Raw genomic sequence first — 72,089 nt, 5'->3', positions numbered from 1 at the left:
TGAGGAGGGGAAACATGAATAATTACAAATCAGAACATAGAATGCAATTAATTATACTTATAAAAATAATCTAGAATGTTTTTAATATAGCCTCAAGTGAATACACGAAAAAGCAAACAGTTATGTTTTAAACTATATTAAGTCTTGGGGTAGGGAAATCAATGGAAGGACCTTAGATTTCATAAACTTTTTAGAGGGATTTACTAATACCTAGTGTGACACCAGAATCAGATCTCTCACATAAAGAGAGACTGGAAGGGTCCAGAGTAGACCTCATCATGGGACAGCTGGAAGACATGGAGATATTCTAAGTATGAAGAGTAGCTTCATTCTTAACTTTGTGTAATTTGTGTGAATCCATGGTAAGAAAATGAAGTAATGATATTTGCTATCAAAGGTGGCTCATGGAACTTCATGATTGATCCACTGTCATTATTCCACTGTGACAGAGTACAGTCAGCATTTTTCCTTAGTGAATAAATAATGGCTCACACAAAACACAGTTGAAATACAATAAACTTTAAAGCTTGCCAATATGAATGCCGAAGAATCAGAAAGGACATTGGGGGAAGTGGTGGACTCGAACTCCACCTGTCCAGAGCTGAGGCTGACGAAATCTTTCAAAGTAAGGTCCCTTCTAGCCCTCAGGTGACACCATGTCCCAGGCTGGGAACATCCTGCCACTGTTCTCATGGGAAAATAGCTTGAGGACTTTTTTCATTTGTTTGTTTTTGTCCCCCTTCACAAATGTGTGTAGCTCCTGTAGCTGCCAACAAGACAATCTAGGAGACAACTGGAAACGTTTAGGAAGAGGAAGACTTCAAAGTGGATTAATCTATCTTTGTCTTCCCATGCCCACCTACAATCCCATCCAACCCTGGAGACAAACATGCCTCAAACAAGTCTACCCGAAACCACAAGACCACAGGCTTGGGTAACAGATAATTACACAGTAGTGAGTTTTCTTCTGGCTAGCTTGTCTATCATTTCTAATCCTGTCTGCTTTTCTCTCCCTGTCTGATGGCCTTGTTCTTTTAGGTCAATGTAACCGCTTCTGTTACTATCTATAACCCTCTGTAATTACACTTCTCCGGATAACAGTCTCAGTACTGCTGAGGCCAAACAAAATTCAGAGATTCCTTTTTACAAAGTTAAAAAAAATGCAAAATGTTTTCTCAATAAAAATGATTTAAATTCTTAAGAACCCAATCTCTGAATCTGAATTACTTTATGAAATCTTCCAAAATTTGTCATGTGTGCTGTGAAAAAAAAAAAAGACCACAGAATTGTAAAACAAGTGAAGGCGGGCATTATACCCAGAACCTAAGCCAGAATCTGTGTATAATGCTTAGTCAATACATGTTTGTATAATAAGCAAAGAGAAAAATCTTGTACTCTTAAATATGAAAGCATTCTCCAAACAAAGCATGTTTGGGCAACATAGTGTGTACTGTATAAATAAGAACCATAGGATTACATTACAGCATAGAATCATGTGGGGTGTTTAGCTTCTTCTTCTGTAGAAATAGTAAAGAATTCCAAGGATGTCTGTTCTTACCTCCCTGTAGTGACCAAAAAAAAAAAAAAAGGACAAATCAGACAGAACGTGATGCATTTTTTTTTCCTCCGAGGCATGGTTTCTCTGTATTGTTTTAGAGGCTATCCTGGAACTCGATCTGTAGACCAGGCTGGCCTCGAACTCACAGAGATCTGCCTGCCTCTGCCTCCCAAGTGCTGGGATTAAAGGCATGTGCCACCAACACCCAGCTTGTGATGCATCTTTTAAAAGTATCGGTTAATTTGCATTGCAATTTACAAGGGATTTAAATCCTCACGGAAGTTACCCAGTACAGAACAGTACCTTGATGGAGCTTCCAGACAGGTTTGAGTTGGAAGGACTGTGTCATTCAATTGTATTCTAGCTTGTGTCCTTACCATCTCTCCCATGCTTACTGGATGACAGCTTATTGAGTGATGAATGAATGATCAACGTGGAGGTATATTTTCATTGAATTTATCCACCTTTTCCTTCTGCCTCCTTTTGCCTTATGAGTAACTCAGTTTGGTAGAAACTGTTAACATCCTTTCTTTAGAAATGGCTCTAAATGATCTTGGTGAAGAATCAAGCTGGATCTTCCATGAGACGAGGTTGATCATTGCTTGCACACATATTAAGATAAAAGCCACTAAAGAAAATCTTGGCCTTTAAAATGTTTATTTCATTTTTGGGTGTGGATGTATGTGTGTGCGCATGTGAGTGTGAGTGTGTGCGTGCGTACGTGTGTGTGTGTGTGTGTGTGTGTGTGGCTGTGAGCTATGAGCTGGAGTTACAGGCAGTTGAGAGCCACCTGATATGGGTGCTGGGAACTGAATTCCAGTCCTCTGCAAGAACAGTAAATGCTTTAACCTTTTAACCTCTCTAGGTCCCTGACTTTTTTTGTTTCAGATGTCTATATCTATGTATAAAATTACACAGTGAAATTAATCCAGAGGAAATATTTGCACATTATTCAAGTGTTCTTTCAAATTGAGACTGTCTCCTGCCTTGAATGGTTCTGAAAGAATTCCTTTGTTAAGAGAACACTGTCATTTCAAACTATCCCACTATACTGAGCCCACTAAAATCTAGCATCTGCCTTAACAACTTTACCTTACACCAGGTTTCTTATCTAAGTGCTGTTTGTAGTTGTTTTAGACTGAATCCTGCATCTAAAGACTGCGATTTCTGAAAATCGATTTAAGATTTAAAAGCATGTGGGGACTTTAGAGAGAATCAGTTTGGGACTCTTAACATACAACTCTATATGTAAGGACAGGGACATAGGTGAAATCTTAGGATGTACAAAACCCAGGCACACAGCTGCTCTGTGGTCATCTGCTGGGGACCTAAGTTATAGACACTATACTTCTCTTAGGGAAACAAGATGAAAGCAAAGTCCCCTGTGACACCAATGTGACACGTATCATGCCGTCCTCTCTGTCTCCCACCCTTGCCCAAGATGTCAACTTAGCCTTTTTCCCATTTCACTGTTCTCATTCACCAGTCACAGCACACATATAGTTCATTTTTTATTGCCTTTATTCACCCAGTCAATTTTGGCACTTGGCAGTGAATCAGGACTTGGATGACAGAACCATTTGCAGAGTTCTTATAGGCTATATCCTCACAGCGATGTTATAAACCCCCTTCCTCCCCATCAGCATCATCCAGACACAGTGGCTTAATTGCATCTGTAGCTCTGGCTGCATGCATCACTCCTCTCCTTTGCTGTGTTTCTTTTGAATGACTTTCCCTAGTTTTTCAGACTATAAGGTTAAAATTGAAATTGGAATCATAAAGGAATTAGATTTATGGAATTTTAGTTATAAAACTGAACTGAATCCAATTTATGGAATTTTGGTTCTAAAAACAAATCTAAATTTTCTAAATGAGGTCATAAAAAATATTATTTATTCCTTATATATTGTCATATGCCAAGAAGGAATAAAGATAATTCATGAGACAGGTACCAAACAAGATAATGAAATAAATATACGGAGAAAATAAATGGATTCAAAAGTTCATCTGTCAGAGCAGTGGTTGTTTTAAAACAGGCCCTGATTTTGGCTTTGGTTTTCCCAGGAAAGTTAAGAGGGAATCACCAAATATTTATGATCCACAAAGGCCATTTTTAAAAAGTAGGAAAAATATGTATCCAGCCTGGTTTCTGCAGAGCAAATTTGAAAATAAGTACTTCTCTTATTGAGGGGGAAAAAAAAGAAAAAAGAAAAAAGAAACAACATTAATTCACACTTTCAACAAAAGTTCTCCCAAATCACTTCTCTCTAAAAATATACTTTTGAAAAATGAACAACAAACAACATCAAATATAGTATCATCATCTAGGTAATATACACTCATCACTTAGTCATTTTGCAGTGTGATGTTAGATATCTAGGTCTCTGTATTACGTGATCTCAAATTCAGTCTACATTCTGTAGCATAACTCAGTCTAACTGGGAAGACAGGTATATGTATGGAACTCACCAAAGTAAGACAGGGATCCATAGAATCCAGCAATGGTGAATGCACACTGGACTCTACAAATCAGAGTCATGTGGTCAAATCCTGACCCATTTTCTTGTATCATTGCTAGGTATGTCTTGATATGATAGCACTTATATTACAAGTTTGCTACAAGCATCTTGACTACATCTTTCTCTTAGTATGCTTGGCATCATGAAAAGAAAACTCTTCCTGACCATTTGACAGTGTCTCTTTGCCTGATGAGATACTCCCATAGTACACTGTGCCCTGCTTAGCATATCACATCATTGATCATATATTGACAAATGTAACTCTTTGACAAATAAATCTTTCTGATACCCGGTCTGGTGCCTGAAACTTACACTCATTAAAGTTTTGGTGAATAAGTGAATGAAAGAATGGGAAACAATTAAGAGGCATGGGATGTCACAGCTTTAGATCTAGGCCTGGCCTCTTATCAACTCCATATCTTAGTTTAGGGAAATTATTTGGTTGTTTGTACAGGACAAAGTACTCTTATCATGAACGCTTCAGTTGAGTGTCTGAGAATTCAGTAGATAAAATCCCAAAATCCAGACCCCCCTTCCTTTTTTAATCTCACCTCGTCTCTTGTGGAGTTGATAAAGATAATGGGCCATCTTGTTCCTCTAATGAGAAAAGCCATTGCAATTCTTGGCATTAGTCTCAGAGAATCAAATTAAAGAAGGATTTAATGTGTACCTTGAAGCATATTTAATGTGTAACATTTATTCTATGATCACAGTTATGGTAGTGACTCTGTCCCATAAATTATTTAATACACTAGTGTATAAAGTTATTTGTTCACCATGTAGGTGAGGAAATGGCATATGGGCACACACACATACATACACACCTCATCACTCACACTCCTAATATAGCTAATAAATAGATCTGGAAAAAAATGCAGGATACAAAATCAATAGGTAAAACTACTTACTAACAATGAGCAATCTGAAAAAAAAATCTCACTTTGTGACAGCATTAGAAAGAATAAAGTATTTAGAAATAAATTCAAATGGGGAAGTCAGAGGCTAGTACAAAAATACAAAAAAAATGAGATAAATCTTAAGAGACATAAGTAAGTAAAATGCATTTAAGGCCAAATATTGAAGGTAATCCTGTTCAATTTTGGAACATTTATCAAAAGTAACCTTCAGATTCAGCAAAACCTGATTCAACACTGCCCATCAAAGCCTTGAGGGTATCCTCCACAGAAATTTAAAAATACATACTAAAATTTTTATATCATAGGAAAGGACCAAAAATACACAATTATCTGTTGATCCTCATAGTCGCTCCTGTTAGGTGCTTGATCCCAAAGTCATCAAATGTGTTCTTCTTCATGCTCTATAATTTATCTTTTTACCTCTTATAGAACAAACTTTCATGCAAGCTGTTCTGGAACTATGTACACCAGGCTCACCTCGAACTCAGATCTGTCTCCCAGTTGCTGAGATTAAAGGCATGCATCTTGACCCACCAGGCTCAATACATGAAAACTTTAAATTTTGCTTAAAGCCATTATTGCCTTTTCTTACGATTGTGCCTTTAATGTCAAGTGTAAGAAAGTTTGCCAAAGGCGGTGCCGTAAGAGTGTTTCCCGACGCTTCACGAGACTCTTCTATTTTGTTGTTTCAGTTAACTGTGATGCAGATGGCATGGAGGAGCAGCTGAGCTCATTGTCCTAAAAGCCTGTAGTCGACACAGTTCATGGCAGAACGGGTCAGGGAGCACACACAGAGAAGCAGGAACCAAGGACTGGGTGAATCCCTCAGAATCCCACCCTCATGACCAACTTTAGTCAGCTAGACCTTACTTCTGAAAATTTCCAAAGCTTCCAAAAAGGCACTAACTGCAAAGGTAGCATCCTCAAAACATTGTGCATTTCGCCGGGCGTTGGTGGCGCACGCCTTTAATCCCAGCATTCGGGAGGCAGAGGCAGGCGGATCTCTGTGAGTTCGAGGCCATCCTGGTCTACAAAGCGAGTTCCAGGAAAGCCTCCAAAACAATACAGAGAAACCCTGCCTCGTAAAACAACAACAACAACAACAAAACATTGTACATTTCACACCAAATCATAAGAAGAACTTATAAAGCCTGAATCTGAGATGAGATTAACATTTGAATACTAAAAACCAGTGTTATAACAACAACAGACGACACCCAATTAAACACTGCAAAAAAGATTTGAATAGAGTTTGCTTCCAAGAAGTGATGCAAATGTCCAGTAAGATATAAATCTATGCTGACCATCACTAGCCTTTGAGGAGATAAAATTAAAGTAGCAATAAGAATATTTCTTCATAGTCCTTTTAAGTGGCTCCCTTATGACTGGGGAGAAAGAAGAAAGAAAAGTTAATAAAAATCGGACAAAAAGTAGAAGGATCCAAGAGCCCACCACTAGATGATGAGCAAGCATAGCATGACACATCTATAAACTGGGGTATTATTCAACCTTAAAAAATGAATGGAATTCTGAGTGGAACTGGAATGGAATTTTGTAGCATACCTGTAATTCCAGGAGTCTGGGAGATAGAGGTATGAGAGAGAGCCTTAAGACAGGGGCCTGTCTGGACTACACAGGAAGACCTGGTCTTAAAACAGGACCGTGGCTCAGTAATAGGGCACATCTTGAGAATGTACAGGGTTTGATTCCTGGTACTGGAAATTGCGTGTGTGTGTGTGTGTGTGTGTGTGTGTGTGTGTGTGTGTGTGTGTGTGTGGTGTTCATTTGTTGTGGTGGGTGCCCTAAGTCCTCTGTAGAAAGACCAGATCATTCACACCTGAAAATCATACTACTACATAAATAATTTCTTTCCATATTAATTTTAAGTCTGTTTAATTGCTATTCAGTTATCTGGTTCTTTTAAATTGCTGACTCAATATCAGTATATTCTGATAATAATAAAAATGGTGACTTAAAACAATTATACTAATTAACATAGATGTAAAAGCACAAGTATTATTTGATTCTACTTACATTGTATACCTAGAATGGTAAAATTCATAGACAAAAACTAGACGAGCTGGGCGTTGGTGGTGCACGCCTTTAATCCCAGCACTTGGGAGGCATCGGCAGGCGGATCTCTGTGAGTTCGAGGCCAGCCTGGTCTACAAGAGCTAGTTCCAGGACAGCCTCCAAAGCCACAGAGAAACCCTGTCTTGAAAAACCAAAAAAAAAAAAAAAAAAAAACTAGATGAGTTGCTGCCAAGGGATGGAGACTTAAGTGTCTCTGTGTCTAGTTTCTGTTTGGGATTATGTGAAAGTTCCAGAAGTAGGCAATGCTTATGGCTGTGCAATGTTTATGAACTGTTAAATTGTACCTTCAAAACCCCCTGAAATGGTAAATATATAAATATATATATAATATAAAATATATTGCATCTAATTAATACAGTATATTAAATATAAATTTACATAAATTGTATTAAAATATATAATATAATCTACAATAAAAAACAAAGTTCAGATGACTTTCAGAAGGGGGAGGGAGGGGCTTACTGCAGCAGTTTGTCTTACATGACAAACAAGAACAATAACAACAACAAAAATGAGATCATAAATACAAGTTATTTTGTGATTTAAATTATTGAGACTAAATTGTAGAAATCACAATTTTTATGTGGTGACATAGAAATTGGAACTCTCTATTTTATGAAATTTACAAAAATATTTTTTAAGTATGACATAGAAGTATAGGATAATGGCTTTTCAAAATTGTGTGTAACACTTACAAACTATTTGTTAAAGTAGCAAAAATTAATATATAGGACCTTTAGGGCTCTTCCTCCTACATTCCATAGGCTAGTCAGTTCTAGGCTTGCCCTTAAAATTTGCTACATCTTATTTAAAGTTATTACTTTAAAGGCAATTGTATTATTGAGACACTCATATTTGCTTTTCAAGTAGATAAGTAATAAATACCACTGGAAGAAGTTCTATATTCTTAGACGTTAGAACACCCAACACATACACTTATGTGTATTTTACATTTTCTTTTCAAAAGATCAGTTAACTAACCTAAAGATTATATCTCTATTCTTTGCATTTTTTTTCTAAATTGCCCACTGTTTCCTGTCAGAGATATTAGTGGTTTTTGGCTGGTTCCCAGGACCTCTGACAGGCTTTCATCTTCAGAAGCACAATTGTTTCCTGTATGGGTTAACTCTGAACCAAAAAACTTGCTCTACACTGATCTGGAGCGGAAACATAGCATCGTTGATGCATGCCTATTGGCTGAAGACATGATTAGCCTTGCAGCTTCTCACACATGAAAGGTCCTGGCTTTCCCTTTGCAAAGCACACATTGCCAGAAAGAATTCTGCATAAACAATTAGTTTTATTTTCATCTCTGATGTTGCTTTCATTGACATGTGTGGTCTTCCCTGTTCTTCAATTTTAGAACATTTGTATTTTGTTTGCACTCAAGGGAAGACATGCAGGGAGACACCCACATTCAGTGTCTGCTCTCTTACCTGGTTCTTTGCAGAGACTTAAAAACCAGCCCCAAAAGCAAAAAAAAAATTTTTTTGGAGATGTCATTGAGCTTCTGTCTACAAAAGATACAATCAAGAAAATATTTATTTATCCCCTGACTTAATAAAATGTTTCTCAATTTGGCATTTCATGTTAAACTGTAAAAATTGCATAACACATTGGGTGCTGGGTAGCACATACACTGTTGCTTCCTGAATTGCTCCAAGTGTTCATTTGTTGTTCTGACAAGCAAAGTCCTCTGTAGAGTCCAGATCATGATTCACACTGCAAAATCATAATACTGAAGGAATGATTTGCTTCCATAATCCGTTTTGAATCTTTATAATGGATGTTCACTCAATTATCTGGCTTGCTTCAATTGTTCATATGGTTTCAGATACAACCATAATAGCCTTATTTAGTCTTAAAGATTAATTATTGGGATCTAGAACATTCTCTTTGTTAGTAATTCCGGATATTTAGGTCAAACTCCACCATGTAAATCTGTTCATAGAGGGAGGACATGAAAAATCAAATCTAAATATTAATGTAGACACCTTGGTAGACAAGTTACTTATGACACTAACTCATATTTTAATTTTACTCCAAATTGCCTTCTTTTATGTGATGCCTGCAGATTGGGAAGAGGGCTTCAGCTTCCCTGGAACTGGAATTCTGGACAAGCCATTATGTCAGTGCTGAGAGTGCTGAGAATCGAACCTGGGTCCTCTGTCAAGAGCAACTCTTCAGCACTAAGGCATTTCTCCTGCTCCTGCTTTTGTCTTATGTTATTAAAACATTCTTATTAGAACTTCATAGGATAAAAGGCAGTGTTATAAACTCAGAACAAAAAAAAGTGTGGATTAAAAATACATGTAATGTCATAGCTGTCTTTAAAGGCCATTTTTTCATCTGTATGTCTTTTTCTTTCGACTGCTTTACAAAAGCTTGTATAAACTCAAGGAGATAAAAGGGAAAACAGTGGTTTTACTTGCTCAAGTCTTGCCTAAGGCAAGTATAGTCTGTGCCTTTATCGTTTCTCCTAAACAGCCTGAAGCTAGCCTGAGCCATGTTAAATTCAAGGAAGCTGACTGGTAGGATCCAGATGTCTAGAGTTTGCCAAAGCACATGGTAATGCAGCTCTTCTGCAGGAGCAGAGTGCTATATCCATCGGGGACAGAACAGGAAATGTGCTTTTAGTGCCTTTCCCCAGTTTCAGACACAGAATGGCTACAATCTTTGAACGCTTTTGAGTGGGGGCAGATGACAGGGCTCAGTGGGTAAGGCCTGAAGATGAGTTTGATGTCTGGAACACACAGGGTGCAAAGAGAGAACCAGCAAGTTGTTCTCCGAGTCTCCGGCCTCTGTACACATACTCACATCACAAAATAAGCATGTGTAGTGTTTTAAAAGTAGTTTTCATTCTGGAAAGAATCTTTGGAGTGGTGAGGTGAAAAAAGCATCTGTTATTTATTCATAATAAAATGTTTTCAATTACGTCTGAGTTTACGCTAATGAAATGGCTTTAAGAGGCATGAGACTGGTTGGTGAAGGAATGGCTTTCAGCACAGCTTCCTATCCTTATGGGAGGAAGTGGCTTCTGAAGATTTACCTATCGCCCTTCACCAGTGGTTTGCTGGGACCTGTGTAAGGAAGCCCTGTGAAGACTCCTTTAGAGCAGCTCGGAGTTGGTAAACAGGCTGGCATGGTGGAGCACCAGAGACGACAGAGAGCTTGTTGGACTTTCACCCTATGCCATTTTTTTAAAAACCAGAATGAGATATCTCCTGAATTATAAACTGTGATGTTAGGTTTCATGTACTGTAGTTTTTGCTTCAAATATGTCTGCAAATTACTCAAAATGCCTTTAGTGAAAAAAATTTTTTTCTTCAGAATGTCTGGAAAGTGCCACTCATGTACATGTGTTATTGGAAGGGCCAACTTATTCCAAGGTCTGAAGGGTCCTCCCAAACTTCCCAACACCTTTCCCTGAATGCATAAAAAATAAGGAAATCTGTAATTCGAGAAGCACTCACCACTAAGGTCTTGTCTAATTGAGTTTAACTATATAGAATTCAGGCTGCCCATGGCTCACAGTCTTAGTAGCATCAATGACAGTTCTGTAATATTTACTCTTTACCAGGCACAGCTTTCACTGAGTGATTTGCATTCACCGTTTGATCTGTACAACAAACAAACAAAATTAAGGAAATACATTCTATTATTTTTCCTACTGTCTCATTGAGGACAATGGAAGCACAGAGACATTTGACTCACACACAGTTGTCAATGGAGACATTGCTATTTTAACCAAGACACTTATGCAGGCGGTACCTGGCTTAAGTTAGCATAATTTCTGATTTTTAAACTCTCCAACGGTGGAAAAGCATGCCTTCTAACCATTTGTTCTCACTTTCAGTACAACAATCAGTGAGTTGCATGAATATTCAGCTCTCATAAAATGGGCTCTGGTTGAGACTGTTTTTATCTAATGCTAAACTAATATAAGTGGATGAGTTTTTTCAGGCTATGTTGGGCCCAAATGATATGTTAAATGTATTTTTAAAATTAGGATATTTCTCCATTTTCTATGGGTTTCTTGGGATAGAATCTTATCACCAATGGACTAACACCTGAACTCTTAGTCCATTATGGCACAATATTTCTTGTATATCACAGTTTGTGTCTTTAATGGGGGATTTGCTGGAGAAAGTAGACAAATACTTCACACCTAATGTGGTTCTGTTACTACAATATCCCAGGGCTTGTAATAGTGAAGAGCTGAGCAGTCAGTGATGCTCATCATTGGATGCTTCCCATGCTGGATCAAGTCTCCATCAGCTTGTTTCCTTATACTGGCAACCAGGAAAGCCTGTGGAGTAAGTGAGAAAGAAGAGTGGAGAGAGAGGACAGACTGCAGTGGAACAGCTCAACATTTACCTGGATCCAGGAGACACAGGGAGGAAACAGGAGCCTGTGGAAAGACAGAAAACAAAATCTGCCAATGATAGAAGAGTTATTTAGGAGATGAATGCAGAAGAATTGTAGCCAGCCCAGATTACACAGTGAGTTCTAGGCCAGTTTGGATTGGACTGTAAAGTGGGAGGGAGGAGTTATCTTTCAACAAATAAACAAAGGAAAGCAACAAGACAAAGCTGACAACTTTCATGGAATGCTGTGGAAAAAAAGTTATGATAAAAATAAGAATTATCAGGAAATGAATAAATGTTCTGGCAAGAAACTGAGTAAACAGGTTTGATTGAAAGCATATACACAGCAAGATGGGGATGGTTGAGGGCAACCAAAAAGGGCCAGTGAAGGACCTAGAGCCAGCAATATTAGATATGAGTTACTCCAAAACACACACACACACATACACACACACACACACATACACACACACACACACACACACACACACACACACACACACACACACACACACACACCACTGTCCGAAGAGGAGATGGGCTTAGGAAGCAACAGTTTGAAACCTGGAGAAACAAATAGAAACTTTTGGTGTGCATGGAAATTTCAGATACTGCCATGGGCAGTCCAAGTGGGAGGAGAAAACTTTTTCTGTTCTCTAATTACACGCAGTAGTTTCTCATTGGCTGGACATAAATGAAAGGCGGAAGACTAAGAACACAAAGTTACAAGGTTACAAAGGCATAGAATAGGAAACAAACTCAATGTATAAAGTAGAAGAGTGAGGGTAGAAAACCAGCATATAGATAAATGCATGCCAAAAGACATCATAGATGAAAATTTTCCTTAGGAGTGGACACATTTATTATTTTTTTATTTTATTTTACATTCCAACCACAGTTCTCCCTCCAACCCCTCCTCCTACCCCCTTGCCTCCTCCACCCGCCCCTTACCTCTCCCCTAGCTTACCCCCAGTCCACTTCTCCTCACAGGTAAGGACTCCCATGAGGAGTCAACATAGTCTGGTACAAATAGGATGGGGCAGGGCCTGGCCCCTCTCCCAGGCATTAAGTCTGAACATGGCATCCCACCCTAAGGAATGGGCTCCAACAAGCTAATTCATGTACCAGGTTTGTATCAAGGAGATAAACAGATTAAGAAATAGAATACAGGGAGTGGTAAACTCAGGGCAAGATCCCACCCAGCTAAGTTTCCAACTTGTGAAAAGGAATGAGAGAAAAGCTTAGAACTGGTGATACACACTTTTAATCCCAGCAGAGGCTGGTGGATCTTTGAGTTTGAGGTCAGCCTGGTGTACAGAGCAAGTTCCAGAACAGTCGCGCTCAGGCAGTGAAAGAAATTACCAAAAACATAAAGTTGGGTTTGGGGGGTGGGGAACGGGGATGTCATGACACACATAAAAGCAGTAGAACCTGGCAGCTTCAGTCACGTTGCTCTGGAATTAAGGATAGAAGAAAGGGGCTATGGAATTTGCGTCCATTACTAAGGAAAGTGCTGAGGCCAGGCATGTGTCAGGGGTGTCCTTGATTGGAGGTCTGGAGAGGCCATTGGATGAAGCTATGAAGTTGAAACCTCCATTGTCTTGAAGATCCCAAGATGTGGGGTAATGCCAGAGCTTGGGGATACCTGCCAAGGAAAGCTGCTAAAAGGAAGTATAATAGCCCAAGAGAAAGAATGTGTTACAGTCAACAAAGCTGAAAGGAGTTGGAGATCTGAAGATCGTTGTGACATCAGAGATGAAGATGCAGAGTTTAGAATTTGCCTAGCTGGTTTTTGGACTTGCTTTGGTTCAGAATTTACTCACTATGCTCCCTTCCCTACATTTTGGAATGGTAATACATGTTTTGTGCCATTATATGTTGGAAGTGTGTGATCTATCTTTTGATTTTGATTTTATGAGAGGTTACAGTTAAGAGATTGCATGAATCTCAGAAGAGAGTTTGAACTTTAGACTTTTAAATAAGTTTGAGACTGTTATAGACTATGGGGACTTTTGAAGTTGAACTGACTGCATTTTTGCATTATGATATGACTACAAGTGTATGGAGCCCGGGAATGGAAGGTGGTAGTTTGAAAGAAAATGGCCCCCAGACAGAATGGTAGTATTAGGAGGTATGGCCTTGTTGGAGTATGTGTGACCTTATTGGACAAAGTGTGTCACTGTCTTTGAGGTCTCATATATGCTCAAGATACTACCCAGTGTCTCAGACCACTTCTTGTTGTCTCCAGAATCAAGATGTAAGAACTCCAGTTCATTCTCTAGCACCATCTACCTCCATACTGCCATGCTTCCTGCCATGATGATAATGGACTAAACTTTGAACTGTAAACAAGCCACCACGATTCATTATTTTCCTTTATAAGAGTTGCCATGGTTTTAATGTCTCCCTACTGCAATTGAATTCCTAACTAAGACAACTGCTAATCCTGGGCAAGGGGGCTGCCTTAGACTGTGGATGATATACCCAGTGGCACTCCATTGAAGAAAAAAAAACACATACAATTAAAATGTATTGCATTAAAAAAAAAGAATTACATACCATGGACCTAGAGAGCATTGCTGATTTTTCAGAGGCCCTAAGCACAGTTCCCAGCACCCACAGTGGTGGACTCATACTTCTCATACTTTCTCTAACTCTAGCTCTTGAGAATCTGATGCCCTCCTCTGGCCTACGTGGACACCAGCACACACATGACAGACACACAGACAGACACACAGACAGACACACAGACAGACACACAGACAGACAGACACACAAATAAAAGCAAAGTAAGTTAACAAAGAAGTATCACTGCAGTGATGTAGCTGAGTGGTAGAGTCCCGGAAGCATACATGAGGTTCAAGGTTCACTCCCTAGTATAAGAATTTCACTCTCAATTCAACTGTCTTTTATGTACAAAGGAATAAAAATGAACAATCAGATATTAGTAAACAGAAAATATACATACCTATACATTTCCTTCAAAAGCATGACTTAAATATGTACTTTAAGCTCTAACATAAAATGAGAAGCTAGATTCAGAGGTCTTGTTATAAAGTGGCAGTTGTTAGCTCTTTTCTTTTTAAGATTTTATGTATTTATTATGTTTACAGTCTTCTGCCTGCATGCCAGCAAAGGGCACCAGATTTCATTCAAGGTGGTTGTGAGCCACCATGTGGTTGCCGGGAATTGAACTCAGGACCTCTGGAAGAACAGTCAGTGCTCTTAACCGCTGAGCCATCTCTCTAGCCCAGTTGTTAGCTTTTAAACAGATTAAATACACAAGACTTTCAGTTTACTTGCAATATAAGACATAATTGCCAAACTACTCTTATAAAAGTATAAATAAAAAGAAATACTAAAATATAGATTATTAAAGTATAGTTCATATAAATAAAAAGGGAATAGAGATTTGTGCTAAACTTTTATATATTTAGAAAGACAGTTTGTATTTTTCTAAGTGATTTTAAAATTTTTTAATTAAAATATAATCATATAATTTCCCCATTTCCCTTTCCTCTCTCCAATGCCTCCTACTTACAGGATATTGAGAAGCTGGTCACTATGCATTCACAAGCCAATCAGATAACAGAGATGACAGAGCTTAATGCATGTTCAACTACCTTTCTTTAGTTACATAGCCCAGGATCCCAGACATAATAGGTAGATCTTTTACCTTAAACTAATACAATTAAGATAACCCCCTATGGGGCTGGAGAGATGGCTCAGAGGTTAAGAGCACTGACTGCTCTTCCAGAGGTCATGAGTTCAATTCCCAGCAACCACATGGGGGCTCACAACCATCCACAATGAGATCTGGTGCCATCTTCTGGCGTGTAGACATACATGGAGGCAGGATGTTGTATTCACAATAAGTAAATAAATCTTTAAAAAAAAGATAACCCCCCATGGACATACCAAGAGGCCCATATTTCGGACTATTCTAGATTCTGTCAAGTTGACAATTAACACTAGCCAGAACAGTTACTGTGTATAAACATTGTGTAGTAACTAAAACCCATGGTTAACATTAATCATGGTTATTTGCAGTTATATTGTATAGTAGAAATGAGTGCTTTTATATGTTTTTGTTTCTAATAATAATAATGCCCCCCTCAATGAATATGTTACCACATACTAAAAGATAAACACACTGATGTTTGAAACAACTGCAACAGAGATGATGTCTCTTCAGAGAAATTTTAAGTACTTGTAATCAGGCAACTTAAGGTTCTTTTCTCTCATGAAGTATAGATCTTTTGCTGATAATTGCACATAAGTAGATGTGAATAAATGAATGCAAGGTGGAGGGATGGAGATTGACAGGGAAACTTACAGGCAAGGCTAGGTCTCACTGATAGTACAGTACATGAATAAATGAAAATTTTTCCTTATTCTACAACATGGAGACCTCATAGGATTATGCATTGGAGAAAAACATTTAAACTAGCTATGGCCAGTCAACTGCAACTGGATTGTTGATTACAATTTTATTTTCAGAAAGACATTTATGGAAGCTTTCACTTAATGTCAAATATTGGCTATCAAGACCAACTGGCCAACACAATCACAAGAAAAGGAGAAGGGTGTATTGATTATTCATTATCAGAAATTGTGGAATATGTTTTAATGCAATAAAAACAATATATTCAAAATAACAACCACCGACTGATGTGGTAAGGACTTCATGTCCATTATTATACTCATTTAAGTTAGGTTTCAAAATTTAAAAATGCATATTTATGTAGCTACTGTGTACTTGAACCCAGAACTTTAGAGATCTCAATAGTTGTAGTTTGCATTATTCTGCCTACTTCCTTGACCTTGAAAACTTATGTCTGTTTTGCATTTGAAAAATGCTTATGTGGGCAATTATGAGAGAGTGAGGAATGACTGGAGTCACACACACACACACTCACACACTCACACACACACACACTCACACAAACACATACACACTTCAGTTCCTTCCTTTAAGCCTAGCAGACTTCAAATTTCCTTATCATCAGCAAGGATCAGGGCCAGAATTTCAGCCCAATATCTGCACTTTAGGAGGTAGATGCCTGTGTGTCCGGGATTGAGACCTGATCAACTTTCTCTGAGATTCACTCCAGAAATAACCACGTTAAAACAGAAGAACCAGTAGAGACATTGGCATAGAGGCACTGAAATTACATGGGTAGTAATACTTCTCACTCTATAAATAACAAAAAAAAAGAAAGAAAGAAAATGCTGGCCTATAGTTAGGGTTTATGTTCCCATTAAACATTAGAAAGTGAAAAACAGAGAAGTTTCTTTCTTCATATTAAGTTAATGTTTCTCCTATCCTACATTTTACAAACATCAAGACAAATTAATTCTGAGTTAGTTCTCTCTAGTTTTAGATTACTTTTAGCATATATTATAACCAACATATCAACCTATAAATAAAATCTACAAACCAAATGAATATTGCATGTGTATCACACTCAACTTGGGGAAAATAGGTCTCATGGAGATATGAGACAGCGGTGTTTGGGAGATGTTTTTACTTCTAGAAGAAACCATAATGAGATGACCAGCCTCTCTTGGCTGTGTAATTTTATACTGATACCATAATTAAAGTCAGACCAGAAAAAAAGTCTGGAATCTAAAGCCTATATTAAAGAAAAATAAACAAAACCTCAAGTATTCAGACTGTACAAGTGGCTAAAGAGTAAGTCGACATGATTGTGTTGGAAAAATGAACCCTAGCTTACCTGCGAAGGGGATGGTTTCTAAGAGTGTCTGCCTCTGAAAGGTCAGGGTTCCTTCCTGAGGTGACTTTTCTACCTGTCACTCAAAAACAAACAAAACATAGTTTGAGGGCTATCGATTTTGATTAGGGCATACTGTCAGAAAAAAGTGATTTTATTTTATTTGGAAGGAATACAAACCATTTGGGAAAGTGGGGGGTTAAAAACTTCTGTGCATCATTAACCAATCGGACGGAATACGGTGCCCACCCAGAGCTCCTTCCATCATCTTCGAGGCATCAGCCTCACTGGTGGGACCTTGATTTTGAAAATCTTTTGCCCTATTATGTGGCAGAGTACAATGGCTGATGGAGGAAAGGCTCAAGGCTTCAGCTCTAATTTCAATTCTAGACTATAATTAATGTTTCCAGGGTCAGACTCTAGCCTGGGAGATGCCGGGTGGATTTCCAATGGCTGAGCTAGGGAGCCAAGTGGGAGGGAATCACGTCTGCAAGCCAGCTGGGCTTCCCTGGTGTCTTCTCACTGGCTCAGGCAAGCTCTCCTCACCTCAGGTCCTGCTGTTATCTGCTATGAAGCAGATCCAGAGGAAATTGATGGAAATGGTGCCGATTCAGGGCCCCGAGGGCTCCCCCTTTGCCAACACTAGCTTTAAAGAAGCAGGTCTCATTGGCTCTTGGAGCCATTGATTTTCTCCACCCTGGGGCTAGCCCGGCATTATGCTCCTTCCCAGTCTGAGGGCTGCATCTTTCACTAGTAGGTTCCATTTAGAACATTCAGTTACAAAACTCTCCCGGGTACACTGTTATCTTGCCAGTCCTGACCTGAAACACAGCTGGAAAATTCAGGGTGCCTTGAAAATAACAAATCTGACCTCCATCACTCAGCACTTCCTGGTCTGGATCTTTTTGGAAAAGACAAAGATAATCAAAAGATGCTGTTGGTTCATTGCGCACTTCTCTGGGTACCTGTGTTTTACATGGAAATGACATTCGTGTTTTCAGTCTCTACTTCGCATATATACATTGCAGTTAGTTGTTTCTGTCTTCAGGGACTTATTTGCTCTTTTATGCACACAATCCCATCATTCATGCAATTAGCTCATTTATTCATTTATTCAATATTTACTATTCCACTATCAACTTATCTACTGCTTGCCTGGAACTGTGTTTAATGATGAAGTCTCAGTTTGGAATAAAACAGACCGGGTTCCTATGATATGTATGTATGTATGTATGTATGTATGTATGTATGTATGTATGTATAATCAGTAAAGCAAACATTAACTGAGGAAACGTGAAAACACCAAGTGTTAATTGTACTGTGATGCCAGTTAGAAATGATAGGCATCCTGAGACATCACTCCAGTTTAGATTGCAGAATCTACAGAGAAAGGGATATTTGAGCTGGCACAGCTGGGGGCTGTAGTACATGTTGTGTAGTATCTCTTATGTGAAGATAGTAGACATATGTGTCCCAAGCTGACAGACAGGGATGACTTTTGGAAGTGACTAATAGTGTAGGTGTTTTACTTCATCAGAATCAGATCATTAAACTATTTGTTATTTGAAAGGAGGGTACAAAAAGCTTTATTTTGAAAAGCAATCATGTTTGTTTAATTTTTAAAAATAAAAATATAGTCTAGACAACAGAACAAGAGAAAAATTAATTGTACCCCATTTACCTACAAACTCTTTTCTTACCTGTTTCTTGTTAACAATGAGTATTATCTATCTTATGAGTATAAATGAATATTTATAGTTTACACAGAAATACATGAAGGAAATGCATATATTATTAGGGAATTATTTTTTTACTTTATATAGTTTTCCATATCAGCAAACATAAACTTTAAAATGCATGCATGCATGTATGTGTGGGTATGCACATTTGTGTGTGTGTTTATGTACACATATGCTACAATGCCTTTCTGTAGGACAGAGGAGAGTCTTGGGTGGGCCTCGATTTTCACCACTTTCAGGCAGGGTCTCTGTTCATTCTCTCTATGCCAGGCTCTCTAGCCTATGAGCTTCTGGGGAGTCTCTGTCTCCACCTCCATCCCACTACAGGAGCTCTGGGGCTACAGAAGTGTGATACTTTGCCTGACTTCATGAAACTTCCTGGGATCCGAACTTAAATCCTCATGCCTATGACCAGTGCTTTGACTGAATCATCTTCCCAAACTTAAACATTATTCTTCATACTTGAACAATAACTTGCAAAAAACCCATTGAAGCTTAATCCTACTTTGGTAATTCCATATTATTTCTACTGCTTTTTGGAGTCTTGATTCTCTCTCCATTTAGCTCCTCCCACCCCCTTGGTACTGGAAATTATTAAACTCAGGTCTTTGAGGATTTGTTTTCACCTTTTATTTTTGAATGACAGTCTAAGTTGCTCATACTAGTCTTGAACTCACTCTCCAGTACAGAGAAGCCTTGAACTTCTGGCCTTCTTGCTTTTGCCTTCTGAATAGCTTGTATTAAAGGTCAGACCACCAAGCCAGGCTTGTATTGAGGCTTTCTTTTTAATCATTTAGAAATTATCTCAGTACATTGTTTGAGATAAGATCATTTTTTTACCCTAAATGTATTATATTTTTCCAAATCCTATTGATAGAACTCGTTTCTTTCCTTGCTATCATACACCAAATCTCCATAGATATGAATGCCTTTTGCAATCTATTTTCTACTTCAGTGGTCCATCTATCTATTATTATGGTCACCAGACCCTGTTTTATTAAAATTGCACAGTGCCTTGACAGATTCTAGGCAAATGAAGCCATGAATGGATAGTTCAGGCTACATTCTCTGGACACAGGCCAAATGCAATCCGGAACCCTGAACAGTGGTAACTTTCTTACCCTGCATGATGCTTATGATAAACATTTTAGCATTATCCCTTCCTTTAGTTCCACTTGTGTGTAAAGCTTGAATATGGTCTTTAAGAATCAGAATGTTCTGAACGATGCAATCCCAAACAAAAATGTGGAACTCTTTTCTGATTGAACCCAGGATCTCATGCCTGTTAGGCAAATGCTCTACCCTGGTCCTCTTTTTCCACCTCTAGTTTGAGACAGGGTCTCACAAAGTCTCACAAGCTGGACTTGTAATCCCTCTAGCCAGGCATGACACTTGAACTTTCTAGCTTTAGTGGCGGGAGTACAAGACTGTGCGATTTACCACACCCAGAGATGTCAATCATTCTGTGCAACGCCATTCCTCCGCAAATGTTCTCCTTTTCCACACCCATGCCATGGTCACTTTAACCAAGTGAAAATGCAAGGTGTTTTGGAAAGCATGACATCTGCCCACCTCTGATGTGAAGTGGCTGAACTGTTTAAGCCTCAAATTGTAAAATGCAAATGCTGAGTTGTATGGCATAGAACCTGCACAGATTGTAGTCCAGTCTTGAAGAGAGAGAGGAAGAGCAGACAGAAAACATGGATTTGTGGCCTCAGTGAGAAGAGTACTTTTTCAGCAAAAGCTGCCAGCCTCGGGCGAAGGAGTACAGAAAGAACAGGGACAATGCTGTCCCTCATCACCTGGAGAAATCACAGTTGGCTCAGGGCTACCTCCAGTCTGTCAGTCAATGACCACCCAGAGCAAAGACTCATGAGTGGCTTAGATGGAAACAGTTGCAAATGCTAACACGGTGTTTCAGAAAATGCATTTGCAGACAAAGCTGATGACACAGTGGAGGCCTAGACTCTGATTCATTTGACCTACAGGGTGTGGAGAAAAAATTTCTGAGGTGTGAGTTGTACAGTCAAGGGAGGTAGGTGTTGATGGTCCCAGTCAAGCAGAACCAAATCCAGTTTCTTTTGATAGTAATTTGAATGGAGAAACCCACGAAGAGGACTTTTTAAAGAATCAAAACCTCAAAGGGGTATTACAAATTCTGCCATAAAGCAGTTAATAAGAACATTTATGATTTACCTTAGAAATAGTAGATGCCTGTCATGATGCACTGTTCTATCTATTGCACACCAAATCCACCTAACTAGTACCTAGACCCTGGTTAGTTACATGACTAATGGGAAGGAGAGTTTACAGGAGACTCTGAATGAAACAGTGAGTCAGATAAGAGCCTCCTGGCCCTCTTTCTCCCTTTTCCTACACACACACACACACACACACACACACACACACACACACACACACTCATGGGCGCGCGCGTGCACACAGAGAGAGAGAGAGAAAGAGAGGAGAGAGGGAGAGAGAGAGAGGGAGAGAGAGGAAGAGGGAGAGCGAGAAAGAGGGAGAGAAAGAGGGAGAGAGGGGGGAGAGAGAAAGAGGGAGAGAGAGAGAAAGAGAGAGGGAGAGAGAGAGGGGGGAGAGAGAAAGAGGGAGAGAGAGAGAAAGAGAGAGGGAGAGAGAGAGGGGGGAGAGAGATTGTTGACGGCTGTGTTATGTTAAGAAGAGTAACTAGGCAAAGGCCTGCTTGGCATCCTTTTCCCATTTTCTTCACCCCCACCCAATCCTCAAAGGTCTTTCCAATCAAGTTTCCTCAGGCAGTTTCTTCCACTGCCCCTGCTGTCATCCTTGTCTAGGCCTCCATGATTGCAATGGTGCACTAATTAGTTTCCCTCTATCAGTCTTTCCCCTTCAAATCCATCAACTCCTCCACAAACAGATTCATCTTCTTACATTGCAATCAGCAACCTGTCTTCGAAAACTTTTAATGACCCTTGTATTGTACAAAGAGCACATTCTTTATCGTGGCCTACTGTGACCTGCCTCCCAACTGCCACTCGAGTTTATGTCAAAGATTACTTCACCTCAGACCTGCTAGTGAGGCAAACCACTCTGCCCTCTATTCTCCACATACTTTCAGATGCTCACTCTTTCTCAGTCGCTTCCTTATTTTTTATTTTTATTTTATGCGTATGGGTGTTTTGCCTACATTTATGGCCACACACCATGTGTGTACCTGGTACAGTCAGAGGCCAGAAGAAAGCATCAGAAAATTCCCTGGGACTGAAGTTCAACATAGCTGTGAGCTGCCATGTAGGTGCCGCAAACCGAACCCAGGTACTGAAGAGCCATCTGTCTGAGCGGCCCTTCTCGTTCACTTCCTGTCTGAGTCCTGTCCTTGGAGGTCCAGTTCAGAATCTACCTCTTTCTTGTTTTCTTAAGTTTCCACAGTATCGGCTGGGCGTTGGTGGTGCACGCCTTTAATCCCAGCACTTGGGAGGCAGAGGCAGGCGGATCTCTGTGAGTTCGAGGCCAGTCTGGTCTACAGAGCGAGTTCTAGGACAGCCTCCAAAACAATACAGAGAAACCCTGTCTTGAAAAACAAACAAACAAATAAACAAAAAGTTTCCACAGTATCAATGGCTACTCAGTTCTCTTAGCCACTAACAAACAGCAAGATGTACTGGGTATGGTGGTGCACAGCCTTGATCTCTCGGAGGCAGAGGCAGGCAGAGCACTGTAAACTCAAGGTCAGCCTAGTTTACATCATGAGTTCCAGCCAAGCCAGGGCTACAAAATGAAATCCTGTCAAAAAGAAACAACTGTAACAAAAAACACCACTGCAAGTTAAGTTGAATTACTAGATAACTCTAATTTTTTGAGTTTTGTTTGTTTGTTTAACCATTGAGAAGGGAAGGGGACAGGGATAGGATAATAGGGGGCCAGAGAGATGACTCAGTGATAGAGAACACATGCTGCTTTTCCTGAGGACCCAAGTTCAGTTCCCAGAACCATATCAGGCAGCTCACAATCAGATGTAACTCCAACTCCAGGGTTGGGTGGAGTGGGGTGGGGGATTCCAAGACTACCCACTTCTTCCTCCAACATACACACATAACTAGTAGTAGTAGTAGTAGTAGTAGTAGTAGTAGTAGTACTAATAATACATTCTAAAAGGAAATATGATAGTCATTTCTCCATATGAAATACTTCTAGTACTTTGCCTTCCAGGCCTATAGGAGGATGGTACATCACTGCTCTCTTTGATTCAGATTTATATCTGAAAAAAATCAGTATCAGCTCAGGACCTCCATGACCAAGTTCTCAGTACAAAGGAGACTTATTTACCCCAGAGGGACAAAGGGCAGGGAATAAGAGACAAAGACAGGAGATAGAGCAGGGGAAGTGGTGTTTGTCTTGGGGTGGGGGTAGGGTAGGAACAAAGGACTGACTCCAGATAAACAGCAGACAGACATGGCCCATAGGGACATGGCAGTTTATAAAGGTAAACAGGGAAACCCAGTGTTAGGATGAGGTGTTTAATTCTGACTGGGCCTGTTAATTAAAGTAGCCAAAGAGAGTTTTTGATTGCTGGACTTCAATTCTTTGATAGCTAGACCTTGATAGTCAGCCTCAAGTGGCCAAGTAAGGAACTAATCCTTAGTGGGTGGCTTTGGCAGCTTAATCTAACAGTTTTTAGCAAGGCAGAAGGAATGGAGGAGAAGGGAAAGGCCTACCAGAGGTATGACTGTCATGCTCAAGCCAGCTAGAGTTCCTTCACATATGACTTGCTTTGGTCAACTCACTGCGAATTGAAGTAACACACGCCTCTTCCAGTGGTAAGCATTGAGTCAGTCTGGATTCTCGAGAATCTTTCCTTCTATTTGCAACTAACAGAATGTACTGCAATTTGCCTTCTTCTAGCTACTATAGAGAAAAGCCCCTCCCTCAATTTGTTTCTCCATACTGATCCACACCCTGCAGAATCATGACTGATGGTCCAGATAAACAGAGCACATGACTTCTAGCACAAATAGGGCATATGATCAAGAAATTAATCTTCACTTTTTAGTCACTAAGATTTAGAATTTCTTTGCTATTCCTGCTTAGCTTAGTAGACCCTCAAATCTGAAGAAAATCTCCAAAATGCATTTTTCATTCCATACATTAAGTACATGCTATCCATTATCTGGACAAACAAACAAACAAGCAAACAAACAAAAAACAAAACTGGAAAGCAGTAATTGCTTAACCACTAGTGGGCTTCGTAAGCAATTTTGCAAATGTTTACAGGAGAAGATCAGCATGGAGGACCACAGATGGAGCTTTTAATAGTCATTCGAGGCTTCATAAATGGACAGATGTGGCACACTCTGGTGAACCAGAGGTGTCCTTCCTTATTTCCACAGCAACTGGAGCTGCTGTGACTCCTGAAGAGAGGGGGCTCTGCAATATCTAAAGTATTGTCTCCTAAAGAGCAGCAGTCAGTTAACCAACATGCCTTACAGACACCTTAGGGATCTATGTCATTAGCAGGGTTCTCCAGCCACAAAGGGAACTGGGATTTCCAGAAACAATTTGAGAATATCATAATCACGAGAGGTTGAAACAATGTCACCAGGGCCATAAAATAAAGTTAACTTTGTTACCAGATGAAGCATGTTCACTGTATATAATCATGATCTGTACAGGGTACTCCTCCTTCTAAGTTAGTTTACAATTGAAGCTTTTTACTTCACAGTACTTAACAAAAATCCTGCTTATTCACTCTGAAGAAAGAATGGTGTTTTCAGGAGGGGGAGACATGGCTTAGTGGTGAGGAGTGCTTTCTGCCCTTCCAGAGGATCTGAGCTCAGTTCTCAGCACCCAAATGGAGTCAATCAGGATGGACTGTAACTCTACTTACAGGGCAGTCCATGGCCTCTATTGGCCTCTAACAGAGTCACACACATATGACCTACATGCATATACATATAGTTGTTTTTTTTTCTCAAAAATATTTAGAAAGAATGTTGTTTTCATCACACAATGGGAATTGAAAAGATTATTGCCATTGTTAATGATAGCATGATGGGAGGCTGTTGTTCTCAATAGAAATTATTAGGATTTCATGGATGTCTATATGATCAAGTTTTGAGTCTAAGTAAGACAAACAAACAGATAAGACTTGTCCACAGATTTCAAAATATACTTGGAGTTATAATACTACATAATGTAATATTGTATAGTTATAGTACCATATAGTAAAGAGCAGTCTTCCCTGCAGGTTCCTTTTCAGGTCATCAGCTCCATGTTTATCTATTTGAGCTAATGGTTTTACAGTAGTTGAATTCATTTTAAGAACAAGCCCACTACCGACATATATACTCTATGCCTGTAACTAGACTGATGGTGATTAACTACATTGTTTTCTAAAAGAAACACTGAGTGATGCATCCAGAAACCTGCACTGGGTGAGTATAAGAGCTGGAGAATCGTCTCTGACAGCCAATCTGGTATACCAACCACAGGCATTCCTCTTGGCTTTTCTTCTTTATGTTGAGTTGCATTGCTCATTTATTTTTCAATTCTATTATTCTCATTCACTTATTTCTGCTTTCATTAAATACTTTTACAAGAGTCTTCCAGGGAGGGGAGGGGGATGTTGTTTGGAAAGGTCCTACATGGTATTAGATGCTCATGGACTCAGATAATTGAATTTGTCCTTCATGTGATTCATTGATCTCCTTCATAGGACTCTGCTTAAGGACATCCTTCCTGCTTGTGTTGGATGACAGGAAAATCAACCTGCTGTCTTTGAGCAACCCACAGTGTTCTGGTGGCCTGGCCTCTTATTGATCTAATTTACTATGAGTGCAGCATTCTAAACATTTCTCTGAGGACATGCACACACATGCCAGGGGCCAAATTTGTTTAGCTTGACCTTGATAAATCTTGTTACACTTCTATATTAGTTGCCATCATTTACAAACAAAATAGGTGTTAAGTTGAAGACGCCAGTTTTCTATAACCCCAGCTCCTCTCTACCATTGTACATTAGGCCAGCTTCTGTCACTTAATAATAGCCTTCCTGAACACAAGACAGTCATGACAGGCTTCCCATGCTAACAGTATCAGCACAGAGTGTTTCTGTGTCTTTAAGCTGTATTTAAACTCAATTGATTCAAGTCTTATAATTTTCTGAATGTGTATGAAGTTCTGAGAGAATAGATATGGACACTTTGACACCCGGCTTTACAGCAAACTAAGAATGAAGGGAGAGTCTGGAGAGATGGTCCCATGTAGTGGTTTACAACCACATCTATAACTCCAGGTCCACAGGTTCACACATCTTCTGAAGGCACCAGGCATGCACACAGTGCACCTACATACATGTAGACAAAGTACTCATACATATCCAATAAAATACAATAAAAAAGGAAGGAAAGGGAGAAAACAGATCTAAAGAAGTAAGGGAGAAGTATGTGGATTATGAAATTCTCATGGGATGAAAGGAACCCAGCGATGTTTAAGTACAGAGAAAATCATCCAAAATGGGCTTTCTCTTGGTAGTGGGGTGGCAGGTCCTAACGTGGTGGCCACAAACATAAAACAAAGGGCAGGCTTGGTGGGCTCCAGGAGGAATGGCCAGCTTTTGAGCTACATCCAGACTGGGGGATCTGATCTGTGGGTGGCAACACTCATTTGCAGATGGGCACAGCCTCTGCGGAGCCAGCTCTCACCTTATGGCAGGGCTCTAGGAAGGCAGCCTGGCAGCACCATATGGGCTATAGCCTCCGCACACAAGCCCGTAAAACCGTCACAGCGGCACATGATGAATATTGCATCTTTCTTCACAAACCCACTTGCAGAGTGTAGAATGCTGCTTTCCATTTCAGTGTTTCCCCTCTGCTTCCTCAGTCCTTGATGCCAATGGTTTTCCTTCAGCTAAATAAATGCCTACTGACCAAAGTAAGAGGATACACAAGAATTTCAAATTATTTGCTAGCTTGCAATAAACAATTCACAGCATGTTGCTCTTTCTTATCATGGATAGTAAATAACAAATTGGATAAATAGATATTTATATTTAAAAAAATCAGTTGGTTTGACCTTTCCCCCACTCCAGAATTGGTTGGATTGTTTAGAAGCAGCGTTGACTACATTAGCTTAGTGTTCTGGTTTCCTGTGACTGCGGCTTCTTAGGTGACCCAGCTTAAGGGGATAATCTTAAAAGCTTCTTCTCCACCCTAATATTTCATTTTTAAAAGATTAACCCTCAGTCGTTGGAGATTGCGTATTGTTTTCAAATTCGGCTGTTCTGTTCTTGCCTTGTCTCTTGGTGTTAGAAAAATATCCTCCCCTACTAGAGTGAGGGATAGCAGCTGGCTGGCCGGGCAGGGCAGCTCCACAGACTGGAAATGGGTGGAGGAGGGGCTCATATCTAATTAGAGCAGCAGGGAATGGTTTTTTAGCAAGGCAAATTGTAATCCTTTTTTCTGGAAACTGGCCAGGGCATTAGGGTTAAAAACATAGTTTGTGCAAAAATAATAATAATAATAATAATAATAAACTACTCACTCTGTGTTTATGAATCACCAGTGTCATAGATGTCCAAGTTCGTATCTCATTTAAAAGGTTCTTTATCTACAATATCCCTTAACACCTGCCAAAAACTTGGCAAAAACTTAGCAGTCACAGGAAGATAGCACCAGCTTCAAGATGCTCATTTTGCTTGGATATTTTAGCTGTGATCTGAGGGAGAAAATTCAATTCCACTTTCAAGGTAGTTAGTACTGGTGTCTGTGGCCATACAAAACTCGATGTGCCCCATCTCATCAAAGTAACTTTGGTGGAAAGCAGTATTTTAGGTGTTTTTTGCTTGTTCCTTGTCATTATTGTAGGGCTGGGGATTGAACTCACAGTTTTAGGCATGCTGGGAAAGCACTTCAGTTGACTCAGTACAGAAGTTTGTAAGGCTTGTGCTGTGCGTAGGGCTTTGTTTTGATTTCTGTTTAAATGGTTCTTTTGTTACTGATTGGGAAGTCCCAAGCAGTCCTTTCAGGGTTCACCCTCTTCTAGCTTTGCGACATCCTGTGAATCCCCCATCGAGGGTAAGGAATATTCCTGCTACTCTCTCTGCACAGTAGTGAGTTTGCAATCAATTCCTCGGGCATGTGAACAGAAGAGTCAAATTGAACGTAATTTACTAGGGTGAACTCTTGTTACCCTGGTGCTAGCTTATGCAAGAGTCACTTATGCAATAGCATAGGCCAGCTTTCCTCGGAATGGCTCAACTATGATGAACAGGCACGTTGTTCACACACTGATTTAATCAGTTGACCAAACAACATGATTACAGTCAATCAAAATGTGTGCTGGATTTATAATTTATGTATTGAACTGAATTTGTATCACAGTGGAAACCTTACACAGTAGTTAGGAATTCAATAGATTGAAACAACTCTGGTTATGGGACAGTTCACATAAAAACCTATGCAATGGCCTGGGGGAGGAACTCAAACACACATAGCTATGACCCCTGCTTCAAGCTGTAACAGAGTCAAGTGGACAAGTTCAAGACGCAGCCTCTAAAAGATTAAAATAGCACAGTCTAAATGTGTGTCCGTGTGTCTGTGGCACAGGCTTCCATCCTGGAAGGAGTGTCTCATTCCTAGGGAGGTAAAAGTAGTAGCCATGGGACAGATCTTGGAATGAGATTTGGAAGGAAATTGATTATAAAATAAAAGCACTGTCTCATTTTCTTGTCCTCCCACCCCCAGCCACCTCTTTCCCCACTCTTGCCTGCATTGGAACGGTAAACAAGAGCATGTGTAAAGCCTGGACGACTTACTTGTTCTCTATAGCCTTAGTGTTGTAGAAGTTTCAGGCATTTTACATTCCAGATCTCTTTACCTTAGTTACTAGTAACTGTGAGAAATCCCTTTTGAAGGTCTGCCATCTAGATAGCAGAGTACAAGGGATGCTAATTAGTGCTGCTTTTTTGTCTTCCTTTTCTTTTTCTTTTTTCTTTCTTTTCAAAATTAAGTTTAAAAGTGCTGACTGAACAAAATACTACTGCTACTAAAAAAAAAGTCTTCAGGTATGATGTTGAGCGGCTAATTTTGTGGTTTATCAAGAAGACATGCATTTCTTTAGCCAATTAGGTGCTAACTTATAGGCTCATGAATTATTCAGCAAGACACAGCCCAGAGGTCAGAGCCTGGGAAGGGCCTGGGGTGGGGTACTTGTCTCGGTCAGCAAGAATTTGCACGAGTCTCCTCCCTCCACTCTCAGCCACCACACTGATGACCACACTGGTCTCTGTGTCTCAGAGGACGCCCGGGGAGCTTCTAAGCAAAGGTAGGAAGCCTTAGCGTCGCTTCTTCGGGACGATGCCATTGTTTTACTGTCTACAGCACCTGCCCCCTCCCAGCCAGAAGGCTCATCTGGTATCAGTGTCATTCATGTGCAAAGTAGAAACTGAACTGAACGCATTATCTTTGAGCCAAAATTGGTCTCTCCTCCAGTCCCAGCCTCTTTAAGGGGTGGCATACATTTGAAGGTTGGTTATTAGTTCCAAATGCCGCAGAAGCATCTGCTCTGTACTAGCTAGAAATCATGTTTAATAACAAGAAAATCTACTCCAGCCAAATCCCCGTTGGGAGGGCTCTCGCATGAACAAAAGGCCCCCACTTCCCCTGATTTCCATAACAGATGTAGTATCTGATGCATGACAGCTCAGCTCAGCCCTGCACCATTATCCTCCTGCATATCCATCTGCAAGGAGCAAGGCTTTCGTTTTATTAATTGCTCTGGTGGGCTACATGTGACGTTTTGTTGCCCCCAGAGTACTCTGTTTGTGCTTCATGCTACACTGGTCGCAATAATAGTGATTTTTCTTAGTGTTAAAGGTTACTAGCCCTCTTCCTTTACTTGGCTACACGGCTTCCATACCCAATAAACTATTAATGTCTCCCTGGGGGGTTGATAATTTCCCTTAAGTTGGTTCCAGTCTTCCAGCCCTAGTACTGTTTCTTTGTCTTCTGACTGAGCATTCTTAAGACAAGTCCGTCAGAGGCAGGAGCTCCCACGTGTTAGACACAGTCACTTACTCCTGAGGAGAATCCTTCTCCTGAAAGAAAGAAGCAGTTGTAAGTCAACTGCTGTTTTTAAATCCCATTCACACAAACAACCACAGGAAAACGATTTTGCCAGCTTGGAAAGAAGATCGCTCTCTATTTACGGTCAGTTTCTCCCCTGTGATAGAGCTTTGGGTAATGTGATGTTTGATTCCTGAGATCACCATAGGGTAGCTATAACCCACACTTGTCATCCTTCAGTATTACTTCATCTTTATCCCACGGCAGTTTAGAAGAGGCCTTGCTAGGCAGCAAAAGGAGCCCGGGGAGGAAAGGAAGGAGGAGCTTGGAGTGCTTAAGGGAGAAGAGATAAGGAGAGGATGCTGGGTGTGACCAGAGAAGTCAGCAGAAAGTAACAGACTTAGTACAGAGCACCCCCGCCCCCCCCATTTCCTTTAGTTTTCCAGACTTGATTCTTTTCCCTCCGTAGGGTAGATGAACACAGGAATTTAGATCCTTCAACGATTCCATGTAGAATTTGAAACACCACGGCTTGAAAGAAGTTTGCTGAGCCTAACGGTGTGAGGGCTGCGTTTGTTCCCAGCACCGGAACAGGAAAGATGGTCAAGTGTACTTTAAAGGGCAAAGGGCAAAGCCACGGCAGCAGCTGCACGTGGAGACATGTGCTTAAGTCCATGAACACGTGTGTGCATTTGAGCACATGCAAATGTAATGTGCACACCTGTGTAGAGTTTAAGCACAAAAATCATAGAATCATCCTACCATCTATGACCAGGATCTTCCTAGTGTCAAAACATTTGAGTGAAGCTGAAATTTCCTAGATAATTTGTAGGAAATGGAAAGCTCTTACAGACGGAGAAAGAAATGTATGTTTATATTAATCTAGTCTTTTCACGCTCTTCAATGTTCTGGAAAAAAAAACAAACAAGAAACATGAGACAACATTTAAAGCAAAGGAAGCAGAAAAAGGTGCTGCTTATTGCCTTGCAAGAAACCCATCACCGAAACTCTCCGAGTCTTTGTTTCCTTATGGATCTGGCATGGTTTGCTTATACACTTGTGGGGACACCAGACTGATAAGTCCTTTTTACAGCATACTTAAAACAGCAAATCATTCCATTGCTTTTACGTCAGGCTCATGCTTTCCAATTAGACATTTTCTGCATGTGTTTATACTTTGAAAAAACCTGGTTTGAAATAAGTTCCATAAAACTGAGTCACTAAAATATTTGTCTGTGCTGTGATGATGTAATACGCCTTCATGTCTCTCTGGGTGTGTTTTAGATGATTGGCCTCAAAATATTCATACCAAGAAAGAATTGGCTTGTTATTTTGTGCCAAATACTGTTGCATGGGGGAAAACAATAAATGCATGAAAAATAGGTTTTATTATGCTGCTGTTATATGGAACCAAGTGGAAGAAGAGATTCAGAGAGTACAAGATATGGTTGGACTGTTGGTGCTGTTTTAGCTCTCACTAGTTTCTTGAGGGGTGGGGTGGAGACAGGGTTTCTCTGGCTGTCCTGGAACTAGCTCTTGTAGACCAGGCAGGTCTTGAACTTACAGAGATCCGCCTTCCTCTGCCTCCTGAGTGCTGGGATTAAAGGTGTGAGCCACCAACGCCCAGCTCACAGCTCATGTTGGATTCTTAATGAGGAGAGCAGTTTGTTCCTCAACCTTTGTCACCATGGCTGGAGTCACAGCTGGCATCCAGGAGTAGTAACCAAAATAGTCCTCCGAGGGTTTTACTCCTTCAGGTCTACAGAGTGGGTGGGCCTTGATTATTATTTCTGCTTCAGGGAACAACTTTACCTGCCTCCCTCCCCTCCATTAGGGCTAATCCTAAGGAAGCACCCAGACCTGAAAGAGAGCAGAGAACCCCTGCCTTTCATGCAAGAGGAAAGGAGTGTCAATGCATTCATTAAGTAAATTGCTTCAGGACAGTAGCGTCTGGGATTCTGTTTCTGGGTTGGGGTGGAGGGTGGGGGGAGCTTATGAGCATCCAACATACAAAACAATACAAATGCTACTATGTGTGCTCGTTCTACCAAGTGTTCAGAACACTTGCAGGCAGCCTGCTTAATATTCTTATCTTATCGCTCTAAACCCAAAGAGGCTTAGTGGTAGGCATCATTATCCCAGTGGGCCACAATTTAGATAAAGGAAATATTCTGGGTCAATTAGTAGAATTTCGGGCAAAATAAAAGGGTGACAAAGAGGAGAGGAGAAGATGACTTCAACACATGGGGGATGCACTTACCAATTCCCCATTGTGTGCCAGGTACCACAGCTCTAAAGAGATGTAGGAGGCAGCAGTCTGCACATATTTCTTCTACAGGATGCTTGCGGAGTGACGGAAGTGGAAATCTTGGAAAATCACATGAAATTTGACAGAGGAGTATCGTTTTGTGCTGGGCATTGAAGTATGAATTCAAGTCTGAGTTCATTAATTCAGTGAGGATTCATCTCTAGCAGTGTGGACTTCAACTTAAGTGACAGGGCCTGGGAGGTGGAGGCAGGCTGATCTTTATAAGTTCAAGGGCAGTCTGGTCTGCATAGTGAGTTTCAGGACAGCCAGAGCTTCATAGTGAGATCTTACCTCAAAAAAGTAAGCAAAACCAACAGCAACAAAAAAGATTGTTTTTCTCTTCAGAAACAGTGGATGGTTCCTAACAAACGTTCCAACCATGCACATCAGAGGAAGCACTATAAACACACGACAGTACTAGATTCAGCTTGTCACAGCAGTGATGCAGTGAAGAAATCCTACAACAAGGGTACAGGTCCACCCCTGGAGAGGAGGGTTCCCCCCAACCAACAATACTTCTTTGCGCTTGGTTTCATCTTTTTTTAAAACACTTTTTATTATATATTTAAATTAGAAACAAGTTTCCCATGTCAGTCCCAGCTCCCTCTCCCTCCCCTCCATGCCTGCTCCCTCCCCCAGCCTCCCACCAGCCTCCCCAGCCCCCCACTCATACCCACTCCATTCCCCAGGGAGGATAAGGCCCTCCATGGGGTATCTCTAGAGTCGGTTATTTCATTCTGGGCAGGGCTCTCCCCCAAGTATCAGATTAAGAAAGCATCCCTCATTGTGGGATGGGCACCCAAAGCCCATTTGTGTGCCAGGGTTAATTACTGATCTACTACCCAAAGTCCCATAGATTGCCTAGGTCTCTGCACTGAGGCCCACATTCAGGGGGTTTGGATCAGTCCCATGCTGGCTTCTCAGCCATCAGTCTGGGGTCCAAGATCTCCCCCTTGTTCAGGTCAGCTGTTTCGCTGGGTTTCACCAGCCCTGTCTTGACCCCTTTGCTCATCACTCCTCCCTGTCACTGGGTTCCATTTTTTTTTTAAAGATTTACTTATTTATTATGAATACAACATCTGCCTCCAAGTCTGTCTGCAGGCCAGAAGAGGACATGAGATCTCATTACAGATGGTTGTGAGCCACCATGTGGTTGCTGGGAATTGAACTCAGGACCTCTGGAAGAGCAGTCAGTGCTCTTACCCTCTGAGCTGTCTCTCCAGCTTGGCTTCATCTTATGTCTTTCTCCTTAGGTATCTCCCTTTACCTCTCACATATATTGCATCTGAAGTTGTATTCAAAGATGATCCATATCTTGTTCCAGAACAACCTGATTAATAAGGCCCCTGGTTTGGGGTCCGGAGGACATCAGTGCTGTGCCCTGGGAAGGAAAAGAGGTGAGTTGAAAATCAGAAGCTGCTGAGCAGGCTTGAGAAAGAGAAGGAAGTGGTGACATTCAAATCTCCAGAAGCAGAGAAAACACCTCTCTTTCTCTTCCCAAACACAAGCCCTTGAATTCCTGTAGCCTTTACCTTGGCCACTGGAAAATTCTGGTTTGGTAGGTTTTCACCTTCCAGGAGTAGCTTACACTGGTTCACCACCTTAGTCTGGTTCCTTAAGCTTGGGGGTTTTTAGGATGGAGACGAAAATTGCCTGTTACTGAGTACGTCTAAGGCAATTCAAACAGAGTGGGAAGAAGGAAACTTGGACAGACCCTACATGAATTAATATGATGAAAAGAGGAGACTTCCCTATTCTGCTGCTCAGCAGAGCTCTGTGCTTGTATAGAAAACCGAGTATTAAAGCCTTTCCCATTTCAGCCGCCTGTTTCTCCTCAACTCCATTGTCTTGGTCTCAGAAAAGGAGGCAAGAAAAACCTAAGGAGGCCATTTTGGGGGTGCCGAGAGGTGGGGAGTCCTTGAAAAGGAGGTGTAAAAGGGCTTAAGTCTATTCATTTCACCCTTTCATTTTCCTCTAAATGGAAGCGTGGTCTCGATGCCAGTCTCCAGGCCAGAGGAGCTGGCAGAGCACTGGCTTCGAAGCAGCTGAAGCCTTTCACAGTGACAGCCTTTCTCCCAATGTGTCCCGGTAGGAGTGTGAGTTGACAGACAACAAAGGATGGGGAGGGGAGGGATTCCGACACAGGCGGAACAGCCATGGTCCTTGTCTCTGTAACAGCGCCTTGGCTAACAGACAAAGGGAACAAATCTACTTTGGGGTGGTGTCCCAGGCCCCAACTGCCTTGAGTTGTCTGTGGTGAACTCAGAGGCAGACAGCGAGGCTATTATCCCCTGCTGTCCCTCTCTGGGGTTTAGGAAATGAAATGGGTCGAGCAAAAGGAAAATAAAAAGCCTCTGTAGGGACATGTTAAAGCGCTAGTGTAAAAAAACTGGTTTCTCGAGGCCGTGATGAAAAGTCCTAAAATCTGGCTTTTTACATCATCTGCGCATAACCTGGCACCTAGTGGGTGCTCCTTGAACAAGGAGGACGCTTGAATTAAATTGCACAAAAAAAAAAAGTCAGGCCGGGCGTTGGTGGCGCACGCCTTTAATCCCAGCACTCGGGAGGCAGAGGCAGGCGGATCTCTGTGAGTTCGAGACCAGCCTGGACTACCAAGCAAGTTCCAGGACAGCCTCCAAAGCCGCAGAGAAACCCTGTCTCGAAAAAACCAAAAAAAAAAAAAAAACCAAAAAAAAAAAAAAAAAGTCAGATTTCAGAATGTTACCCAATGCTTGAGAACAATAATTGTCACCTCCCAACTTCTTTGGTATTCTTACCTTGTTTGAAATTCCTTTTCTCTTCAAATAATTCAGTGGTATACTGCTGTTTCAGAAGAGAACAATCAGTTTTTCGTGGCATGCTGGCACACATATAACTAGCACTCTGGAGGTTGAGGCAGGCAGATCACAAGTTCAAAGTCAGTATAGGCTACACAGTGAAAGCCTACCTTAAAAAAATTATATATATATATATATATATATATATATATATATGTCTTTGAACTTGTCCTGTCATGTAGTTGGCAAAGACTAGTAATTCCATGAGTATCCTGTGAGTCTCAAACCATAAAATCCCACAGTGAGTTTTCATGTTTTTGATAAGCACATTTTCGAGGCATAGTCTACCGATGAGTGGGGCCATTCAGCAGAGTGAGTAGGAAGCTATTTACCCACAGGGACATCAAATGGATTGCTTCTTTGCTTTGCTAGGTACCAATGTATGTTTGTATGTTTCGACAAAGAAAAGGCCAACAAATTCTCTACTTAACATTATTATTAGCCGGGCGGTGGTGGCGCACGCCTTTAATCCCAGCCCTCGGGAGGCAGAGGCAGGCGGATCGCTGTGAGTTTGAGACCAGCCTGGACTACCAAGCGAGTTCCTGGACAGCCTCCAAAGCCACAGAGAAACCCTGTCTTGAAAAACCAAAAAAAAAAAAAAAAAAAAAAAACATTATTATTACAACAATACCAAATAAAATAACCCGGTTCTTGGCCTGGCTAGTGAATAGAAAGCACAAAAGTAATTTTAAAGACAAAGTAACAAACAAGGTTTCTGTAGTGAAAGAAGGAAGGGAGTGGCTGAGAGATTGTCCTCCAAATGGGGACCCACGTACTCTTGAGGGGCAGGCAGCTTCATAACTATTCCAGACCGGTCCTTTGTGAAATCCTTCCACTGGGGAATAAATGATGTATGAAATGAAGACGCCCCAACTCCACAGGGAGCACAGACAGGACACTTCTAGCTATAATGTGTGCTTTCTGATGGGTTTTGGCTCTGACCCCCTGGGCACAATTTCCATTCAGTAACATGGAGCCAAACAGCCTCCCGCAGCCCTAAACACCAGAAGCCACACACTCTCCTCTTCTCCCGAGCAGTCTTCCTTCATGTGAGTTTGCTTGTAAATTTCTTTCATCACAGACACTTCTCCACCTTGACATCCCAACAGCCAGCTACGGTGGCCACAGTTCATTATGACCAGGCACAATATTGTCACAGAATCTGGTGATGAATCCACAGTCACCAGTGTATTCAGAGCTTCTGACAGAAAGAACTGCAGGTGTGCAGGTCCCTGAGGTCATCCAAACACTATTTTTTAAAACAAGATTCCAGCATCTGCCCTCCAGGTGGGACCATAATGATAGGAAATTTATGTCCGTTGAAGCAGTATGAAGTCAGAGTAGAAGGTTTGACACTTTAATTAGTGACACGTGGAAGATCTTTGTTGGTGACCATAAAGATGGCTCCACTCCATCTTGACTCAAGGGCAGAGAGTTCAAAACTGTCCTCAGTGAGTCGTAAGACCTAAAGGTCAAAGGCGTGGCTACAGTAGGATGTTTGATCTTGGCCTTGGGTGTCTTATTCTAAATAACATCAGAACTGGTCTGAGGTGTGGTTACTCCTGACCCTCAAGGCCAGGGAACAAGAAGTTGAATCTGAGGTGTGGTTACTGAATCCTTGGAGAAAAGAGGAAGAAAAGTCTATTTGTTCCTTATATGTGACACCATGTTTCCCCTTTTGGTTAAGGTGTATAAGAGTGGTATTGACTGGTTTGCCCTCCTGTTTTTATTTCTTTGTCTTTTCCTTTAACATCTTTAGTTGGCCTTTCTTGAGTCAACACTCTGCCTCTCAGGTATGAATCTCAGGCTGTTCAACTGGCTCCAACTACAGCCCTGGAAACTCAGTCTCCCACAGATCTTGATGGTGGAGGATTACTATTCGACATTGGTAGTTCTAGAGAGCCCCACCCATTATCAAGCATGCCTGTAGAACAATGAATGAAATGTTAAGTTCCTCTCCTCCTTCTCAGGGATCAATTCATAGGATGTTCTGTCAGGGTTACTCTTTCCATAGAAACCTGCCAACCTCATCTTTTATCTCTCTTCAGATAGTTACTCAACTTTCAATATTTTCTTCAGGTTCAGTGGTTCCTAATGCTGTAACCATTTAATATAGTTCCACAGTTTGTGGTGACCACCACCAATAAAATGATTTTCATTACTACTTCATAACTGTAATTTTGCTACTGTTGGATCATAATGTAAATATTTGTGTTTTCTGATGATCTTAGAAGACACCATTGAAAGGGTCTAGTTGCTACCATCATGTCCCTAAATATTTCACACTAACCATCATCAGCCTTCTTCCCCCTTTCTGTCTGTCTCCTTTCTCACTGCACATATTTCCTAAGTCTAACCACTATTTATTTATTTTTCATTATATGCCTGTGTCTGCTAGAATACACACTTCCCAATGGCAAGAATCTGGCACATCCCAGACTCTACAAGGACCTAACATAAGTAGGTGTTCAAGAAACAATGATTAACTGAGTGACAATTACAGATAATTTATTGTATTCTGACACTCATTTACAGCATATAAATTATATTTGAATCCTATTTGGCTGAACTGCTTGTTAGTCAGCTTCTATAACTGTGCCAAAATGTCTGAAATAGCCTGCTTTCACACAATCATTGGGGTTCACAGTTTTGAGTGTCTCAGTCCTACTTGGTTGATAGTGAGGCAGTCAGTAGTGGTGGGGAACATAAAACATGGTAAGCTGCTGACTTTGTGGGATCCAGGAAGTCACATGGAGGAGCAAGAGTCCAGGGTCCCACAATCCCCTTTGACGGCACACCTCCAGTGTCACTCAGGGTGGACTTTGAGGTTTCTAAGCCACGCACCATTCCCAGTTCTCTTTCTGGCGGCATCCTGTTTGTTATTTGAGACCTGAGCCCTCTGCTCTCAGCTTTCAACTCCAGCTCAATGTGGTGATGGACCTCTCCCTCTGAAAAGGTAAGCCCCAAATAAACTCTTCTTTGAAGTTGCCTTGGCCATGATGTTTAAATATAGAAACAAAAATGTAACTAATCCAGCCCCCATGAAACAATGCCACCCATCCCAGGGTGGGCACTGCCCTTTTAGTTAATCCTCTGAAACTTCCTTCATAGATACTTTCAGAGACGTGTCTCCTAGATTACTTTTTTAAAAAATGGTTTTTGGTTTCAGGAAGCAGGATGGCACACAGGGAGACATGGTGTCCTAGGAGCCAAGAGTACTACATCTGGATCCAGAGTGAGGAGGAAGAGAGAGAGACTCAGTCTGGTTTGAGCATTGAAATCCCAAAGCCCACCCCCAGTGACACACTTCTTCCAACAAAGTCACACCTACTCCAACAAGGCCACACCTTGTCTAGTAGTACCCCTACCTGATGACCAAGCATTCAAATATATGATCATATGGGGCCAGTCCTATTCAAACCACTACAAACATCAAGTTAATATGGGTAGAATTGTGATGGTCCAACTTGACTAGATTAAGAATCCCTCAGAAGCCAGACGAGGAAGTTCAAGTAGTGGCTCATGCATGCCATTCTAACACTAAACCTCTGGAAGTCTAAGTCATCCCCCAATGAAATGTCTTCCTTTATATGGGTTGTCATGGTCATTGTGTCTCTTCACAGTGAAATAACACTGACTAAGGCAATGCTTTAAAGTGTAACAAGCCGGGCGGTGGTGGCGCACGCCTTTAGTCCCAGCACTCGGGAGGCAGAGGCAGGCGGATCTCTGTGAGTTCGAGGCCAGCCTGGTCTACAGAGTGAGTTCCAGGACAGCCTCCAAAACAATACAGAGAAACCCTGTCTCAAAAAACCAAAAAATAAAAAATAAAGTGTAACAATACATCTCTTTACCTTAGAGAGTCTGATTCATTTCAAAATGCAAAATGCACACAATCAATTTCTAGAGGTCTAGAAAGTCTAAGAGTTCTAGAATTGTTTTAATGTCTAAGTGTGAACTCTCTATTAAGACTCAGGTAATCTCTTAATTGTGAGCAATTTGAAAAAACAAAAACATGTTGAATACTTCAATAAACAATGACAGGGAGTGAACGGTCAGCTCCAAAAGCAAGACAGTACCAGGCCAAAGTGAACATGAAATTCTGCATGTGTGTTCAGCATCTGGGACTATTGGTGGCATCATTGGTGGCCTTGAGTAGTCCTACACCTCTATCTTTGCTGCTGTGGCATATATGGCCTGTCTCTTGCCAGCTTCACTCAGTGCCTGCAGCTTTCCTTAGCAACTATTTCACCTTTCTGGCATCCCCAATATCCCTGAATCTTTATTATAACTTAAGGTTCATACTGATAGCATTAGGCAATTAAGGCTTCCTTGAAGGGAGGGAACTAGATTCTGGACTTCATTACCTGGACTCACAGATTCCTGAAATCTTGATATAATCCTCTATTGCCCCTTTGCTCTTATAGTTTACATGCCTAAAAAGTCAGTGCAACACAGCCAATGACAATAAGTTTTGTTACCAGCTCAAGATGTAAACTGGTCCACTTGGCTCATAGCTGCCATGGTTTCTGTATGCATTTTTGTCTGGGAAAACATATTCCTAGGTAACCATTTTCAACAAGGACACTGCTGTGGTGGCACCCTGAAGTCACAGTTTTACAAGCTGGGGCCTTTGATGGGTAGAGAGTTTTTCATATCATACCTAGGCAAAAACCATGGTTTCTTTCTAGTAGAACCAATTTCTTTAGCAATTACAGACACTTTTTCTACACCTGCCTTATCTACAACTTTAACAATGTTCAGACTCATTTCCTTGTCAAACTGTATATTTTTCATAATTTCCTGACTTGAATTCTCATTATACATATAAATAAGTACAGAGAATAATAACCATGTCATAGTTTGTAGACAGTGCTATCTTTAAATTTCCTTAACCAACTTGGTCTAATAGCTCTCAACCTTTCAAATGCTGTGACACTTTAATACAGTTCTTCATGCTATAGTGACCCCAATCATAAAATTTTTTTGTTACTTCATAGCATTTAATCATGCAATTTTGCTACTGTTATTAATCGTAATGTAAATATCTTATATGCAGATATGCTGATATGGAGCCCCTGTGAAAGGGTTGTTTGATCCCCCAAAGGGGTCATGACCCACAGGTTGAGAAGCACTGGCTTAGTCCATCAATCTGAATTTAACATCATTCAATTTGTCAGGGATGGGCAGATGAAAAAAGGATTTGTTTGTTGTTTTGGGTTTTTGTTTGTTTGTTTTTACCAGAATATAGCACCAGTGGTCTGTATTTTAATTCCAATCAGCATACTTGTCACATTTGGATACTCATGAACCCAGTCTCCATTCTTCCAATTTCTGTCAACATTCTGGTCTTCTGATATCTCATTAGGATGGTCCGTTATTCTCTGCTTTCAACTGTAGATGGAAGTTTCTGTCCTGCCCAGTCCCTCAGCCCTTTAGTCCCAAATAAACACACAGAGGTTTATATTGATTATAAACTGTTCGGCCCATGGCTCAAGCTTCTTTTTTTTTTTTTTTTTTTTTTTTTTTTTGGTTTTTTTCGAGACAGGGTTTCTCTGTGTAGTTTTGGAGGCTGTCCTGGCACTCGCTCTGTAGACCAGTCTGGCCTCGAACTCACAGAGATCCGCCTGCCTCTGCCTCCCGAGTGCTGGGACTAAAGGCGTGCGCCACCAACACCCGGCTGACTCAAGCTTCTTATTGGCTAGCTCCCTCTTAATTATTAACCCATTTCTATTCATCTATGTATCTCTACATGGTCTTGGCTTTTTTCCTCAAAAGCTACATGGCATCTCTCCCATGACTCCTCTCTTTGTCCTTTCCCAGAATTCTCTTAGTCTGGTAGCTCCACCTACACTTCCTGCCTGGCTACATCCTGCCTGTTCATTGGCTGAACCAGCTTGATTTATCAACCAATAAGAGAAACACATATTCACAGCATTCAGAAGGAAACCCCCTATCATCCAACATTCCAGGGCTTCTCTACCTTACAGGTCCAAAATCTTCCTCATTCCTCCTATCAGTCAGTTCCGAAGACCTAAAACCATGTGTTTGGTGACCCACAGCCACCATTTGTTTGCTGTGTCAGTTGCTATTCTCATTGCTGTGATCAAGTACTTATCAAGGAGCATGGAAAGTGAGAAAAAGGTTATATTGGCTCATAGGGGTTACCATCTGTCATGGCAGTGAGCCGAGATATTGTTATAGCAATAGAAAACTGCTTACTCATATCTCTGTGTATCAGGAAGCAAAGAAAGAGAAAAACTCAGATTCATCTGGATTTCTCTGTTTTTTTTTATCCTTATTCTGTCTGGGCTGAATTCACCATAGACAAACCTAGATGGGATGGTGCCATCCACTTTAAGACGGATCTTTGCTTTTCAGTAAATCTTATCAGGAATGCCCTCAAAGGCACATCTAGAGATGTGTCTCCTAGGTAATTCTAAATCTGCTCAAGTTGGCAATGAAGATTATCCGGTACTAATAGGATGATAGGAGAGTATTGTCTGACTTGTGTTTTTTTTTTTTTTTTTTTTTTTTTGGTTTTTCGAGACAGGGTTTCTCTGTATTGTTTTGGAGGCTGTGCTGGAACTAGCTCTGTAGACCAGGCTGGCCTCGAACTCACAGAGATCCACCTGCCTCTGCCTCCTGACTTGTGTTTAATAAGAATCATGATGTTATTAACACTGGCAGTGTAGGCAAAGATGTCACACCAACAAATCATGTATTTTGCAAATGAATGGCAATTTTGGAGTCATGAGGAGAAAAATCTTGCATAAAATGTGTGGCAGTCTGTAGTAGAACAAAGACATCAACAAGATATTTGTGATAAGTAAAATAGTAAAACAAACACAATGTGCAAAGATGGCAAATGACTTGGAAATACATAAAAACGAAAATGGCTTCCTGTGAAGTTGCAGTCAGGAAAAAGATAGAGTCATTATTTCTTGGGTCATATTGTTTAGTAGGTGGAAAGACAGTCAAGGCATTGAAGAAGAGGCAGTGTGTGTGTGTGTGTGTGTGTGTGTGTGTGTGTGTGTGTGTGTACTCTCAAAAGCACAGTGTTTGGGGGAGGTGAATATGTATGTATGCTTGCCCATATCCTTGTGTGCAGAGACTGGAGGCTGACTTTGATATGTCTTTCTCAATTACTTTTCTACCTTATTTTTCATGATAGGATCTCTCACTCAGCCTAAAGATAATGTTCCGTTGGGATGGCCAAGCAAGCCCAGGAACCATTCTATCTCTACTCTTGTATTAGCATTAGAATTACAGCTATGCACCACCATGCCTAGCTTTTATCTATATGCATACTAGGAAAGCAAATTCAGGTTCTCTGGCTTGTGTGGCCAGAATTTTACCTACTCAGTCATCTTCCCAACCCACAAGAGACAACTTCTGAGGCATATTTCATATTGAAAAACATCCTCCTCTTTGAGATTTGAGCAATTGAGAGAGCCTTTATCAATATTCTGTTTCTATTAAGTCATCTTGAGCTGGTGGCAGGTTTCCGGAGTAAATGGCTCCCTGTTTGTCCTCTTGTGATATATTTCAGGTCTCCTGCAAGCCTTTAAAGAGACTTCCCTTGGTCTCCTCTGTTTTCTTCTCTGATGAAGATGGAGTGAGCAGTCTACCCTGGGACACTTGCCTATCTGCATGTTCCTTAGTTCACTCCTTACTGAACTAAGAGTTGATTGGGTGACCACTTGGCACAACCAGAAGCTACCTTATCATTATAACTAGAATATCCAACTCTCCACCCTAGGCAACTCTCCATTCTTTTGGTTGATCAGTTCAACTTTTGGGTTTAGAGTCTGTTGACTTAAATAAAGCTCTGTGTATATAATCCCCGCTCCAGTTTGAGACTAAGAGAAGATGCCACAAAAAGAAGCTCTTTTTAGGACAAGATCTGTCCTGATAGAGACCAGCTTCTATCTTATGATTTCAAAGGGCAAGACAGAGAGTGAGGGCAAAGGATATTTGGTTTGGTTTGGTATTTTTCTAGAACAAAGGCATGTACAAAGTCTGCAGTCTTGTTTCTCTTTCAAACAAAGCTACAAAACTTGAACTTTTTTTTGAAACAGAAAGAAAGAGAGAGAGAGAAAGAAAAAACAAACCATCATTTCATCAAAATGGCTAGAAAAGAATTACTTAAAATGTCATTGTGGAAAAGATAGAGGTTTAAAAGAAGAGGCTGGGGTGCAAGATGGTGTGGACAGACACAGGAGCAGGAGAGAGTGGAAACTGAGAAACCAAGACTCTGGTTCTCCTGGAGAGACATAAACAGTTAAAATAATACAACCCACCAACTTCTTTTTAACCTAAAAAACATTATTTTATGTGCATGAGTGTGGGAATTTGTGTGTGTGTGTGTGTGTGTGTGTGTGTGTGTGTGTGTATGTGGTGTTTATGGAGGGCAGAAAAGGGCATTGGATCCTCTGGAACTGGAATTACACACGGCTATAAGCCATCATGTGGGTTCTGGGAATCAAAACTGTGTCCTCTTCATGAGTAGCAAGTGCTCTTAACCACTGAGCCATCTCTCTAGTTCCCACCAACTTCTTTCTGAGTGATGGGGGTCTTGTTCAAGTAGCCTTAGCTAACTTGAGATGTTCAGCATATTCTAGAAGGGATCATATAGAAACCCACTTCTCAATTAAAACCACATTCTGTAGAAGAATTTAGGACTAGAGTACAAATGCCTTTTTAAAAGACAATCTCCCATGAATTGAGAGTGTTGCTTCAGTCAGATAGGAAATCACCCTGAATGGAGTATCAAGAAAAGTCTCAGAAAACCTGAAATGATAAAATAGCATCTACAAGCTCCCAAATGCTAGGCCAACTGGGGGTAAAAGAATATTCGAAAATAGATGGAAGAATTCTTAGCTATGCAAATGCATAGTCATTATTTAAGATGTATTTCATGTTTTACATAATAAGATGTATTTAAATGTGTTCATACAGAGCCCACAGTGGTACCTTCAAGTATGTGAACTCCAGTGGGCATTCAGCAGAGACACTAGGATCTGGAAGAGAGCAAATTGGAGTTTGTGATGTTGCAAATGAAGAAAAACTACCAGTGGGAAAGGGGGCTATTTACTTGGAAATACCCTTGTGTATCTGTTATTGTGAGCAAATACCCAACAAAAGTGACTGCGGGATGGAAGGGTTTGGTTTGGTTCACACAGCGGGATGACCTGTCTGTCCATCAGGGCAGGAGGCAGATCACACCTCTTTTGCATCAGTTAAAGACAGAGACAAATGCTGGTGCTCAACTAGATTTCTTTTCCTTTTTCCTCTTTATTTGTTTCCACTAAGTGGTACTGTCTACATTTATAGAGTCTTCTTCCCTCAGTTAACATAAAATGTTCTCACTGATGCCCAGGGATAGGGTTCTAGTGTTCATTAATGATTCCAAAGCCAGCAATGTTGAAAAATGAAGATGAACAATACCTTGCTTCCCTTCCTCCCTCTGTCCCTCCCTCCGTCCCTCTCTCCCTCCCTCCCCTCCTTCCTCCTTCCTTCCTTCCTTCATGTCTTTCTTCCTTTCTTTCCTTCTTTCTCTCCCTCTTTCTATCTCTCTCTTTCTCTCTAGTTTTCTTCTTTTTTTGCTCTTTTCATTGCTTTTGCAATAGGGATTTTCCCTATGTAACCTTGACAGTCCTGCAACTCAGAGACTTGCCTGCTCTGCCTTCTGAGCATAGTGATTAAAGGATTGGGCCACCACCTCCTGCCCTGCCTTTTATTTTGAAACTTAAATTTATTTGAAGTATTTAGCCTCTTAAGATAACAATATCAAGTTTGCTTTCTCTTTTCTTTTCTTTTTACTTTAAAATTTTTTTTAATTGTTTCTTGATTTTCGAGACAGAGTTTCTCTGTGGTTTTGGAGGCTGTCCTGGAACTAGCTCTTGTAGTCCAGGCTGGTCTCAAACCCATAGAGATCCACATACCTCTGCCTCCTGAGTGCTGGGATTAAAGGCATGCACCACCACTGCCCAGCTCAAGTGTGTTTTTTAAGGCATTATTTCCCAAACTTTTTCAGATATGCTAGGAGATGGTAGTGTTTATGTTCCAGGGGAAAATAAGAGAAAAGAAGGGGCTTATCTCAGGATGCTAAGGGAAATCCTTGCTTCCTGTTCAGGGATGAGGGGATCAAAAATCTCAAGCAGTCTTGTCCCAAGAGGAGATGGCATGTTGGTCTTTACTCACTAGGAACAGAGCTCCAGTGTGTTATCTAATCCAAGGAAAGATCCTCTCCCAAGTCTTAGCTCTCACAGTCTGCCCCTGCCCACCCCAAACATCTGGAAGAGGTCTCTACATACTGATATAACAGGAATTGAAGGTGAAGGTGAGAGGAATACAATTCTTGCACAACAAGAATAAAACCACTGGCTGATTAAGTAATATAAACCAGGAGCGGTATTACTTATTGGAAACCTGTTTCAGAGGGGGAAAAGGTGCTATTATATCTAAATTAATTTAAAAAGAAAAGAATGAAATGGAAGTGCTGTAGTTAGAGGCTTAGTTTCTGTATCTTTGCTGATCACATTTTAAAAGTAAAAGTAAAAAAACTCAATTCATTTTAATAAGCATTGTTCTGGAGCAAAATCTGTATGGAGAACAGAATGAAGAACTGTTTCTCACTGTGCGAGTCTCATGCAGTAAATTGCTGATGCCACTTTTTAGTGTAATTTTTGTCATTTCTGCAGCCATTATGACTGGCTGCTATATGGGTTTGATGTCTTATCTCATGGATTTGCCTTATTGTGTCTTCCATACTAAAAGCAGAACTTCTCCAAAATCTTTACAACTTGCCTACCAAGGCTGTGGAATTGTGCATCCATTTACACCAGTATTTGGTTAAAAATAAAAATGGACCGGGCGTTGGTGGCACACGCCTTTAATCCCAGCACTTGGGACTCAGAGACAGGCGGATCTCTGTGAGTTCAAGGCCAGCCTAGTCTACAGAGTGAGTTCCAGGACAGCCTCCAAAACAATACAGAGAAACCCTGTCTCGAAAAACCAATAAATAAATAAATAAACAAATAAAAAATAAAAACAGAGCTGGCCAATGGTGGCGCACATCTTTAATCCCAGCACTCGGGAGGCAGAGGCAGGCGGATCTCTGTGAGTTCAAGGCTGGGCTGGACTGACAGCCTCCAAAACAATACAGAGAAACCCTGTCTCGTAAAACCAAAAAAATAATAATAATAAAAAAAAAATAAAAACAGATCCGTTTTCATTAGAAGTTGTCACCAAAGGCATAGAGCATGTGGACTCAATTATATGCTGCCAAGGACAGGCATGTGACCAAATTGAAGTGTCAACCTAGGTTGGGTCCTACCTTGTCCTTTAAGTTACTGTCTGCTCTGCCTCAGTCGCTGTGTCTGTAAGATGGACCTGTCTTCTGGAAACCACATATATGGGTTCTCACTTGGTGTTACTGCTTTCTCAGTGGATAGCTTGAGGTCCTGGGGCTCTGAGAAGACAAGGGAATTAGAGCACACCCTTAGGAGGGAACATCCAGTTGACATCTGAGTGCTCAAGCTAAAGAGAGTGGGAGCCCTTCTCTCAATGGTTTAACATGGGCTCTCCTCAACTCGTTATTGCAGGTAGCCAACTGCAGGGTTCTCGGCTTTCTTAATTTGTCTTGTTAACATTTGACAGTTGAGGGTCATAACTGAGGATTTTCTAGTACATGATTACAATATATTATAAAATTTGACAAAAATCTATGAAATTTGTTCTTCCTAAACTATTAATAAAATTCCCTCCTTCAAAGACCTGGCCTGCAGCAATTCAGGGTCCCACCCAAAAACCCACAAGCTAGCTGAGAAAATCCTATACACGTTAAACTCATATGCAAATCTGTGGTGAAAACAGCTTGATTAAAAAAAAAAGAATGAAAGCATTTCTGTAAACTTGGTTGATGGCCAAGACATGTTCTTGAGTTGTGCAATTCAGAAATACTTTTGGAATTGTTGAGAGCAGAGCTGGGATTAGGCTTAGAACATTCTCATCAGAAAGTTTACTTCACTCAAACATGACTCTTGCTTCCAAAGCTGTTGAGAAACTAGAAGTTTTGAAGGGTTCTGGTTGTTTCATTTATAATTTCTCAGGCAGTCTATCCCCAGGTGTGCCATTGCTTACTCCTTATTTGCATCAGGGTTTGCTTGGTTGTGCCGTGGCAACCTCATTACAAGAAATCTTATTACAGAGCATAACAAGGTTTATCATCCCTGTGAAGTGTCCCTCACGGGTCCACCAGAGCTCTGCTCCATTGGGTCCTGCAGGAATCCGGGAGGGAGGCTCTGTCATTTTATAGACCTAGTACATGGAATATGAAGACTCCTTGCTCATCATAAGAGAGAAAAGGGGAAAAATAAAATAACTGGCTACTTGGGCTGGAGAGATGGCTCAATTCCTAGCCATATTGTGGTTTACAACCACCTCTCACTCCTGGGGATCAGACACTTGCACCCTGCCTCTGTGGGGATTGTACTTGTGCAGTGCACATACGTACATGCAGGCAGCCACACAAACACATGAAGTCAAATAAATAAATTTTAAAAATACTCTTTGAAAAAATAATTGACCACTGATTGACAATCCTATAATACCTGTTCATACTTTATTGGCCAAAACCAGTCCAGTGTTTGAACCTAATTGTGAGGGGACTAAGAAATGTAGAGGAACAAATTGGATATTGGGTGAACATTGCTCCATATTCTGTTTCTTCTGCATTAGCAATTTCTGATTTAGTTCCCTAAGATTCAGCATCTATTTCCAGGCAAGGAACCAACATATTGTTTTGTTAATTCATCACAATTTGAAATTAAAATGAACAATTGACTTTACTATCTTGCCAAAAGGAACTAGACTTTCATATAGATTCTGTATTCATTAGTAAAATCCAAAGTTTCTGAGAATTCCATCTAATGGGTGTTTTAAGTTATATTTTACTTACCATTAACTGACCTACTATGTGTAGGGTTTTTTTCCTGTTCACAGCAACAAGTTAGCTGGCAGTCAGATTAGCCAGTTCACCAGGTCCTCAAAAGGCTGTCACAAATCCACAAATTCCCAAAGCTTCTTTTAAAGCAAAGGTCAAATAATTCTATTCTCATCGACCACCTTCAGTAACTGAGGATTGGGGAGGGAAATTCTTTCGCCTCTTGTATGCCATGCCTTGCTCTTCCAAAGAAAGTGCTGGAAAACAGAATTTTTACATGTTCTTCATTGTTGGTTTATGCAAATCATCTTTATGAAATGGCAGTATTTATTATATAAGAACTGTCTGTCACCAAGTCCACTACATGAGTCAAGGCATTAATATGAGAAATTTTAGCTGTGAGCTTGTAAGACTGTGGGTTTATAAGGTGTGTGTGTTGAAGGTGGGTGGTATAGGGCTAGAGGAATGTGTATGTTTGTATTTATGGAGCTTGTGGGTATGTTTCTGCAATAGACTAAGAACTGACTTCTAGGGATGTCCTCACATCTGTGCCAAACTGCTTACTATAGTAAAGTTTACATGCCCATCAACTGCCAGCATTTTAATAATTTCCTCCTATCTTCCCTTATCTTTCTCTCCTCTCCTCTGTTGGTGGGATGCCAGTGGATCGATATATAGCCCACTCACCATCATTTTGAGGCCTCTGGACATGACTACGGAGTCATTGGCCTTTTCTGAGGGCCTCTTCTAGACATTGTTCTTGAAAAGCACTAGTGTTGCTTTTGCTCAAGACTGAGGAAGTATCTGGCAGGTATTGCAAATTATTTCCTAATATGTATCCTCCCTTTCTTAAATGACAGATCTGACACACTCTGTGTGGGAACATGGTTCAGAACTTCCTTCTGCTAGTTTATGAGTTTGGGATGGAAGTAGAGACATGTTTTTAGCCATTGGCAAAGTTCAGTCTAAAAAGGTAAGAATTGTCTACCTTTGCTTTTTTTTTTTTAACGTATTCTCTAGGTTTGGAGTATAGAGATGATAGAATCTGAGTTTGAGTTTACCTTGTACATTACATAGATCAAAAGCTGAAGATGGGATGGTAAAACAGCTTGAACAAATTCAGGCCTTAGACTGTCCTTGTTCACAAATTCATGCCTTTGACTGTCCTTGAGAATGCACGCATGGGTATGTGTGTGTATGTGTGTGTGTGTGTGTGTGTGTGTTTCTCTGTCTCTGTGCCTCTGTGTGTCTGTGTGTATACCTGTCTCCTTGTGTTTCCATATGATTCTGTGAGTATGTGTACACACTTTCCCACATATAACAAATGTATACCTACTATATTATCCATTGGACTTCAATTTTCTCCCGTGGTAAACACAATTTCAACACATATAACATGGCATATATGGCGTATATAACATAACTGCTAGTCCTACCAAGCTGAAATAGCCCTTTTATCCTTCTCACTGTGTCCCCTTTGAACCCCGAGGTTTTGAAACATGCGTGGCAGTCTTTGCTTCGTGTTCTTTCATGCATCATCTTGCAGATAACTAACAGCTGCTTTCATGATTCTGTGCATTGATTTCAAGTGCTTTACACCTCTCCCCAGTGTGTCTGCTTGCTGCAGACCATGGGGGAAGAGACCAACTTCCCTGTGCTCTGTCAGCTCAGTTCCAAAATAATGGTCTGAGCAGAAGTGAGACTTGTGATGGGAGGGGAGAATGTAGCACGAGTTTTAATAGGTCTTAGTAATAAAACCCTGGAGTCAGATATCAAGTGGGTGAAAGCTGAATGATCATAGAAGTGGATCTCAGTCACTAGAACTCTTACCTCTATGACATCCTCAGACTGAAAACAGACCCAGCTCCTATGTCCTCCGGCCTATATTCCTCTCTCTGCCCAGCCATCTCACTTCCTGTGTGTCTGAACAGACCTCCAGACCTCTATGGTTAGCTAGTGACTAGCTCCGATCTTCAGGCAAGCTTTATTAGTTAGATAGAGCACAAACAAAATATCAGCACAGGAGAACAATTATGGTGCCTCACAGACTCTCCCTCTTGAATGTCCCATGCACTGGCACCTCTGACCAAGCTCTCAATCCCTCATTTCTCCATTTGGTTTCAGCCTCCAGCACCGATCTACACTGTAGGTGTCATAGGTTAATCATGATGAGCATCAAGCCAGCGTGTAACAGTAACTCACTGGGTGACTGCTACTCATTTACTGCCTTTCCAAGAAGCCCCCTCCAAACAGCTTGGTGAGAAAAACAGCTGGGACCCACTTGGAGCTCACCAAACCCTTCTCCATTTACTTGGTAACCCTTTACTCTGCTTCCAGCCAGGATTCCATACTACTGATGACCTACATGCCAGACGACCTGGTAGTTAGAAAACACTTCCCTGTTCTTTCACTCGTGTATCCATGCAGGAAAAGAGGTAGCATGGAATTCATCACTATATTTTACAGAAAGAAACCTTGGGCTCAGAAACGTTAGCTTTCATAAAGTCAGACAGTGTTGGCCATGTAATAGTGGTATTTTCAAAGCCCTGGTTTTGAGAGTTCAATAGAGTTCTGTATGCTTCAGTCTGAGAACCTTAATGCTCACAGCTATCATGAGCTATGATCTGAGTCCACTGGAATAGCAGCAAGGAAGCTGGCCTTGTAGTCAAATGGGTAATGATTGGAGTCTTGCTTTCCATTCTGTGTGTGTGACATTTGGCATGTTTTTAAATCTCTTTGAATCTCACTCTCTTCTCTCTCTTTTCAAAGAAAAGGATTAATACATGTTCTTTTAGGCATGTTTTGAAGATTAGGACTGAATGTATAGTGACTGATTCTTGTTGGAATTCAGTATGTATTAGATATTTACTGCCATTCACCCCACCTGTCATGCTTCTTTTCCCTTCCAGGGACCCACCACCACCAGCCCCTTCTTGGTCTTTTGTCCTCCAGCTAGCCCCTTAGCTAAGCACCCTAATGAGTGCCTGCCTGAGCACAAGCTTCCTCAGATGAGAGCCAGGTCAGGTCAGGGCAAGGAGTCTTTTTCGCATGCTTCCGCAGTGGGTCCAGTTTCCAGAGTGAATGTCTGGACCCATTCTACAAAGTGGTCTCCAGGGGGAGAAACGAATGCTTGCAGCATTGCGGTGGGTTTTGCACTGAAACAGACGAATCCATGATGCATGAAAAGGCTGTCACGCAAGCTGAATGCTGGTGTAAAGCCGGGCATCTGTTACTCCACGCCCTAATGGGAGGTCTGTTCTCCTGGGTGAACCAAGGCCCGGCCAGACAAGCAGTACCATTGTAAAGTTCCAACAATAGACAAGTAAGAGAACTTGGCTGTGAAGGAGAAATCTCCACCCACTTTGAGTTTTAAAGGAAGAGAAGCTGGGGTCCAAAGCCTGCCTTATTAGAGACAGACGAGTCACCCAAACCAATCGTTATTATGAATGCCCAGCTATTGAATTTCCTCTGCCCTGTATAGTCTATTGATTTTGTGACAGTCAAAGATGAATTATGTTCATGAAAGCACCACCACCCTTCCTTTTCCTTTACAACATATTTTTCCAGACACGTTGGCATTGGGGATTTTGAGTAAAACTGTTACCACTTTCTTGTGATTTAAGGGTAAGTCGCTGTCCACTGAGGCCAACGACTTTTTTTTCCAGTGGTTTTCAGTGCAAAATAAATGTGTCAGGAATCTTCTGAGCTGGGGTCCTCCACTAAGTTATTTGAGACTCCAGCAAGAATGTTTACGAATCTCAGAAATTTCTGGAACTCAGACTATCGCAGGCTTCTACTTATCTATCCATTGTCCTCTCCACCACATCACAATATTCTCATTGACTTGAGGTCTCTTTGCACCAAGTCACACTAGAAGGTCACTCAACCAACTCAACCAAAACACAGAAAGGCATCCCATGGAAAAAAACCTGTTGTGCTGCCGTGGTCTGTGTAGACATGAATGCCTTCAGACAGATGAAGCACTTCTTAAACTGGAGGCATTTCTCTCTGAATTGTAAATATGGTGTGAACATGGCCTCCACACTTTATTGAAGAGTGGTCCTTCCTTTGTAATTCATTCTAAATTGTATCATAGTATAAACACCTTTTGGCACTTCATATAAAAGCAAGACAGTCTAGCTTATACTAGTCCCTTTTGAAGAAACTTTTTTAAGGGATTTAGATGACAAAAGTACTTACTCTGTATAGTACAGATGTCATTTTAAGTCCTAAAATAAAATATAAGTTACATATGATGCAGAATTATATGTTATATATAAAGTACATATTATGTATGTCAGATACATATGACACATGAAGTCCTCTAATGTATAAAGAAGACCCTAATGACAGCCTGGTTAATAACAGCATATTCATTCATTCATTCAAAAACATATTCCAGGAATGTGGTAAGATCGTTAGGGATTATTTTCTCTTTTTGAGATTTTAATGAGCATAAGCTCGCAATTGGCTGGCTAGGAAATCCATATTCGCATTTTCCAGAGAGGCTGGGGAAAGAACAGTGCACAGGAGAGGCTGGGAGGAGCAGCACCAGCAGGGCTGCTGTCTCTCACTGAAGACTGCCATTAAGAGTTACAGGGCTGGGAAGAGCTTTCAGCAAAGCTTATAGAAGCTTTCTCTCTGTGACAATTCCTCGACATCAATATGCATAGAATGATTCTCCCAAGTGAGCAGAACAAAATCCTTTTTGTTTTTTTGTTTTTGTTTTTTTTTCCAAATAAGGAGCCTCTCATGGGAAAGAAGGTAGAGAGGCATCCCAGCTGGCAAACACACATCTATTTCCAATGGGGCATAAAATCCACTTGACGTTAGACCACGGAGGAAAAGGAAGGAGGGCTCTCTCTCCCCTTCACAGAATGACATTATTTTTCATGCTTACACATCAATTGAGGGCGCATGCTTGGTAGGAGAGTTATCACCAAGTGCTGCCTACTCAGTGTTTTTTTTTTTTTAAAATAGACCTTGAGGTTTGGTGACCCCCCCCCCCAAAAAAAACAGAACAAAACAAAACAAAAAATCCAGCATGCTTTCTGGGGCTAGGTATTAATTTGCAAGGGATCCTACTTTGCAATGAATGCATTCTGGGGCATTGGATATACTGGTGATACTGGAGATAATGGTGACATGGAGATCCTATGTAGTTCATGAGAGAAAGGGGGCTCTGGAACTTGAAAAGAATAAAGACAAACCCAAGGAATGAATTACAAGTGGGTGGTGAGTGTCTGGGTCAGACAGCAGGGCCTCTGCTAATGGAAGACATAGGTACAGAGAGACAGAAAGGTAGGAAAACAAACCTTTACAACTTGATTTTAGGATGAATACTCATGGCTCCTTGTTATCCCAACCTTGCAAATAAAAAGTTTGTACTGTAAACAAAGTTTGTTTTAGTTTCTAAAAAATGTTTCTATTATTTGTTTGTGTGTATGTATGTGGATTTGTGCATGCGCGTGTGTACATGCATTCAGTCAGGTGCCTGTGGAGGCCAAAAAGGGCATGGATTCCTTGAAGTTATTGGTTCAGACAGCTCTGAGACACCTGATGTGAGCTCTGGGAACCAAACTCCAATCCACGTAAAGGGCAACAAGAACCCTTAACTGCTGATTGTTCCTCTGGCCCCTAATAGATGTCTAAGACATTGTTTTGAACATATGAACTTATTAAACTTAATTAGGTCTCTATTTTGTGCTGGCTAGTTTTTATGTCACCTTGACACAGCTGGAGTCATCAGAGAGGAATGCGCCTCAATTGAGGAAATGCCTCTATAAGATCTGGATGTAGACCGGCCTGTTTGTCATTTTCTTTATTAGTAATTGATATGGGAAGGACCAGCCCATTGTGGGTAGGGCTGCCCCTGGGTTGACAGTCCTGGGTTCAATAAGAAAGCAAGCTGAAAAAAAAAATGAGAACAAGCTAGTGAGCACCTCCCCTCCATGGCCTCCACATCAGCTCCTATTTCCAGGTTCCTCCTAGGTTTAAGTTCCTGCCTTGGCTTCCCTCAATGGCCTGAGATTCACGACAGGAAAGTCAAATAAAGCCTTTCCTCCCCAAGCTGCTTTGGGTCATGGTGGTTTATCATAGTAATAGTAACCCTAAGACACATTTTTGAACTCCCTATTGAAATAATTCTTCAGATTTGTGCTTCATGGAGAATTTCTCTCTGGTTATCTCACACTGTTAGATTTATGGTTCTTCTAGACAAAAGTCTTGTGGGAATACATGGATGTGAGAACTAGAGAGATGAGGTGTAAATTCTTGGTCTATTTTCTACCTGTCTGTGGGCAATGAAGTGAACTTCTCTATGCTTCAGCTTATGTCCTAACAAAGTGAATGACTCAATGCTGTTGTCACCAAAATAAACTTTAAAGGGGAGAGGGAGCTTGTGGGTAAGAGCTTGTGATGGACGGACTATGTCATCAAACCACATTGTGTCCTATTCCCAGGTAAGGCTCATGCCAGGGGACATATCCATGCCATCTGCAACATCTCATCCCATTGGTTGCTTGTGTGGCTTCATCATGGCAATTGCTTCCAGTGGCAGAGTAGAGGGAAGCGAGGTTTGTGAGTAGGGACTGTCCTGAGCATCATGTGGTTCTGTTCACTGATACTGAGATTTTCCTTGCAACTATAAAACACACTGCTAGTAGTTCCAAACCAAGGAATAAATGCTCCATTCACCCAGGCATAGCCCAATCCAAATGGCCAGCAAGGCCACCACCAACCTGTACACTCAGTGTAAGAAAAGAAAAGTTGTTAATCAACTAATCCCTCCCAGCCACATAAAAACAAAACAAAACAACAACAAAAACCACAAGTAATTGAAGTTTTGATGTTATTCACATTTACAGCAAAAGTGTTCAAGAAGCGCTTATGTCTTTCTTTTTCCTTTTCAGAGTTCTTAAATTATAGGATGTAAGGAAATCAATAAAAACCTCTGCTTGTATTGGGTTTCTACTCTTCATAGTTGAGTTTGAACGTGGATAGTTCTTAGACACAGCTGTTGCTTAGATTTCCATTCTGCATTATCAGTCCCTTAAGTGTCTGAATCTCTAGAATTGTGTCTGTTTTACTCCTGAGTCTTCATCTTAGGGTCCCCAGCATTGAATTAGTCATTGATGGCAGCTTTCTTGTTCTAAATTGTATTTAGGGACAACAGATAAGAGTCTCAAATTGCCATTATCTCCAAATAGAAATGAATAAGGAGAGGAGATGGAAATCAAAGACCTTAGTCCTGAAGGACAGTATTGTTCAGTGAGTTCTCTGCTTAAAGAGGTTTCATGCTAATCTGTTGTTTCCATTACATCAAGTCTGATGACTTCTAGATTAAAAAAAACACTTGGTATGTGATAGACTGTTCTATAACTTACAATAGCAAATGTTCTACTGAATAAATAATCTAGAAGATTGCAAGTGAAGGGATTCGCAATGGAACCCTGAGAAACGTCTTTAGGGTGCCGTTGTGTGACTTTCTATGGGGGAAATATGAGCAAGCATCTACTCACCCCAGATACAACAAAGAAATATTTTCCCTATGTCCATATTGGGGTAGCAGTGAGATTTTTGGATTTACTTACAGCATGGGTAACAACTTGAAAAAGCCATATCCCCACAGGTCCCTGCATGAATTGCAGGCAACTGAGTAGGTCTGAGAGTTTCCTGTACCTAGCAATTATTACTGCTTAGGCAACTCCAGGGAGGGGCCTTGAGAATCTTGTTAGTTTCCGGAACTTCCTGAGAAGTTTGAATTGTTTCCTTCCTATCTTTAAGTTTTGTTTACCACCTGAGTCTTAATGTTCCTTCTGCCAGAACTGAATGCTTCAATTCATAGAAAAGTGCTGAACGAACCCTGTACACAATCCAAAGTTTAGAATGAAGGAAAGACTAGGAAGAACAGGTGACTCACTTAGATGGAAATAAAATCAAGGACTCAGATCAATTGCCACTGATGGCTGTCTTAGACCTTATGTCGGACTTCGGGGACTGCAGGATATATAAAAGGGTTATTTAGCCTTTGATGTATTCCTGCTGTTGAGGGATGCAGTAAAGGTTACACGGAACTAGAGGGTCAGTTCATCCTGATGGAACTCAATAGGAAACAGGGAATCAAGAAGGCCAAACCAAAATCTGGGTGCCTCCAAGCTTTCCTAACTCATGTCATGATGTTTATAAATAGACAGGACATATCTGTCACATGAATAAAACCATTTAAGCAATCACAAAGATACAAAGTAATTCAAGGACTCAATTGTGTCACCTTTTCTCTGTGTTTACCAACATTTTTTTTAAAGAGGGTGGAAGATGGCATAGTTTAAGGTGAAGAAAGAACACAAAGTAATTTTTCTAGTGCTATGGTTAGTGTCTATGGTGTAAAGGTACCTTTTGGGAAATAGGGTAATTCGAATGGTTAAATCTCTTATATCCCATAAGTAAAACTGGCTCTCTAGTTCCATGTAATCAGAAAGCAAAAAACTTAGAGACATAACTTTACGAGACATAAATAAGTAAAAACCTTATTTACTTATGAATAACACAACAGCTCAGCATTGCCATAATCTTTCTACAGATTTACATTTCTGAAAACATAGGGTCAAAGTACTTGGAAAAAGTATTTGAAATCCCAGAAAGCTCCAAGCTGGCAGAGGGAGCCTCCATGATTTATTTGCAGCCAGCTGCCATCACAGCTAAAGCAAACTAAGCCACAGGAGATCTGCAAGCACCCAGAGCTGTCCCCCTGCCTCACAGATGAGCATCTCCACAACCTCCCTCGCCAGCCTCGTTCAGTCCTGTGCGTCCCTTTAAATTATTCAGAGCATTTGATGCATGTCCCACGATGTGCACAGTTTTCCAGTTTTTATTATAACATGGACTCTGTTACCTCTACTAAATCATAAGCGGTGGAGTTATAACCAGTGTCTCCAGCAGCAAATGTGTGAAGGTTCTTGGAATCATTATTCCACATGAGAAGGGCTGAGACCAAAACCATAGACACAAAAACCAGGCAGCAGCTTTTCATTTAATGTCCTAGCCCCTCCTTTTCACATTTTTAATCCTTCTAGATAGTGTATTGATGCACATTATTTAAGAGTTAAGTATTTCCAGAGGTCTATTGTAAATCAGTGGTTGTCATGGCAAACATCCAAAGGCAACCACTCTCAACTCCGTTTGTTCTTTTGTTTTTCTGTTACCTCTGTATCTATAAATTGCTTGTTTATTGTTTCCATGAAAGAGAGAGGGAGAGTGTGTGTGTGTGTGTGTGTGTGTGTGTGTGTGTGTGTGTGTGCATAGTGCAGTGTATGTCTATGGAACACACACAAGAGTGTACAGGAGTGTGTGTCCCTGAGGCATGTGCAAGCCAGAGCATGACATCTCTGTCTTATTGTCTGGAGGCAGTCTTTTACTGAATCAGAACCACACAGTTTCAGCTAGGCTGGCTGGCCAGTGAGCTCTAGGGGTCTACCTGTCACTATTCCCCAGTGCTGCAGTTATAGGCACACACGGCCATACTCTGCTTTTTATGTGTGTGCTGGGATTCCAAGTGTTCTTTCCTACTGATCCATAATGCCTGTCTCCTTTCATGAGGATTCCCCTGCCCTTTCTCCCATGGCCTTATCAATTCTTTACTACAATTTTCTATAATTCTTTACTTGGAATTTTCTTCCACTGGCACAAATGCCTTCTTACTTTTTATTTCAGTCCTCTAACATAGTACATCTTAATTTGGTCATAGTTATTATCTGTACAGTGTACCTCATTTAACTTTGTAAATAACATGTAATTATTGAAGTGACTGGGGAGGGCCAGAATGACACAATGTCTTCTAGACATGGTAGGGTTGCTGAGCTCATGAGCTCACAGCAATTTCGTTGCCTGCACAGATCAAGCCAGTCAGCATTCCAGTGCTGAGGGCGGAGGGGTTTGTGAGCCCCTACTCCCAACTAAGGAGCTATTTACCGTTAATGGTTTCCAGGGAGAAGATTCAGGTTTTTTTTTTTAAGGGTGTGGCCCTTGGTAGGACCTATGAATGTATGGGCAGCACAGATTTGACTCAGTGGTTTATTGGGGGATATAAAAGAAGAGGTCATGGACTTGGGACGGTAGGGTAAGAAAGAGGTGAATCTGGGAGGAGTTAGGGGATGTGCTCAACATACATTTTATGCATATACAAAATTCTGAAAGAATTAATACAATTTTATATTTAGTAAATAATAGTATTCTGTCTTTCTCAGTTTTCATATTCTTCAGTAATCAAGGCCCAGACTCTTCTCTTAGGATTTTCTCAGGTATCGGTTGTTCAATTAGCTTTCTCTGAGGCAGCTCTTTCTCCTGAGCTGCTTAAGTGTGTGCTGGACAGTAGATCTGTGCAGACACAATGCTCCATTCTCCCACTGAAGACCTGTATCTTCTTCCATTGTTTAACGGAAGAAACTCTCAGAGAGCTTGCTGGGGACTCATTTAGAACTTTTTTTTTAACACCCTGAGTGTCTAATACTATTTGTTCTACCCTTAATAATGGCCTGAAAGCCTAGCTGACTCCAGAGGTCTAGGTTTAAATAAATGCCAATCAGACATGTCTTCCAGATCTACTAGTTGAGGTTAAGAAGTCTAAAGCCTTCTAATTCTTGATTCTTTACACAGTGACATTTATATTCTCTCTAGCAATGTGTACACTTTTTCTTTATTCCCACTAGATATTTCTTACAAAAATATGCCCTGATCTAGGTTTGTTTTTGTACATTGTATTGGGTATGTCATAAAAGTGATACTTTTTGCAGAAATATAAACATACATATCAGATTCTTTCCAAAGACACTTTAAGACGATACCTTCACAGAGATGCTTTGAAATATAAACAATTACCATTAGAAGTCACATATCTTGATATCTTGTTCTTTTTTTTTTTGTTTTGTTTTTTTGTTTTTCGAGACAGGGTTTCTCTGTATTGCTTTGGAGGCTGTCCTGGACCTCGCTCTGTAGACCAGGCTGGCCTCGAACTCACAGAGATCCACCTGCCTCTGCCTCCCGAGTGCTGGGATTAAAGGCGTGTGCCACCACCGCCCGGCCCAATATCTTATTCTTATGACAGGAGATATTGTTAGTCCTCATGGGGATTTTGTTTGCTTGTTTGTTTGTTTGTTTTTGAAGTCAGTTCATACATATTCCAGAGCCCAGGCTGCTCTTGAATTTCTGTGGTTTTTCCTTCCATTCCTATGACTACAACAGGTATGGACCACTACGTTGCCTGACTCCAGTGCATTATCATGGTCAGAAACTAAATGCTGGAGATGCATAATCAATATATAATCGCCTAATAGAACATTTGAAACCTGAATTCTGTGGGAATGCCAGGTGTTTAAGAATCAGAGCTGAGCCTGGAGCAGGAACCCTGAACAACTTGGATAGCAAAGAACCAAGTGCTCAGACTCAGTGACCAAAGACAGACAGTTTGTGCCTCAATTCTACAAATTCACGGCTTAGTTCTGAAGGCTAGGGTGTGGCTAACTGCCACCAGCAAATGCACAAGATAGTTTTTCTCTAAAAAACAAACAAACGAACAACAACAACAAAATGCCCTTAAGGGCATTCACAAGAATTGGGGGTGAGGTGGGGCTGTATTTGAACATTTAATCCTTTATTTCAAGACTATAGTAATTCCTCCAACAAAAGTTAGTGTCATATAAAAGAAAGGTGGAGGAGATTGTGTTGCTTCTCTATAAGAAACAAAGATCTGCATGCTATAGAATGGAATTATAATTACAGAAAACTCTGACAAATTCGCCCATAAAAGAAGACGTATGGTAAAGGTCACCAAGTCTTAACAGTGACATAATTCAGAATTGTCAAAATGTCTGGAATTATTCTTTGGGGAATTATAGTTTATTAGTTACAGAGTCAGTCTTGTGGATCCTGGTGGACCCAAACCAGATGTAGCCAGAACCCCTTTGGGTGGTGGGAGAAGATCCTCTGACACGGCTGATGACACCTATATCTCTGATCAAAGTCTTTCCACACCACCGCCATCTATCAGCGCCATCTTCCCTTCTTCTAGTCCCTGCGTTCCGGTCTTGCTCAAAGTGAAATTTGGAGTTCTGACCTTGATTTTTTTTTTCACTGCTCCTGTTTTTCTGCCTATACGTCTTTCTTCATTTTCTTCATGGCTGGGTTAAAGTAATTTCTCTGGAAGCAAGAAACTTCACTCCTGCTCTCATAGAGCAAACCCTGAGCCAGATCTCATAGCCTTTGAAATGATGCGTGACAAAGCAACATAAAAGAGGGCGGAGTGAGGCCGAGATGCCCGAAGAAGTAACGTTATACGCAGTCATGCTTATTAACATTCTGCTGAGATTACTTCAGTCTGCGGGAAAGGGAACTACCCAGAACCCCTTTCTTCACTCTCCTACATCCTTCCCTCCCATCTTCGAGCCTGGAGAAGAGACACTAACGTTTTATCGTGTCTCAAGGCATTTATTCTTAACTTTATAAAGTTATGCATTTCACGAAAAAGAACTTCAGAGCAGAAATACATAGGCAAGTATAAGAAAGAATAGAAAAAAGTGTCACTTTTGATTGGCTAGCAATATCATTAACAACCGTAATTTACTTCTAAACAGGATAGAAGTTCTCTGAATTTCCTTATGATCGTGGACTGACATTGAACCCAGACTATTTTGCATATGTCTGGGTCTTGACCATCTGTGCAAAATAGTTTTAAAACATTAGCTTTTGTTTGAGAATATTAATTTTACTGAAATAAACTCTTTTCTTCCTTTTTTTTTAAGATGGGGTTCTCTGTGTAGTTCTGGCTGTCCTGGAACTCGCTCTGTAGACCGCACTAATTCTTTTTAGCAGCCCAATGTTTGGGGGCATTAGTGCATGCCCCAGATTTCATTTATAAGTTATAATATTTTGAACCTTCATCACATCTATCTGCTTATATTTTCTGTTTATTTCGTTTGGATAAATGCCAAGGAGGGCAAATACAGAGGTCAAAAGATTTGATTACTTCTGGCATTCCTGTGCATATATTGCCTAATTTCACCTTTAAAAGCCTATATCAGGTTTCATCCCTATAATACAATCTGAGGTTCTGTTTCTTTAAGCATTCTTTCTAACATTCAATACTGGTATTATTTGATGTTGGTATTTTAGTTTAAAAGGTTGTGTTTTATTTTAACTGTCTTCATAAGAAATGTCACCCTTTAAAAATGTATATTATCAGTTTGCATTTATCCTTTCTGTTTGTGAATTTCCTGTTCACATTGTTTGCCTTTGTTCAACTTGCTGTTTATATTTTTCTCATATAAATTATAGAAAATTTTCACATGTTGATAATGTAAACCCCTTCTGAACATCTTTATTCAGTTATAACTAAAAATGTTTATTTTTCTTATAATTAATTGCTTTGTGCATGGGGTGTGCCACAGCCCAGTTGTTGGGGGACAGAGGACAACTTTCAGAAAATCAGTTGTCTCCTTCTATCATGTGGTTCCAAAGGTCAAATTTAGGTCTACAGATGATGGCACACATGTTACCTGCTGAGCCATCTTTCTGGCCCAATTAAACAGTGGATATCTTTCTGCTGGCCCAGGCCTTCTTGCATTTTCTTAACGTCTAGTAATATCAAGAATACTTTTATATGGTTATTTAACACATTTTCAAGACAGAACTTAACTGTAAATAAAACAATCTATTATCACTAAGTAGGGCTCCTCCAGGAAATTAAGGTTGGATTGATACCTGAAACCAATCACTATAATTCAATATGTGAGCAAACTAATAAAATTAAATAAATATTGACATGTTAAAAAAAACCAGTGACAATGTTTAATACTGTTTTATCATTTCTCAAGGCATTTATTTATAACTTTATAAAGTTATGCATTTCATGAAAAAGAACTTCAGAGCAGAAATACATATTAATTTTACTTTTCATAGAAACATACTAAGAACAAACAAAATACATAAACTCATCTTGCTCAGCTGCCATTTTACCATGGCATTTGAATAATTTGTTTTCTGAAATCGAGAACAAGGAAAGAGGATTCTAGATTTAAGAAAGGAGCATTTGTTAATAAGCACCGCCTACTCTTATAGAGGACCTAAGTTTGTTTCTGACCACATACATGGTGGCTCACAATCATCCACACAATTCCAGTTCCAGGGGATTCCTCTCTGACCTTTTTGAGAATGAGGCATGCATATGGTGAACATATATGCATGCAGGCAAAACATTCATACACATAATATAAAATAAGAATCTATAATCATAAGAATAAGAACAGGGTAAAGATGGAGGGACTTTCTACTCTCATTCTAGACTGTGTTGGGAGTTCTAGTCAGAACAGTAAACCAGGAAGGATTAAAAGGCATCTATCAAGTTGTAAAGAAAGAAGTGAAAGTGTTTCATCCACATTTGCTAAGTTTGCCATTGTAGGCAATCAGATGGTCTTCGGAAAATAGAGCTAGTGAGGGAGTGTGTCGAAAATGTCAAAAAAAACCCCCACATATATACATAAATCAGTTGTTTTTACACATTAAAGGCAAGCGATAGATTAAAATTTAAGGTGCAAGACAAGACCATAAAAACTGGAATAAAAGGGATAGATCAAAACAGAATATCTGTACGCTGAATATTATAGATAGGCATCACTGAGGAAAATTACAGAAGACATTAATGAGTTAAAGGATGCATCTTGTTCAAGAGATGGATTATTGTTTATTATTATTATTATTATTATTATATTGGTATTTTGAGACAAGGTTTTTCTGTGTAACAGTCCTGGCTGTTCTGGAACTTGCAGTGTAGATCAGGCTGACCTAAACTCAAAGAGATCTGCCTGCCTCTACTTCCCAAGTGCCAGGATTAAAGTCATGTGCCAACACTCCCTAGCTTAGTAATAAATATTTTAAAAACAATTATTTTGAAGGTAAATTAGATTCAACTTAATTCCAATAATGTCTGTATCAGGTATTTCATATATATTTGCAAACTAATTCTAAAATTCATGTGGAAAGGTAGAATCCAAGAACATGTGAAGCATTTTTTCAAAACGACTGGCGCTGCAGAGCCTGTACTAGTTGATTCCAAGACTTCAGGGCTTATTAACACTATGACATCAGTGTGAAGTAATAGACACAGATCAACAGAGCAAAGCATAAAATTCAAAGCTACCCCAGACATATGTGCATGGACAATTTTTGAGAAAGATGCTAGGGAATTCAATGAAGGAAGGAGAATTAATGACCCTGGAACAAATACATTCTTAGATTTCAAAAGGAGTTTCAACTTAGGTACTATGCAATATTTAATTCAATATGGATCATAAACCTAAATGTCAAATCAAAGCTAAAAGACATAGGGAAGAAAACCAAAGAAAATTATTGTCAGCTTTGTTTCAGCAAAGAGTTTTTAGATATGATGCTGACCAAATTCAAAGCGTAGAGGCTTCAAAAGATGCGACTTAAGACGCTACAACAAAAAGAAACCAACTATAGGGGATGATACAAATGATATCTGATCATTTTTACACCTGTTACAAATGTGTGAGAGTACAAGTTACATTTTAAGTTTTAATATTATGCCTAAGAGATCCATGAAACAAGAATGTCTCTAACCTGAAAGTCCCTTGCCCAAGGACATATACTTCCTGAAATGGTGGAGGTTATTGTTTATGGGAGATAGCATGCCACATGTTTTCACTCCCCTAAACAAGTTTGTTTAGTCCATCTGGACATGCTTGATCACATGTGGGCAGAAGGAATGTATGCTAGAAATGTGTCAGTATGTATGCTTGCCCCTTATTGGACTTGCTGGGAAGTGTTGTGCATTGTGGGTTTTGCCTTTTTAAGTCTCTGTAAAGCGTGATTCATGGTCATTTCCTGGGAACCCAGGAGTGGACTCTTGCAGAATGTTCCTTTACACTGTGTGAAGATGTGTCACTGTAGTTGGTTTAATAAAGAGCTGAATAGCCAATAGTCAGCCAGAAAGAGGTTAGGCAGAACATCTGGAGACAGAGAAGTCTTGGAGAAGAAGAAAGGCCGGATCACCAGCCAGACACTGAGCAGTATGGAAAGATGAGATAATGAGCCATGTGACGGACTGTAGATTAAAATAAATGGTTTAAGTTATAAGAGCTAGTGGGACAAGCCTAACTGAAGGCCAAGCTTTCATAATTAATAACAAGTCTCTGTGTTCTTATTTGAGAGCTGCCAGTACAGAGAAAGACTTGTCACATATGGTACCCAACATGAGGCTCAAATATCCAAGCATAGGACCTGAGAAAGCTAAGAAAAGTTCTGGACAAGGATCTGGATATGACTTTCTAGTTCTGAAGTCCCTCATGCTGGCTGGTGTTATGTATACAGAGGCATAGCTACTGGCCACTGCCTGCAGGGCAAAACCAGATCATAGAGTCATGTGCTAAACTGAGCCATGGGGCAGCTGACATGGCAGTTTAAGATTTGTCTCCCAAGATCAGAGAACACTTCAGGTGCTCAGGAAAGACAGATCCAGATGGGAAAACTCTAAACAGTTAACAGTATATTTAAAAATGTGTGTAGGCTTAAAAAGAAAAGGAAAATGGGTATAGACAGTTGTAGAAAGAAAATAGTTTATAAAGAATATAAAGTCTTTAAGGAGAAAATTAAATAATCTAAAAAGGATAAGTCATGTAAAGATGGAAAATGCACAGAGAATCCTGTATGGTGTCTCACGGACTTTGAACTCTTTGATTGCTGCTGAGTGAAAAACAGCTGCTGAGAGACATATGATTGTAAGAAGTTCTACTGAGTTTAACCAGCCTAGATTCTTTAGGAATGCCTTAACTTTAAAATGAAAGTCAGAAAATGCATTGCTTTGGGGAAGAGATTATACTTTTGTTTCCACAGAAAATGAAAGGCTGTGATTTCATTCAAGGTTGACAGATATCAGGTTTGACCAGGGAAGACTGCCTAAAAATCCTGGCTACAGACATAAAGAAATAAAACTAAAACTAAAAACAAAACAAAAAAAAAAACCTAAAAAAAAACAGGTAACATATATTTTACCTGCTCAAACATAAAACAAAAAAAATCATCTTTGACTTGTGTACAATACTTGTGTTAATGCAGATATATATATTTCCTTTGAAAGTTTGTGTGTTTTCATAGCAACGGGATCGGACACCAGTGAAAATGGGTAACACAAGTAATCCAGTCTCTCAGAATGCTTCTGTTGTAGCTTCCTCAAAATTCTGCATCCAGAATATCTTCAAAGCTGCTATCTCATCAGGATGATAGATAGTCCCTGTACTTTCCCCTTACTGGACAACAAATGATACAGCTAGCTTTCCATTATCCAAATTTTCTCAGATTCCCCTGAAAATGTAATCACCCCCAGACTATAGGAAGCAGTCTAGAAAACACAATGTCCACATTCCCAAGGGTTGGGATGGGTGGATTTTGGTAATTCAGTGGGTTATGGATGTTTGTCATTGTATTACAAGTTGTTATTGGTCATAGTCAGGAAAAAAGCTGAACAAAGGAGAGTATATTCAAGGATCTGTCTCTAAAGGAAGAAAGAAAGGAAGGATGTAGTATAAAAATGATGGAGTAAAGGGTGGATTGTACTTTGAACAACTACTAGCCTCAAATATTTTACATTGGGATGGGTTTTTGTGTATTGATGAAAGTTTAAGGTTATTTTTGCAATACTGTATTTTATGTTTCTATTTCCTGTTTAAAGTATTGTACCCATGTAGCTTACTTAAAAATGTAATATAATGTTCTAGCCCTTAAAAGCTATTCAGGATAATAAAGAAATACAGGTTAGTAGTAATCTATATCAATCAAACTTATAGTCATGTTATGTATATTTTCAATATCAATCATATATTTTAAATAGATAGATGATCTCTGAACACTTCAGAGAGCTATAGACTACGGGATTTTAATGTTTTAATAGCACAGGGCTTTTCACAACAGTAAGACATGTCTGCTCCTGGCAACAGCAAAATTCCAAAAAGAGAATAATGGGACTTTCATTTCTGGCAAAGGTAGCCACTGAGTAAAAAACTACCGTCGTCTTGACTGCCGGTAGTATGCTGTTCAAATTGGACAAACAGGACACAAAAGAAGGCAATTGCTGAACTTTGCCAAGACCAGATGTGACAGTTCTTCAAAATTCCTGCATTACAGAAAAGTCTGTCAGATATGCCAGGCCTGTAGGCCAAAGATAGATGATCCAACTTTACAAAGGACCTTGGGTGACTATCCAGGCAACCAGCTGTTTATGCCATTTCTCATAGTTGTGGAAGTTGCTTGCTCTGCATTTCTTGTTTACTTAGGTAATAATATATACCACTTGGGTCTTCAATGGGGTTGAAGACTAGGTTGTTATAGTTTCTCTTAGTCATGATGGAAAGTACATTAGGTACAAAACTTTAGACAAAGGGGTATTTTCTCTGAATTTGTCAAATACAAATGGACTGAACATGGCAATTAACTGATAATTGTTCTTACTGTTCAGAGTTTTACAATGTTAGAGTTTAAACCTTTTCCTTTTACTTAGAAAAAAAGAGGAAAATGTTGAGGAATATTTCTTCACACTGTGTAAAGATGTGCCACTGTGATTGGTTTAATAAAGAACTGAATGTCCAATAGCTAGACAAGAAGAGATTAGGCAGCACTTCTGCAGACAGAAATGTCTTGAGAAAGAAGACTGGCAGGGTCACCAGCCAGATGTGGAGAAAGCAGCATAAGCAGTTCAGAGAGACGAGGTGACAAGCCGAGTAACAGGACACAGATTAAAATAAATGGGCTATTTAAGTTATAAGAGCTAGTGCGACATGTCTCAGCTAAGGTGGAACTTTCATAATTAATAATATGGCTCCATGTTGGTATTTGGGAGCTGGTGGGACAGAGATAGATTTACTACAGTGGACCTGGCCAAAGTCTATCTTCCTGGCCAGTATTTAGTTAAAGCTTGCTTCAGATTTGTTTCAAAGATTAACAAGAGATCTGAAAACTTTGGTTATGATAAAAATATGGATAAATGATCACTGTATCAAGAAATGACATGGAAAATTAAATACAACCCTACAAATAAATAAATAAATATAGACCCTTGTCTTTCATGATGTGGAAAAGTCAACTCAAAATGGAAGAAAGACCTAAATGTAAGGCCTAGAATTGTAAAACTCCAGGGGGGGGGGGCGGGGAACAGAATAAGTCTCTGCATTGGCATTGGCAATGAGTTTTTGGTTGTGATCTCCAAAGCACAGGGCTACAAAACAAAAGCAAACAATTGGAAACCCATCATTGCCAAAGCAGATCAGTATGGCTTATGGTAGAGTAAGACCAATTTCACAGGAGCATTCCTGGCATTTCTTTATTATTGTATTATTTCTAATTTTTATTTTCCCTTGAAGGTAGGGCTATGCCTTTCTCTTGAAGTGTGGGGGGGTAAGCGAGTAATTGCAAAAGAGGTAGCGGGAAAGGAGAGCCATGGAAAGTACTCAGATAGCTTAGTTAGGGAGGAGTCTCTCAGAGATGGGGTGTGCTCGGCAAATTGATTTTTAATGTGCTCCTGAGCATCTCCCAACACTTTGTGTGTGTCTCCACCTATGCACAGAGTCCTGTTCATGGACTGTGGCTATTCTAAATTCTTGGGTGTGGCTCTGAACCAGCAATACTGGCACCTGTTGGGGAATCTATTAGAAATCCAGATTCGTATGCCCCGCCTTAGAAACTGGAGGTCATCACCACTCACTGGAGTCAGATAAGGAAACTTCACTGTAGCCAAGAAAGGTCCTAGATTTTCTTCTGGGCCTCAGATATATAGCTTGGAGAAAAGGGCACAATGGATTTCGCCTTTCCAGGAATGTCCATTGGGCTTGCTCTTTCATGCCAGAAGCACATCTTTCTGCCCTTCATCGACACATGTGACCCAAGTGCCTCAGACTGCAGAATTATTTGGGATAAAGATGACAAGAGTTTAGGGTATGCATGGTCACAAAGGTAATTTTCTGATAAGATGTATAGTTTCCACATAAGGATGTAAGTCCTCAAAGGTAGGGACCATGGCTCATTGGGCACAAAAGATGTGTTGAACTGAAATGAAACTATGGTGCTTATATTTTAAAGAGGTTAGATGTTTGATATATGTATATCATACATACACACACACACACACACACACACACACACACTTTGTTGTTTAATACTCTTGGATCTTGGATCTGTCCTCCACAACTACGGAACAAGCAGCAAACTGAATTAGTGCTGTGTGAACAAGAAGGAACTGCCATCAGTCACTTGTGACCACTGAGGCCATCAGCTTTGGAAAAGAGCTCCCCATTTTACTCCAGTGTTTCTTTGCTGAATTCAGCCTGGTGTAGCTTCTGTACTATAAAGCAAGGGCTATTTTGTTGTTGTTTTGTTTTAGTTTGGTTTGGTTTTTAGAGACAGGGTTTCTCTGTATTGTTTTGGAGCCTGTCCTGGCACTCGCTCTGCAGACCACGCTGGCCTTGAACTCACAGAGATCCACATGCCTCTGCCTCCTGAGTGCTAGGATTAAAGGCGTGAGCCACCAACGCCCAGCTATTTTGTTGTTTTAAATGTAAAGTTTTGCAAATATTCTTGGCATGTACTGTTCAGGTGTGTGTTCCCCTGCTGGCCCCATAGGATAACAGACCTCATCCCACCCCTTTTGATCTACCCGCTGTCTGCAGAATTCGGCCTCTGTAAGTTCTCCTAAGATCACATGAAATTGGGCCTGGGAGCAGTTTCCAACTGAAGACTTTCTTGGTTAGAGCAGTTTTTGCTAAGGGTTGTTTTTAAGGGAACAAACAGAACCAAAGCAAACAGAAATAACTGAACACCTCTGTTTGATTAGTGGGATATGCCAGGGAGTATCTCAGGCTTCTAGAGTCAGCATTAGCATGCACACTGTCTTACACATCGGAAAGGCCATTTCATGTCACCAGACATTCCTACAAACCCTATTTAACTATCATGTTATGCAGTATGTCAACCCTAAGTTACTTCTCCTAGGAATTTAAAAGCTAAAGATTTATGATATGTGTGATTTATTTATTACTGCTACCACCTTCCACATATTTGCTTATTCTATCAGCCTTGGCTGATAAATCTTTTGTGTTTTTTGTGCCTCACGGGCTCATCCAGCCCTCAGAGGATGTCCGCCTGAGAGTTTCAGCTTTCAATAGGCAAAGGGAAAGGAATTCTAATGAGATGCATTTTTTCTCATTTCCCTATGAAACAAAGGAAAAATTTACATTTTATTATTGAACAACTATAAAGCAGAAAGTGGAAATTGTTAAATATAGAGACCTTTTCTAGAGGCTATCTTTTCTTATGCAGAATATTCTCCATCCTCTACTCTCCCAAGACTGAGAAGCCAGGAAGATCTTGGATTTAGCAGTCACCTAGGCAAGAGTCTATCCATAGATAGATACATTCTTCAACATCTTCTTGACCATAAGAACAGACTATTTGATTACTGGAGACTTCACCTTACATTAGAACCCATTGCCTGTTATTTTTCTTCAAGATATACCATGGAAATATGAGGGACAAAACCCTCATTCCATTGACAGTGGGAGAGGCTCTTGGGTTCTTTGGAAATACCTATGTTTGGGGTCTAATAACTCCTTTGAAGGACCAAGCCTCTGCATATTTGCCATTGTGTTCTCATCTATGCTATTTTCTACAGTAATTTACTTGTCAGAAAGATCACAGGAAACTAGCAATTTACTCTGTGTGCAAAGCATTGTGTGGCTGGGGCTGCCTTTTCTCATAGGGCTGTAATCTTTCATTCATCTAAATGGAATGATGGATGAGCAGGTATCACCACTTGGCACGCCAAGGCTGCTATGCATTCACGCCTTTCCTGCTTTCATGGCACAGCTTCTCTGACTGAGACACCTTGTCAAAGAGACGGCCTAAGGAAGGACTTTGAAAAGAAGGTCTTGAAGAGAAATTGACAACCACTGGAAATCAAGCCCTTTGCTGGAAAGATCCATGCTGCCCAGTCTCAATGAATAATAAAATGCCAAATGAAAGTCATTGTTTTACTTACATAAAAACAAACAAACAGAAAGGCGGAGGGGGGAAGCAGGGGATAGAGTGACACACTAAACATTTCCAAGTTGTTCATTGGGAAACAAGACAGAGAAAGCATTGCCTATTACTGATCCCTCTCTGTAGTCCAAAGGGTATCAGTCAGTGTGTTGCTATTGACTTATTTCATCTTTATGAACAAAATCACTACATACACTGTTTTAAGCACACACTCTACAAATGACCAGAATCTGAATTAATACAACTATAATTTTTCCAGGCTTCACTCTCATTCACCTATCTCATGAAAATGGCAATAGTAAAAACCAAAAAAGCTGAGAGATTTCTAGAAAGCTTCCACTTGAGCAAGCTTTCAGAACCTTCTTTATTAGCAAGTGTGGTTTGGAGACTCTGTTTTGGTTTCTTCTATATAATTAGCATTTCTTAGGGAGCTCTGTGGTCAGGGATGCTACAAAATGAGTGATAAAGTCAAGGAGGTCTAAAGTACTCAAATGTTAGGTTTCCAGAGTCACCACTGTCAGAACAGGGGTCAAGTGACAGTCATCCTTAATCTGGCAAAGAGTGTCTACAGAAAGTAGAGCAAAGAAGGTACTTAATGTTGACACACTGACGTCTTTTGTGGAAGGGAAATGTTTGCTGAGCAGAACACTCACCGACTTCTGTAACACACATTTCCCGTTTAGGAGGCAAGATGAGTCAATACACAGCAAAAGCCCAGCTCTCACAAGTAACAAATGCAGGTAGGAAGATGAGGAAGGCTGGGAACTCCCTCTGGAAGAGCTCATGCTTTATTGGACAGGGCAGGAGGACTTCAAGTGACTGCAATGCACCCCTTCAAAGGATTTGGTTTTATTACTCGAGTGAATGATGATACCATAATTGACACTGGACACAGAAGCAGGAAGTGTTCCATACTGAAATGAGATTCAGTTAAGTTGCGGTGCTTTGGTGGCTAAAGAAGAGATTAGGTGCTGCCTTTCATCCGGGTACTCCCAGGATCATACAAGTAAAGGCTTGGAATTCCAGTGTCTAGAAACATGACACTCACTGTAATCTACTGGACCCCAGAACCTCCCGGAAGCCCTGGGCAATCCTGAATCTCATTCCATTTCCTCCCCACTTGAAACAGCATCCAGTCCCCTATCAGGGTGGCAAATAGTTCTCAGCTGCTCAAACTCAGACTGACAATTCAGGGAAAGGTGTGTCAGGACTTTCCCCTATCCACCCTCCACTCAGACTCTTCCTTTCCTTTCCATCAAATGAAGCACATCACAGTTATCCCCTAGGTTAGGAGATCAGCAGGTAAAGGCATTTTTAAAGTGAGACTTCCTGAGTCCTAAGTGCATGACAGTTGAGGAAAATTAAAAGGGAGACAGGGATGACAGGTGATTTTTCTTTGTAACAGTCCATCCTATCATGATTCTCTACTCCAATGGGTCTGGGTCAACACAGTTCTGGACACCTGAGCCACTGACTGCCTCTTGATAGAGGTTTCTAGTGGACGCTCTAGACAAAAGTCAGGAGGCAGGAGAAAAGACTAGGGGAGGAGAGTGCCTGGGGTGGCTTTGGTTTTGTTTTCACTGGCTGAAGAGACAACTTTTACTCTTATGATTTTGTTAGTCTTTTATACAAACCTTCCTTTATAGACAGGGTTTATATTTTAAAACATGTGTACTAATTGCTGCCTCATCCATTTTAGCTGTCCCAACAGAATGTCTGCGGCTTATGAGCAACAGAAAATTTCCCACAATTCTGAGGGGTAGAAGTTTTAGAACAAGGCAAATTCAGTGTGTGATGAGAGCCTGCTCTCAACATTATAGTCTTTCATTCTGTCCTCACGTGTGGTAAAAGGCAATGAGCTTCCTCAGGCCTCTTCTTTACTGGGGTTTGGGCCTAGGTCCTACACTTGCTAGACAAATGCTCTCTCATTGGTTTTAGAGT

Source organism: Mesocricetus auratus, unplaced genomic scaffold (genome assembly GCF_017639785.1).
Source record: "Mesocricetus auratus isolate SY011 unplaced genomic scaffold, BCM_Maur_2.0 Super-Scaffold_100004, whole genome shotgun sequence".
Lineage (NCBI taxonomy): Eukaryota > Metazoa > Chordata > Mammalia > Rodentia > Cricetidae > Mesocricetus > Mesocricetus auratus.
Note: the sequence above shows the minus strand (reverse complement) of the source record.